Genomic DNA, 70,361 nt, shown 5'->3' with positions numbered 1-70,361 from the left:
CATGGGGGGAGAGAAGGGCTCCCTCTCTCCTTACACCCTCTCCCCAACCCAACCCTTCCCTCCCGCAGCTCAGCTCCAGGAAAAAGAACAAAGCCCAGGCAGCTGCCCGCCCGCCCGGGAGGAAGGCTCCTTCCCCAACTCCCAGCTCAGGAGGTGTCCCCAGAGCCCAGGGGCCATAGCCTGGCCACACCCAACCCCCACCCCAGCTGCTAATTGCAGTCCTGGCCAACACAGACACCATGGTCTAGAGAAGAGCTGAGGCTAGAGAGATAGGATATGGTATTGACAAGCCTGGCATTGAGAGACAGCCGCTCTTAAGGGTCAGTCTGCTCTTACATCCCTTCTTGTCATAACGAAAAAAAAAAAAGCATGATTGATGCCAATATGAGGGTAAATGAATACAATCTTTCAGGAGGGAAGTTGGGTAAGAAGTATCCCCAGTCTCCACAAAGTTATCCCCTTAGCCCCAGCAATGAGTAGGAATGTATTGTAAGGAAATAAACAGGAATAGCCCAGATGATTTAACTTCAAGAGGCTCATCCCAGCCTTGTTTATAAGAGTGAAAAATTGGAAACAACATAAGCATCCCACAGTAGGGACTGGCAATGGTACAACCATCAACAGAATACCATGTAGCCATTAAAATGATGGTGCGGAGGAATGTTTAGCATCATTGAAAGGCATTCACAACATAACGTGGAGTAAAACAAGCAGGTTGCAAAACAGTATGTATACTAAATGCAATGTGGTAGCCTGGATTGGATCCTGGAATAAGAAAAAGACATTAGTGGGAAAACTGCTGAAAGCCAAACGAAATCTGAAGTTCAGTGAATAATAACATACCAATGCCGATTTCTTTTTTTTTTTTTTTTCTTTTGAGGTGGAGTCTTGCTCTGTTCTCAGGCTGCAGTGCAGTTGTGCGATCTTGGCTCACTGCAACCTCCACCTCCTGGGTTCAAGCGATTCTCCTGCCTCAGCCTCCCGAGTAGCTGGGATTACAGGCACGCACCACCATGCCCAGCTAATTTTTGTATTTTTAGTATAGAAGGGTTTCTGAGAGGATCACTTGAGCCTAAGAGTTTGAGACCAGCCTGAGAAACATAGTGAGATCCCATTTCTTTTTCTTTGTTTTGAGACAGAGTCTCTCTCCATCTCCTAGGCTGGAGTGCAGTGGGGGCTCACTGCAACCTCCACTTCCCGAGTTCAAGCGATTTTTCTGCCTCAGCCTCCCGAGTAGCTTGGACTACAGGCACATGCCACCACGCCTGGCTAATTTTTTTTATTTTTAGTTGAGACGGGGTTTCACTATGTTGGTCAGGCTGGTCTCAAACTCCTGACCTTGTGATCTACCTGCCTCAGCCTCCTAAAGTGCTGATTACAGGTATGAGCCACTGCGCCCTGCCCCGATTTCTTAACTCCAATATATGTATTACGGTAATGCAAGATGTTAACATCAGAGGAAACTGTGTAAGGGGTGTATGGAAACTCTGTACTAGCTTTGCAAGTTTTCTGTATATCTAAAATTATTCCAAAACTACCAAAATTCCAAAATGGTTTATTTTTAAAACCATTGTGTATATATGTAATGTGATCTTCATTTTGGTTTTTTAAAAAAGCATGTATAGCCTTTCCTCCATGTGAGGACACAAACTAGGAGCTTCCATCTCTACTAAAAATACAAAAATTATCCGGGTGTGGTGGGGCTCTCCTGTAGTCCCAGCTACTCGGGAGGCTGAGGCAGGAGAATCGCTTGAACCTGTGAAGCGGAGGTTGCAGTGAGCCCTGATTGCACCACTGCATTCCAGCCTGGGCAACAGAGTGAGACTCTGTCTCAATAAAAGAAAAGAAAAGAAAGAAAGAAAAAGAAAAGAAAAAAAAAGGGCCCTTATGCAACACCAAACCTGCCAGTGCCTCAATTAAAAAGGTTACCTCTCTCCAGATCTGGGAGAGTGTTCGACAACACATTAGCACTGCTGCTTTCTGAGGAATGGGATTATGGGCCATTTTCATTTTATTTGAATGTTCCTTTGTGTAATAAAGGGACATATACCACTTGTATGAATAAAAAAGAAATCCGACCTGAATGTCACTGGGAGGCTGAGAGCAGCTTCATTCCCAGCCACCCCAGCCAGCCTCCCCTGACCCCAGCGTGGGGTTACTGAGCCCTGAAAGCCTCAAGCCCAGCCATTCTGGATGGGATCTTTCACTTCCTGTCAAGCCACTGACTGGCATGACCCTCACTGCCTTGCCTCCTTGGAAACTCCAGAATTTCAGAATCTGAACTCTTCTTTGAGCCCCATCCCCTATCTCCTCACCTCGTTCATTCCTGTTCACTTGCTCTCTAGTCCCTGAAACCCTCTGCTTTCTCCCAGTCCCTCACCCCCATTCTGGCTCTACTTTCTCCCTTCTTACCCTGGTTCTGTAGCGGCCACTTCAACCCTGTGCTTGCTGCCATCCTGCCTACCCCACTCCAGCCCTAAGCAACACTGCCATTTACTTTTCCAGCTCCCATTCCTGGGCACGCTAGAGCAGGTGAAAAAACGGACTCAACATGCTGCCTCAACTCACTCCTTATTAGCAAGCGCAAAACACTTTCTCTGCATCTGTAAGTGACTCCCTGTTACAATTCCAAAACCACTACAGACCTCCTCTGCAAGCTTTCAGCTTCCTGCTCTCATTCTTAGAGGACTGTCCCACTAACTTGACCAAAAATATGGAGCCCATTCCTCAAACAATGTACCCCTCTCTACTTGTCCCCAAGCCTGCCAGTCTACCTCAGAACCTCCCTGGATCATCACTTACCCTTTCTTCCCTCCTGTCTCTGAGGAGGAAGAGTTCCTTCTTCTTACCAAGAACTCAACATCCCCTGTGCCTTTCCAGAACTTTCTCCATCAAGCATCTTCTCCTATAACTTGTCCCTCTTGGCTCTCCCTCCCTCCTTTCTCCTGGACTTTTTGTTTTTGTTATTATTTTTTTTAATTTTCATTTTAACTTTTTTGGACAGGGTCTCACTCTGTCGCCCAGGCTGGAGTGCAATGGTGTGATCTCGGTTCACTGCAGCCTCCACCTCCCAGACTCAAGTGATTCTTGCCTTAGCCTCCCAAGTAGCTGGGATTACATACATGTGCCACCACACCTGGCTCATTTTTTGTATTTTTGTTAGAGATGGGGCTTCACCATGTTGCCTAGGCTGGTCTTGAACTCCTGAGCTCAAGTGATCCTCCTGCATCAGCCTCTCAAAGTGCTGGCATGAGCCACCACAGGTGTGAGCCACCACACCCAGCTTCTCCTGGACTTTTGGAATGAGTAATCACCATAATCACCTCTAGCTCTTTGCCATTCAACTCTTCATTCAATACCCCCACCACACCGAGTCTCTTACAGTCGTCAGTGACCTCCAAATAACCACCTGCTGGCCGTTTACTGTCTTCCTCACTGATTGATCTGCACAATTTGATACTAATTCCCTCCTTAAAAACTTCCATTTGGGAGGCTGAGGTGGGCAGATCACTTGAGGTCACGAGTTTGAGACCAGCCTGGTCAGCATGGTGAAACCCCATCTCTACTAATACAAAATTTAGCTGGGTGTGGTGGTGTACACCTGTAATCCCAGCTACTTGGGAGGCTGAGGTATGAGAATTGCTTGAATGTGGGAGGTGGAGGTTGCAATGAGCCGAGATCGCACCACTGCTCTCCAGCCTGGTGACAGAGTAAAACTGTGTCTCAAACAAAAACAAACAAAAAAACCCACCAAAACTTCCATGATCCCCAAACCACTCACTCCCCTTGATTTCCTCCTAACTTCCCAACCGCTCTTATTTAGTCTCCTCTGACTTCTTTCCTTCCTCCAGCTTCCTGAATATGGGCATCTCCCAGGATTCTTTTCCAGTCTTGAACTACCATTCCCTCTCTCTAGCAAGCTCTCTACTTCCTGGGTTTCAATGAGCTGTCTGCTTGGAAGAATCTCTAACTGACAGCTTCTGACTTCCAATCTGGAATATCCAGCTTCCTGCTGGGCATGTGTGAGTGAACGTCCCAGGAGCACCTCAGACTCACCACAAAGGCAATCATGATCTCTATCCCCTATCCCCAACAAGCCCTGCCTTCAGACTTCCACCGTTCTTTCAAACAATCAAGCCTGGCCAGCCATGGTGGCACATGCCTGTAATCCCAGCTCTTTGGGAGGCCAAGGGAAGAGGATTGCTTGAGCCCAGGAGTTTGAGATCAGCCTGGGCAACATAGTAAGACCCTGTCTCTATTTAAAATAAACAAAGAACAATCAAGTTTGTTTGTTTGTGTGTTTGTGAGACAGTTTCACTCTTGTTGCCCAGGCTAGAGTGCAATGGCGTGATCTCAGCTCACCGTAATCTCTGCCTCCTGGCTTCAAGCGGTTCTACTGTCTCAGACTCCTGAGTAGCTGGGATTATAGGCGTGTACCACCACACCCAGCTAATTTTGTATATTTTAGTAGAGACAGGATTTCTCATGTTGGTCGGGCTAGTCTTGAACTCCTAACCTCAGGAGATCTGCCTGCCTCAGCTTCCCAAAGTACTGGGATTAAAGGCCTGAGCCACTGAGCCCAACCAGAATAATCAAGTTTAACACCTAGAAATCATTGGACTTCACCCTTCTCCTTCCTTATTTCCCAAGTCCATTCAACCACCAGGTCTGGCCAACTCTCCACTAGCCTCAGCTCTGGCCCACATCCCTTTGTGTTCTGTTCTCTCTGCTCGCTCTGGTTCTGCCTTTCCTTACCTGAACTATGGCAATATCCTCATCCATGACCCTCCTGCCTCCCATCTTGCCTGGCTCACGCTATTACCATAGCAACAGTTCACAGCCCCTAAACCTAGGGTAACCGTATACTTTAGATTCAAACCAGGAGGCTTTTATGAATGAAAGGAGGATCTGTAAAATGATAATAATAATTTAAAATTTTAAAAAAATGTCAGAGAGCCAGGTACAGTGGCTCACACCTGTAATCCCAGCACTTTGGGAGGCCGAGGAAGGTGGATCATGAGGTCAGGAGTTTGAGACCAGCCTGGCCAATGTGGTGAAAACCCGTCTCTACTAAAGGTACAAAAAAATTAGCTGGGCCTGGTGGCAGGCACCTGTGATCCCAGCTGTTTGGAAGGCCGAGGCAGGAGAATCGCTCAAACCTGGGAGGCAGAGATTGCAGTGAGCTGAGACCACACCACTGCACTCCAGCCTGGGCAACAGAGCAAGACTCCATCTCAAAAAAAAAAAAAAAAAAAAAAAAACTCAGAGGAACAACAGGCATAGACTGGAACTGTCTTAGGCATATAGTTATCTGAACTGAAGCATGTGTCTGATCACATCCCTCTCCTGTTCAAAGACATTCCGTGACCCCCACTGACTTCAGTTCGACTGCCTGTGCTGGCCTTCCAGTCCTACCTTCCCAGCTCTGTTCTACTGCCCTCTCCTAGTTCATATAGAACTCCTCATTGGCCCTTGAACATGACTCATGCGATCCTACTACTGTGCTTGTGTTCATGCTCTTTCTTCCTTCAGGAACTCCTTGTCTCCAGCTCTGCCCCTCAAATCCTATTTTTATTTCCAGACCCAAACCACAAACTATCCTCCACGAAGCCTCCCCTCATCTTCTTTCTAAACCTCACATTTCTTCCTGTCACAATTTGCATTTCCTCCTTCCTCTATTATTTCTGTGCTTTGGTCTCTCAAAGATGCTGATTGGTGACTGCACACAGCTCCACTCCCAGCCAGCTCTTTGGCTGGGCAGCTGTTTACAATGTGGCCTGGCGTTAAAAGATGAGCTGGGCCAATCCGATTTCTTCTCCTGGGAATTTGAACTATGAAATACTGAGAGACTAGAGCAGTTAGCAGAGGTGATGTAGAGAGAGACTCAGAGAGGCCGGCTGGTCAAATGCAAGTCACAGTTATGAGAAATTATGAGGAAACCCAGGAAGCCCTCGGTGCTGCACGGGGGTCAGAGCAGTTATGAGCTGGAGCTTGGGAGGTTGCCCTGAGTGAGAATCCTTACTCTGCCATTTCCTGGCTTGAACCCGGAGCAGGTTGCCGAAACTCCTTGAGCCTCGGTGTTCTCATATGTAAAATGGGGGTAACGATATTAACTAACTGCACAGTGTTCTGAAGACAATTAACAGAAATAAGCATGGGAACCAATAGATCTGGTTCAGAACCTGTTAACAATTATTCTTCCTCCAATTACTCTAATAATAATTATTAATGTCATTGATAATAATGAAGAAAGAGATAAAGAAGAGAGAGACACTTTGGGGCCCGCTTCCACCTTACCAGGAGAGAGAAGTGGGTTCCCAGAGCTTCCTTGGTCCCTGTGTGCTTTCTGGGCCCAGTTCCAAAGACAAGCCACGTGCTTCAGCACAAAAAAGCCTTCGTTTTTTTCTTGTGATTACTCAAGTGAATCACTGTTTCTTGCAAACAGAAGGATCCCTGCCCAGACCCCTGTCTTCCTTGTGTCTGGACTTGAGCTCCTCAAAGTCCAGAACAATGGTCTGTCTACCTCAGTATCCTGACTGGGCGTTGAACACAGCTGATGCCCAACAGTTGGTGAATAAAAGAATGAATGAATGATGCTGGGCACTGTGGCCCACACCTGTAATCCTAGCAGTTTGAGAGGCCAAGGTGGGTGGATCACTTGAGGTCAGGAGTTCCAGACCAGCCTGGCCAATATGGTGAAACCCCATTTCTCCTAAAAAAAAAAAAGCTGGGCGTGGTGGCACATGTCTGTGATCCCAGCTACTTGGGAGGCAGAGGCAGAAGAATGGATTGAACCCAGGAGGCGGAGGTTGCAGTGAGCTGATATCATGCCAATGCACTCCAGCCTGGGCAACAGAGTGAGACTCTGAAAAGAAAGAGAAAAGAAGAAAGAAGGAAAGAAAGAAAGAAAGAAAGAAAGAAGAAAGGAAGGAAGGAAGGAAGGAATGAAGGAAGGAAGGAAGGAAGGAAGGAAGGAAAAAGAAAAGAAAAGAAAGGTTCCAAATCCTTTTGGGGAGAGCCTACAGAAAGGCTGTTTTTAGGAGACTCAGAAATCCACTGTGTAGATGGTTAGGGGAGTTCACAGCCCTGTCCCTCAACGCAGAACAAAAGGCAGGCCAGGACTGGAGCAGTCTGGACCACTTGCCTACATGCTGCTAGGCCTTGACTGCCCTGTGGCACCAGATAGGGGGCAGAAGGTGACAGAAAGGACAACTGAGGGAAGACACCTGCCCCTTCCCCTGCCCAGCCTCATCCCCTCCACTCCTTCTCCCAACTCCCAAACCCCAATTCCACTCACATCTTTTCAGACCCTTACCTTCACCATGTTTTCTTACCATTTCTTTGCTCATGCCATCCCTTCCTGCTCTGATGCCCTCCTCCACCCTCACCTCCCACGAAAACTCCTACCTATCTTTTCAAACCCAGCTCAGAACCAACCCCCTACTGGAATCTTCCCTTGGTCTCTCAGGCAGTTAAATGCTCTTGTCCTGTGCGTCCACAGCCTTTTTGGAGATTTTATGAGCCCTAGTTCATTGCTCCAATTACCAGTTTATTTGCCTGTCTTCCCCCCAAAAAAGTCTCAAGGACAGGAATTGTGTCTTATTCATCATCATGTCCTCAGTGCTTAATAAAGGACTTAGCTCACAGTAGGCTTTCACTAAATGTTTGTTGACTGACTATATGAATGTAAGACTAGATTAATTCACAGCTCTGGGATCCCTGGCACTTGCTGTTTTCTCTTCTTCTCTGGCTGTCTTGGGCACTTCTTGAAGCCTTTCACAGTACTGTGACTATTTCTCCCAATGGCACCACTATTCACCCCAGTCCTGAGAATGTCTGCTGTTCATAACACAGGACACTACAGGGCTATAGATCCAAAGCTTCTTGAAGCTAGAGATCTGGTAGTTAGGTCCTGAGCAAGGACCACAGGAGAATGAGGACACAGTGGGGTGGGTTGGCACCTTGATTGTCCTCACTGGCCATGTGGGGCCTGGTGAGTGGTTCCAGGCTCTTCCTCCCAGGCAGGCCTCTGACCAGGCTCCAGGCATGGCTGCCACTTGCCCGCCCTCCTACCTCCCCAGGCCCATGGCTGAGCGGCTGGCGGAGGCTGCACTGGGCCAGCCTGAGCAGAGCAGACAGCCTTGCGCAATTGCTGGCTCCAGGCCTCCCAGCCCAGCTTGTAGCTCCCCCCAGAGTGGCAGGATTGATTGGCTGCAGCCGGAATGGGCACCAGTCTCCCTGGCTTGGACAGAAACGGGGCCATCTGTTACACCTCTAGTTAAAAGTACATAAAGTTGAGCATTTGTGCGCTGACAATACCACCCCTGACACCCTCCACACGGCACAGCACTCCGGCTCCTTGGCAGGCTTGCGCCCCGTGACAGGCCGGCACAGCAACGCCTACACGCTGGCTCATTTGGCACTGCTGCAGGCACTACGGCTCCACCCTCCAGTGGCCTGCCCCAGCTGGGTCTAGCCTAAAAGCTCAGATTCCACCTGTATTAGAGAACAGAAGGGAGGATTGAAGGGTGTGAAGGTGTATATTGGTGGTAATGTCTGACCCAGCTCAGGGTGCCTGCTGGGCTACAGATAATGCCGGACTTCAGGCTGTGATTTGGAGAGACCCAAGACAGCTGCTCATGCCAGTCCTGGAGGGCAAGTCTCAGGTAGACCCAAGTTGGTCCTGTGCTTGAGTCAGGCCTTTGGTTTCCTGGACTAAGCCAATTAGAAAAATCCACTTTGCTTCCCAATAAGATCATGCACCTTGAGTTTGGAGTCCCCAAGGCATCCTGTTACAGCAGCTAATGGGACAGCCCTAGACAAGACGGGGTCCTGAACTTTGCCCTTGCTTCCTGAGTTCTAGGCTCTAGGATATGGATTCTGATTTCTGAACCCTATTTTTTGTTCTCTGGCTCTGGGCCTGGACATTCAAGGCATTCCACAAATGTCTTTTCCACTTGTGTTCCTCAGGGACTCTAGCCAGGCTAGGCTGCCTTTTCCCCAAAACGATTGTGGGCATTCCTGCCTCTGTCCCTTTGCTCTTGCTCCCCATCACTCCAACCTAGAATGGTCTATTTCTTTTTTGATGGAGTCTCACTCTATCACGTAGGCTGGAGCGCAGTGGTGCAGTCTCAGCTCACTGCAACCTCCGCCTCCAGGGTTCAAGTGATTCTCCTGCCTCAGCCTCCCAAGTATCTGGGATTACAGGCATGTGCCATCACATATGGCTAATTTTTGTATTTTTTAGAAGAGACGGGGTTTCACCATGTTGGCCAGACCAGTCTCAAACTCCTGGCCTTAAGTAAATCTTGGCCTCCCAAAGTGCTAGGATTATAGGTGAGTCACTGCACCCAGCTAGGATGGTAAATTTCTTCCCTTCAACCACTCAATCCTTCTCATATTTCAAGGACTAGCGGTAGTCTCAGCTCTGCCAGACAGGCTTCACTGGCTGCAGGGCCCTTCCCTGCTCTGATCTCCAGAGGCTTCCCTCACCATCTGAATGGTTTCTCATGAGGTTTGTCCAGTATGAGTCTTGAGATCCTTCTCCAAAGAACCTGGGCTGGGCCTTGTCTTATCCACAAACTAGCAAGGTCTAGGCACATGATATCAGGGGAGGCTCTAGACACGCCTAGTTGAACTCAGCTCAGCCATAGAAAGGGGGATGACTGCAGAGGTGGTTCTGGCTCCCCTAGTGGCTCTGTCAGTCACAGCCCAGAAAGCAAATGTCCAGGTAAGCCGAGCTTTTAGACATTGGTTTACTCATGTGTTTGTTTGATACACATTTATTGAACACCTTCTATTCTATGTGCCCAGGCCTCTGGTCAGCATGGAACAGGAGAGGGAATCATTTAAAAAAATGAGATTAGACACAGACTCTGCCCTCTAGGAGCTTATCCATTAGTATAAGACGGTAAGTCCACAAATACTAACAACAATGCATTGAACCAACCAAAATCAACAGAAGTGCTCTGTCTTATGCAACAATGGACTCTTGGAGCTGGAAAGGATGCCAAAGGTCAGAGACTCTGATAGCCCATCTTCAGCTAAAATACATTTATATACATTAAACGAAACAACATTGACTAAAGCTTTTGTTTGACACAAAGTGATGGTTAATGGTGACAATAATATGGTGATTATTATCCTTCTTAGCAGGCGCTGAGCCCTGCTTGCATACTCCATGTGTTGGGGGAAGCTCATTCCATTGTTTCCACTTTGATGCTTCAGAAAGTCATTCTCAAGGATGAGCTGAAATCAGCTTCCCTGTTCCCTCTCAGCAATTCACTGGCCTTGATCCTACCTTCCAGACCACACAGCAGAGCTGGGACTAGGGTAAGGCCAGTGAGATGCCCAAGACACAAATCCTAAAAGATCACACACAGTGCTGAGAGCAGATGCCCTCCTTAAATATGGCACCTCACCTGCCTCACCCTAGTCCTAGCCCTGCCACACAGTCTGTGCCTCCTCCTCAGCCAGCCTCAGGGGGGAACTGTCAGATTTCTCAAGTAACTTGTCTCCAAAGGAGCTCTGACCAGTAGTCTATAGGATGTGGGTTGACCTGGTGCAGCCCCCACTCCCAAGGATGGAGAGATGGGGACGGGACGGAGGAAGACTGAGATTTCTGGGAGGGTATGAATTCTAGCCAGGGAGACCCACCTGCCCACTTCAAGCCTCTCCTGCACAATTCCTTCTGCCTGGCTTGGCCTGGTTACTGCCAGCTCCCTCTCTCCTACAGCACTGGTACAAGCAGCCTAAGTAAGATTGTTGTGTCCAGATCTGAGCTCTATAAGAAGCCAGGTAGTAGGCTTGAAGGACATTGAGCAGTGGGCCTGGATATAGAAAGTCATGAGGCTGTTTCTCCTTCCCATGGTCATCTCCAGGTAGGGGTGTGTGTGTTTGTGTGTGTGTGTGCGCGTGCGCGCATGCAGAGGGCAGAATGTAAGGTTTACAGAAAAACTCTGGAGAAGGGGGGCTGGGAGGGGCATGGAGTCTGGTGACCTGCTATACTACATCCTAGTTTGGGCATCTCAAACAAGCCACGTGATCTTTGTGAGCCTGTTTGCTAGCTGTAAAACGAATTAAAAAGACTGTTTTCCTCTGGGCATGGTGGCTCAACACCTGTAATCCCAGCACTTTGGGAGGCCAAGGTGGGCGGTTCATTTGTGGTCAGGAGTTCGAGACCAGCCTGGCCAACATGGTGAAACCCCATCTCTACTAAAAAATAGAAAAATTAGCCAGGCATGCTCGTGTGCACCTGTAATCCCAGCTACCCAGGAGGCTGAGGCAGGAGAATCGCTGGAACCTGGGAACTCAGGAGGCAGAGGCTGCAGTGAGCCAAGATTGCAAGATCGCCCCACTGCACTCCAGTGTGGGCGACAGAGCAAGACTCTGTCTCAAAAAAAGCAACACAAAACAAACACTATTTTCCTACCTAGAGGGAGGATTATGTGAGGACCAACAGGCCGAGATCAATCCTGACTAGGATCAGCTGTTTTTGTGGGCGGGGGTGAGGCCCAGGCATGCCGAGACCTCCTGAGCTCTGCCCACATTAGAGTTGCACCCTGCCTGCTCTCCTGGGGTCCAGCTTGATCTCTGTTGCCTGAAGCCACCTCTGTTTCTCTCTGGCCCTCATTGATCCTGACCTTACAAATTCTCCATTTTTTCTTTCCTGTTTAAAAAATCCTGTCAACCCTCAAGACGTCTTTGGCCTCTCAAAAGCCCTGAGAGGGAGACAGTGATGGAATTCTTCCCATTTTCATAGATGCAAACCAAGGCCCACAGTAGGTTCGAAAACCAGCCAGGCTGGCAGCGGGGAGGAAGGATGGTGCTTGAATTCGGCTCTTCCGAGCCCCTCCTCACAGGCTGGAGGCCGAGGGCTCACAGACAGACGCGGTAGAATGGGCACGGGGGCTTCCACGAGCAGGCCAGAAGGCCACCCGGAGCGCGGGACCCGCGCTGGGAGCTCGACGGCCAGTGCCTGCGCTTCCCGCGACCCACCGGCAGCAGGCGCTGTGGCAACGGCGCCCTCCGTCCAGGAGCATTAAGTTAAGAATAGCTCACACTAATATCCCTGGCTGTGTGGAAACAGCGTTTTATTAAATGCTTCACACAGATTTGGTATAATAAAGATGAATATATTATATCCTTTGCCTCCCCCAGAGTGAGACAATAATAAGGGAGGAGGAAAAAAACAATAAAGTGAAACATAAATACAACGTAATGGGACTTGTGGCGAGGGACCCGTGGCCTGTCTTCGCCACCACGTGCGACCCCACGGCTGTGACTGGGGACTGGGTCACTGGGAGCCAGACTCCAGCCCCTCCTTGACCAACCAGAGGGTCCCAGGCCCTGGCTACCACTCTGCTGCCCTGCAGCCAGCCCCCCACGCTCTGCAGCTAGGAAGACCCGACCTCACAGAGAGGCCCCTGGAGAGGGAGAGAGCGGGGACTGGCTAGGGCTGCCGTCGGTCCCGGGCCGGGGGCGGGGGGGTTTGCCCTCCTCCCCAAGTCCCTTCTCCCCCTGGGTCCAGGATTGCGGCTGGATACTGGGCCCCGGGCCCCATAGGACAGACTCTTGAGGAAAAACAGATCCAAGGTCGATGGCTGCTGCTCCCTTGGCTGCCCATGCCTCATCGCCCCAGGGGGTCTCCCGTAGCTTGCAGGAAGTTCCTCCTTGGGTCTTACTTCTGTCCTTCTCCGGGCACTGCCAAAATCGTTTACCTGAAAATAAGAATTCCAAAGCTTTCGTAGGACAGAAAGAAAGGAACACCTGGAGATTCGGCCCAACTCCTCTCGGCTTAGGTTACTCCAGGCCCTGCGAGGGCCCGATTCACCAGTCCAATGTCATACCGTGTGGCTTAAACACTAGAGCCGCTCCAAACGCGATCTGCGTTCAAATCCCACCTTTGGTGCTGGCCAGGGCATCGCGACCTTAACCTCAGTTTCTTCTTTGGCAAAATGGAGACATGGTGAGGATTGGAGGGAAGGGTTCTAATGCCTGGCACCCCATCGGCTGTAAAAAAGAAAAATAAAAAGCAGCTATCAGCTGCTCCCAAAATATTCGTTAAAACAAATGGCCATTTCAGATCTAGAATTCTCGAGAACCTCACTTCCTCCTTAGGCTTCAACACAGGCGACTCCCTTTCTCAAACGAATGAAAAGGTTTAGTCTCCCAACACCTTCTCTAAATCTCCTGCCCTTTACCACCGTCAAGGCTTAGAGAAGTGGAAAGACTTACCCCGGATCACACAGCCAGCCGGTGGCAGAGCCATCTGAGGCCGGGGAATCGCCAGTCCCCCTCACCTGTCTCTGTGAAGACACCCGAGCTGCCCTGCTGCCGCCTCCCAGAAGCCCCTCGAGACTCAGAGTCCGGGCTAAGGCCACGAGGGTGGCAGAGTTAGTCCAGGCCTCCCTAAGGGACAGGGCTGCGGTGGGTGGCACCTCACCAAAAGAAAAGAATGAGAAATACATAGAGGCGGAGGGAAGCGGAAAGGAGAAACAGGAGGAGGAGGAGGAAGATGGGTAGTGGGGAGGGCTGGTGGCCTCCATTGAGGCTTGGGATCTGGCTTTGCGGAATCCCTGTGAAGATACCTTTCCGGGCCTGGTGAGTGCGGGCCCCGCAGGGCTAGCGGAGCCAGGGCAGAGGTCTTGGCCCGAGGCTCAACGCAGAGGTGTAGGGAGGCTGCGTGGGGACAGGAGGGGCTGCGAAGGAAGGGAGTCGACCTAATTAATGGAAGTGAAGGGGCTGGGGAGGAACTGGAGGGATTGAGCGTTGGTGGGTGTGAGATGCAATCCCTCAGGATCGGGAACTCAGGGATTGTGGGAATTAGGAACAACCAAAGGGGCTGGGTTCCGCTCAAACGAAATTAGGCTTCAGGCGCTACGGACTGTACCTAGAGGGCGGCGAGGAGATAGGGGAGTCTGGCGTGGCGAGAATTGCATCCACAGGCCCAAGACAAACGGGGAGAGGCTCAAGTACATGGGAGCTCAGAGAGGGCGGAGGGCCCTGCAGCTTCCCTGGGTCTCACTTCAGGGCAAGGAAAATCCTGGCCAGGATGAGACAGCTCCGAGGGATCCCAGCTCTGAGCTCAGATCCGAGCCTGGCGTCTTCACTGCTTGGAGCCAAGCCGCCCACCTTCCCTGGGCGGCTAGGCACTGCAGATGCTGGGTTTTCGCTGGGTTTTCCGCAGGTCAGACGTCCGCATCCTTTATTCTGACTCCGTCTCACCGCCTGTCTTCTCTTGCCCGAGATCTTGGGACACAGGAGCAGCTTAGCTGGGGTAGACTGCCCAGCAGGCGGCCCCCTGACCCACGGGGACCCGAGGGAGTTGGGAACGGGGAGGCTCTCCCACTCGACCTGGGTAGAATCCAGGATGCTGTTGGGCAGGGGCTCTTCTACACGACTCCCTCTTCAAGGGCCTTGAAGAGTGGCCTACTCTCGTCCGCGGGGTATGGGACGCCGCGCAGCGGCGGCACTAATGCAACGGGCCCCCGTGCGGTGCGACTGCTGAATTATTCACGTGCAGTTTATTTATTATGAGAAGCCTGACTCAGGCCTTTCCTATGTCCGTTTACCGGGTGGGCGGCTCCTTGGTCTCCTCGTCTGTCCCAACTCGACCTTCTGCCTTTCCACCTGGCCTATGCCGGGCGCCCCGCCGCAGCAGTGAGACAGACCTCTGTGAAAGGGAGGGAGCTGACTACCACTCACGGTTTTTGCTTGGACTATGAGGTTTCTGGGCAGTCTGGGTTAGTAAGATAGAGGGTCAGTTCTTTGAGTTTCTGGGGATGGCAAGGAGAAGGAAACCCCAATTGTAGGCTCAGGAAAGTAGCCTCTCTCATCCCATTCCTGCCCCTTACCCCATAAATAAATAAATAGCCATCCCTGGAGCCCAGCAGCCCCCGGCTCCAGGCTGCAGACCCGCCGTGGGGGAAAACAAGGGACTGAGGGTTTCACCCTTACCCAGCAGCGCACCGCCAGGACAACAGAGGGAGGAGATACCGGGGACTCTGGATCCTCTCTTAGGGTGGCATCTTTGGCCTTGTGCTTGGTAGTTCCTTTTGCCTCCAGGGTGGTCCCTCCTTCTGCACCTTTTCACATGCTCCTGGTTTTACAAAGTTCAACTCAAATGCCTCCTCCATTGGGAACAGAACCAGATTCTTCCCCACCCCAGCCCCTTACACTTACTTAGGTTCCTTTATCCTCTTCATAGACCTCTGGGCTACTGGGGTGGTGGCTGGGTGTCTGTTTCCTGCCATCCTGCCTGCCCTTCACTTCCCATCTTCTGTCCATTCTTCCTCTCTGCTCCTGGACTCAACGAATGATGGGGGATCAATCCTATTTTCTTTTTCTTTTTTTTTTTTTTTTGAGACAGAGTCTTGCTCTGTCACCCAGGCTAGAGTGTAGTGGTGCGATGTTGACTCACTGCAACCTTCAACTCCTGGGTTCAAGTGATTCTCCTGCCTCAACCTCTGAGTAGCTGGGAGTACAGGTGCGCACCATAACACCCAGCTAATTTTTGTATTTTTAGTAGAGATGGGGTTTCGCCATGTTGGCCAGGCTATTCTCGAGCTGCCGACCTCAAGTGATCCATTCACCTCGGCCTCCCAAAGTATTGGGATTACAGGGTCAGCCACTGTGCCTGGCCTCAATCCTATTAAAAAAAAAAAAATCCAGCGTGGGCAACATTGCAAAACCCCATCTCTACAAAAAACACAAAAACTAGCCATTCATGGTGGCCCACGCCTGTAATCTCAGCTACTTGGGAGGCTAAAGTGGGAGGATCACTTGAGCCCAGGAGGCCGAGGCTGCAGTGAGCCCAGATTGTGCCACTGCATGCTCCATCCTGGGTGACATAGTGAGACTCATCTCAAACACAAAAAAAGTGAATGAAGTTCATTACTAAGTGAGACCACACCATTGCAGCTGGGTCCACGACCCAGGGAACGCACTCCATAGCCAAAAAGCATTAGAGAATGTCTCTGGGCCCCTCTGTGTGTACTGGTGTGAGCAGCAGGAGTGCAAAACACATCTGTAGGCAGCTGGCAAAACCAACGCACCTACCCTTCCCTTTTACCCCTTGTCCTCTCTCTGAGACACAGGCTAAGTTCCATGTCTGGCTCTCTTTTTGTCCCTTGATTATTTACTCAACAAATGCTTGGAGACCTTGGTGTAGGCTGGGCTGGCATGGGGGCATGGAGAGGTGATTCAGGTTCTTCCTTCCCAAGTTCACAACAGATGGAGAGAGAGAGGCAGGACAGACAGACAAAGCAGCACATTCCTGGCAATGTGACAATGACACCCAGGGGAATGTGCTAAGGGGCACAGAGGAGCTGAACCAGGCAGAGGAGGTTTCCCCCAGGAGATGAGTTGGGCATTAGAGACAAAGTAGGAGGGCCAGGAAAGGAAGGGACACAAACCATCCCAACCCCTGGATGAGGGGAGCAAAAGCTTGGAACCAAAAGAGAAGGCTGTTCCAGAGGCTGCAGAGTATGGGTGCCCAGGACTTGAGCGTCGCTGGAAACTTGTCTCTTCTCCCCCCTGCCTATCTCTGTCACTCAGTGGTCTGTCTATGCCCCCCAACACTTCCAGAGGAGAAGCACTCCCCTCTCCTTCCATGCAGGACTGCAGTGCCTGGAGGAGGCTGGCCCCTGTGGTATGGCCACCAGGTCACAGTGCCTTAAAGGAATTCAGCTCGCAAAAGAAGTAGGGAAGGGGAGAGTCAGGGAGGGAACCAAAGGAGTGTCCTGCCCTCAGACCTTGCCTCAACCTCTTCTTGCTAGCTGAGGCCCTAAGAGCTGGGCGTGGCCAGAGAAAGCAGCGCAGGTCCAAGAGCAGGCTTGGAGCCCAGGCTGAATTTTGAAGCAGCTGCCTCCCTGCTCTCCACGCCTGGGAGGAGGCCACTTCCCTCCCCCTTCCCCAGTGGCCTGATTCCTGCCTTTACCTTTTCTGGATCTCCACCCGCTTGAGAGTCCTAGGTGTTATGTAATATTGCTCCCAGAAAAATGTGACCCTCTGGGTGCACATACACAATTTCTGGGGTTTACAGAGCCCCTGAAGCCCATTCAAAGAGTCCTTGGGGGACCTCTGGTTAAGAAACCCCTGGTTCAGGGATTCAGGGAACAGACTTGAATCAGAAGAAGAAACAGTGTTCGAGTCCTGATTACTCAAAACAGGCTGTGCAACTCTGGATGGGTTACTTAACTTCTCTGGGCCTCATTTTCCTATCACATAAAACTGGGGTAAGAGCAGTAGCTACCTAGAAGGATCGTGTGTAATAAATGAAATGAATAAACTCTTAGCCTGGAGCCAGGCACAAGGTAAGGGCTTATGGTATTTATTGTCATGGTTATTGTTGCTGTTACTGCAGACAGTGGCCCAGGGCAAAATGTAAAAACCAAGCGGGCAGTCCTGGCTCAGCCTGGGTGGCAGGAGGCTGTCTATCATAGTCCACTTCTCTAGCAGAAGAAACGCTCAGAATTCAGCGTAGCAGGTCATCATGGGACAAAAACAACAATAACAACAACAACAGCAAAGGATCCGCACTGCTGGTCAAGTTAACTTGTTTCAGGCGATGTCAGACGCTTTTCTCTAAAGGAACTCTGGCCTGAGAGGCAACGCTGGTGCTTACACAAATAATCTGGAAATGAATGGGGCTACCAAAACAATCCAGATTGAATCCAATGGAGCCTTTGGGGGTTTAAGTGAATTATTCTCCTGTGTTAAGGATTAACTTGTTTTGTTTGGGTCTGCAGGGTCCCCTTATTGTGGCAATTCATGAAATGTTCTTTCGCTCCTCTTTGTCTGGAATATTCCCTAAACTGAGGGCAAGCAGATTTTTGGCAGAATCATCTCTTCCCTATCCACTGAGATAGAATAAACCTGGACCCTGGCTGTTTAAGCAGCAAACAGGAATTCAGGATCCGGGTAGCATGTAGATTAGGCTCTGAAGACAGGTATTTCCTCTGTGGAGGAAAATAGCAGCTGCTTTCAGCTCCAGGTGAGAGGATGCTGGCCCAGCTGACTGGGGGTGGGGAGACCCCCAGAGTGTCTGCGTTGCCCCAGCACAGGGGCTGAGAGGGGATCGGGTGGAAAGATCAAAGCCTGGACTGTCAGGGCAGGCTCTCCCCCACCGACCCCGTGCTTCCCATTTCTGGAATCCTTTTAATTTCTAAACTCCTCTGAGGGGCCAAAACCATCCCCCTCCACATTGCACAATCATGTATACCCCATTTGCTCTATGGGAAGTCATTCAACCAATATTCAGCAAAAGCCCCGGTGTCTTCCAGGACTTCGAAGGTCCGAGATGAACCGGAGTACCCAGATGAAGGTTCCTGCCCTCCGCTCTGGCAGGGGAGGCAGGTAGGGGTCAGTACACAAACCCAAAATATACATCATTGCTCTGCAAGAGGGGTACAAGAGGCAAGCGGATTGGGCTCCCAGGAGTCCAGAAGATTCCAGCCCCACCCCTATGGGGTTTTCCAGCAGTGGAGGTAGGGGTGGGACCACTGGGCTGGGAAAAGGTTGGCGGGGCAGTTGGGCCCGTTTCCAAAGGTGGCCTGGATGAGGGGATCTGGGTGAATCAAACTAAAACAACAAAAGGCAGGTGGTACCACAGGCTTCCCCACATCCCGCACCTCATACCTCACCCCACACCCCCAGCCATATGGTGTGCCCAAGTGTGTTTAGCCAAGAGGCCAACCAATTAGGCCAAAAGAGCCAAGCCATAGGATTGGTCAGCAGGTACAGGCCAGCCAGGGAAGATTTGGTGACAGTGGTGGAAATAAGTTAGCAGATGATTGTGAAATGTCCTGTTCCTTTGACATGGTGTGGCTGAAGACTAAAGGTCTCAATACCAGCCAGCAGGATAAGATATGAAGAACAAGCCACGCAGAGGGACCTCTCTGCTCCCCAGTTCACATTCCTCCCCTTCCTGTCAGCTTCTCAGTAACCCTGAACTCTGCTGGTCTTGACGGTCTGGGAGATGGGCAACAGCAGGGGCTTGGCTTGTCGTTAAAGTCCCATCCTGTGGGCTAGTACCAGATGCAATGCAGAGACTGAAGAGGACAGAAAGAGTGTGGAAGTATGGGAGGGACTCTCTCCCTCCCCCTTCTCTCTCTCTCTCTTTCTCTCGATTGGGATCCAAAGGTCCTGGCTCCTGGATCTAAAGGGGTCTCCCTGACTCCCTGCTAGCACTGGGGGTGTCACTTGCCTGAGGCTCTGGGTCAGGGGTTTGGGATTATGGCAGGAAAAGACTGAGGTGGGATCCTGAGAGTAGGAAGTGAGTGGAGACAGACCCCTCTTGGCCCCAGAGCTTCCAAGCCACCCAGGTTCAGCTCCCTGGCGCCCTCTCCCTCTGGTCCTTCTCTGACTGCCAGTCTCCAGGCTCTGACTCTGCGTTTGCTAGGTCAGCATCACCTAGTGGCTCCCAGGGCAGCAGGGAAGCAGTAGACAGGTCTGCCCTGGGGTGGGTCTGCAGCTTTGAGGGAACTGTGATGCCCATTCTCACCAGTCCTGCCTCTGAGGACTTGTCATCTCCCCACTCGCTTACCCCAACCCTGAAAAATGCAGGACAAAGATGAGTTCCAGGGTAGGGAGTTCTTCTCAACACTCACAGCACTGGGGCACCAAACAGGAACCCTTTCTCCCGACACTGTCCCTTTTACTCCAGAGAGCTGCCAGCCATGATTCCAAATAAACAAGTGAATGCCAGATCATGAAACCTATCTCTGCTCTGCAGAGGCATCCAGAGAGAGAACCTGCTTCCTGCCCCACAGCCCAGCTTGGCTCACTCCCTCTCTGGGGTTAGAGATGAGGGGTGACAGGGCAAGAAATCCTAGTCTTCCTATCCCAACCCCTGTCCTGGGCCACAAGTTCTCACATTGGTCTCTCTGGGCTTTTTTCTGGTCCAAGCGGTGCTGCCCAACCCACAGCCCACCCACTCAGGAGTTTACAAACAAAGCCAGGGCCAGGGCTGTGTGGGGAGCTGTGCTTATGGGAGGGAACAGCTTTTCCTCCCTGGACTCCAACCCCCTTTAGGTCCTCCCCTCCTTTCTCCAAGGGCAGAAGTGGAAAATTAGTAAGGAGACCAGTGGCCCCACATAAACCCAATGGGGTAGCAAGAGAGGAGGGCCTGAGGGCACAGCCCTGCTGGAGTGCCTCAGGGAAATGAAAGAAATAGCTGAGTTCAAACCACCTATATACCCACGGGTTCACATGCATTTACACAAATATACACATGGAGAACCACACACAAACACATTCAAAAACACAAACACCATCAAGTAACAATGTACACAACACACTCTCCCGATATTCACAGATCCCAGGCCCAAAGGTCCCTAGTCCCAGCCTAACTGGAAGCCCAGCCTCCCTGCGAGTTCCTGAGAGCAAAGCCCCAGCCACGGCCTGGCCCCCGCCCCGCATCCGGAACAGCTGGAGTCGGCCTGGCGGTACACTCTAGCCGGGCACTGGGCTAGGCGGGGCCGGCAGCAGGGCCCCGGTCGGGGCCCGGGCGGAGCGCAGCGGGGAGGCACCGAGCCGGCCCCGTTAGCTCCGGCACCTGGCCCGGCTACCCGTCAGACGCCTATCATCAGGCCCCAGCCAGCCTGGGGAGCGGATGCCGGAGGAAAGTGTGCAAGATTGCCAGAGGAGGTAGGGCGGCCGCTTCGGGAATCAGGCCGGGGGAGAGGCTCCCAGAGCCACCAACAATTCTCTTCTCCGCCTCTCCGAGTGGAGAAGGCTGAGCTGCCCAACTAGCCCCCTCCCCCAACCCCTAGGGTCCTCCACCCCCTTCCCGCGTCGCCCACCCAGGGCTGCCGAGCCGACTCTGACCTCCTGAGGGCCAGCCCAAGAGGGCTTCAAATTCCCTCTCCCCAGGCGCCTCGCCCAGGCAGTGGGGTGAGGGGCAACAGGGTCACGGGTAGAGGTGTTGGGCTCTTGATCTCAGCTCCGCAAAGTCCACGCTAGGCGGCAGCGGGGCCCACCCCGGCTCCTGGTCTTACCTGGCCCGCGCGGCGGCCGCGTCCCTCCCAGGCTGGGGTTCCCGCCACCCTTTCGGGCTTCATATCCCGGGTCGGAGAGACCGAGACCTCCGGGCGGGTGCTGTTTTTGCAGCCAAGCCGGTGGGAGGCGGGTGCGCCAGGAGCGCGGCTCGCAGTTTGGGGTGGGGGCGGTGGCTTTTCCGTCGCCAGAGGTTCGAGTGCAATAAAGGGTCTGCTAATGTAATTTACAAACAGCTCGGGCCGAGCGCGGCGCGGAGCCCGGACTGACAGGCGCATTAGGCAGGCTAATTCCAGCCGGCTCCTCCTACCCCCGGCCCGCTAATTAATGAGCTTCCCAACTTAGAGCCGCCTGCATTGGACAGGCAGAGAGTGAAAGAGAGGGCGAGGGAGAGGGAGAGAAGGAGAGAGACGGGGGGAGCAGAGAAGAGAGAGGGAGGGAGGGAGGGAGAGAGAACAGGAGAGAACAGAGAGAAAGAAGAGAGGAGAAAAGGAGAAAGGAGAGAGAAAGAGAGAGTAGTGCCGCTGCAGATAATTGATTACACCTCGATCAAGGCTAACTTGTTAGCAATAGTCAATTGCCCCGTCTCTCCGCCTCCCTCGCAGTCCGGGATCGGCGCCCTCGCCTCGGCTCTTCCAACTGCGGCCGCCAGGACCCGGGGCCAGGAGCCACTGCCGAGCCACCTGACACCTTTAAATAGCACCGGGGCTGGCGAAACTGGAGCCCCGCGCAGCGCGCCCCGGCTCCGGCCCCGGATTGCTGGAAGCCCGGGCAGCGGCGGCGCCCGCGTCAGCACCCTCCTCCCGGGGCCCTGCGCTGTTCTGCCCGCCTCAGCCGCCGCGCTAATCGGCCCCGCACCCGGCCCGCGTCCTGCCCAGTGCGGCCTCCTTCCCACCAGCCGCCTCCCGCCCGCGCCGTCCGGCGCCCGAGCTGCCCGAGGGCTGGGTTCCCCCGGCCCGAGCCGCCCAGGCCGGGCCCCCGAACGAGGCCGAGATGACTTCCAAGGAAGACGGCAAGGCGGCGCCGGGGGAGGAGCGGCGGCGCAGCCCGCTGGACCACCTGCCTCCGCCCGCCAACTCCAACAAACCACTGACGCCGTTCAGCATCGAGGACATCCTCAACAAGCCGTCTGTGAGGAGAAGTTACTCGCTGTGCGGGGCGGCGCACCTGCTGGCCGCCGCGGACAAGCACGCGCCGGGCGGCTTGCCCCTGGCGGGCCGCGCGCTGCTCTCGCAGACCTCGCCGCTGTGCGCGCTGGAGGAGCTCGCCAGTAAGACGTTTAAGGGGCTGGAGGTCAGCGTTCTGCAGGCAGCCGAAGGTAGGCGCAGCTGCTGGGTTCTCTTGCACCCAGCGCCTCGTGCCCTGTGCCCTGAGCGCTTCGTGCCCTATGCCTCTGCTTGCCTCTGCCCGCTCCGGCCGCCAGGGCCTTCTAGGCTGAGCAGCTTATGGGAGTGAAGATAGGTGGGACAGAACACAGTCCTTATTTCCTAGGGGCCTCTGGGTAGGCCAGAGTTGGGGGGTGGCCGGAGAGGGGCCAACCTCTCTCCGTAGTCTGCGTGCTTTCCGGGCTCCCTTGCGTTCCATGTGTCCTGGGAGCTCTTAGCCCAGCTATTCGGCGTGGGGAATCGAGTCTTTTGCTGGGACCTTCTGGGTAGGGCAGGGTTTAAATGATTGGGAAGGGTTGGAGAATCAACATTCACATCGCAATTAGGGTGCCCCGTCTGGCTTTCTCATACTCTCAGAGACTTTGGATCTTTCCAACCAACTCTTAGGTAGTGGGCAGAGACCAAAACAATTTTTTCTAGGGACTTCTGGGAGACCAAAGACAGGAGGAGGTTTGCGGTAGCCAAGGCTTGCCCTGCTCCTTGAGGCTGAATTAAATCTGAGAAGGGAACATTGGTAGACTGCAGGCCAGACAGGCCTGGGTGGGATACAGAGTTATAGGGGGAAGAGCCAGGGTGGGGCTTCCTCTCTCCCAACGCGAGCCTACACTGTCCTTTCCTCCCAGGCCGTGACGGGATGACCATCTTTGGGCAGCGGCAGACCCCTAAGAAGCGGCGAAAGTCGCGCACGGCCTTCACCAACCACCAGATCTATGAATTGGAAAAACGCTTTCTATACCAGAAGTACCTGTCCCCCGCCGATCGCGACCAAATCGCGCAACAGCTGGGCCTCACCAACGCGCAAGTTATCACCTGGTTCCAGAATCGGCGCGCTAAGCTCAAGCGGGACCTGGAGGAGATGAAGGCCGATGTAGAGTCCGCCAAGAAACTGGGCCCCAGCGGGCAGATGGACATCGTGGCGCTGGCCGAACTCGAGCAGAACTCGGAGGCCACAGCCGGCGGTGGCGGCGGCTGCGGCAGGGCCAAGTCCAGGCCGGGCTCTCCGGTCCTTCCCCAAGGCGCCCCGCAGGCCCCGGGCGCTGGCCCCCTGCAGCTCTCGCCTGCCTCTCCACTCACGGACCAGCCAGCCAGCAGCCAGGACTGCTCGGAGGACGAGGAAGACGAAGAGATCGACGTGGACGATTGAGCGGCACTCCAGGTCTTCTGCTGCCCTGGGTTCCTAGCGCCCGCAAGCCCACCACCTCCCGGACCGGACCGCCGAGGGGAGCTGGGACCTCCTCTGCCAACTCCCACCTCCTCCCCTGTCCCCGGCCCCGGACTCGGCTCCTGGCAGCCGCCTCTTCCCTCACGAAGCAATAAACCCGGGCTGGCCGGCCGGGCCGGCTGCAGCCAGCGGCCTCAGCCGCCCCGGAAGCACTCGCCGTGCAATTCTGTATGGCTTCTGTATAAATATTTAAACCTATATATCGGGTTCTTCCCACCGCAGCCTGATTTTTTCTTTCTTTTATTTTTATTTTTTTAAATCTCGGAGATTTCGATGTTTTCAAAGCTCTCGGGCTGCCGGGATTGCTGAGGGCGAGGCAGAACCCAGGGCTGCGAACACTGACCCTGCGGTCTAGAGGACAGGCAGCTCCGGCTGTTTTGATTTTTCTCTGCATGTGGCGAATGCACCGGCCCGCTCCCTCTTCGCCTCCCTGGGCCTATTGCAGTTGACTTCTATTTCCTCCTGCCTTTTTTCCTTGAGTGGGAAGGGGATGAGGGGGGCAGCCGGGTCCTGACTTGCAAGTTTCAAAATCAATCTTTCCTCCCCACCCTCTGAGAGAGAAGTCTGTTTTCAATGCCATTTCTGCCTCCTAATGCCCACTAATGCTATTTTTAAGATTCTTCCCTCCCTCTGCATTTCCTCGGACTGACTGTTGGAGTCCGGCTCTTAGGGACAATGCAGGGGAAAATCCAACCAACCAACCATCGAAAACAGAATCCAAAGCCCTATAATTATTTTGTACTCTTTTTAGAATTTTTTTGCATGTGACAGAGACAGAGAGGAGGCCAACCCAAGCCCTCACCCCACCTCCTCCGTAGCTCCGGGTCTCTCTTGATAACTTGAACACCCCACTTCTAGCTCGACTTGGCCCGAGGGGGGTGGCCGGATGAGGGTGGGTTGCGAGTGCCCCTTCCCTGCTCCTCCCTTGCCCTCTCCTCCCCAGAATGTACCCAAGGCCTCTTTCTCCAATAAATAAAGTCTTTGCCATTTTACTAGAACCGGCGGCGACCGTGTTTGAGTGAGTGGGCCCGTTTCCGAGAAGCAGCGGCAGGCTGGGCTTCTTGCGGCTGCTTCTTGCCGGTCGCCCCAGCCTTGGAGGTTTGGGGGGATTTTCAGGGCAGGCTTTAGAGTGAGGGGAGAGGGGGAAGCATCAGGAGGAGGCGCTTCTGCCCTTAAACCCGAGGCAGCTACTAAATCGGGAGAGATGCGGGCTTCGCCAGGTCGGGGTAAAAAGCAAGCCGTGAAATGCTGGGAGAAAATGCCTGTGTGTGTGGCACACGACAGTACATTAATTTGCGTTGAACAAAGGGTTAGAGGGGTGGACCCACCCTACAGTTCTTACACCCCACCCCAGACCCACAGGCATTCTCCCTGTGCTCCCTGATAAACAGGCTGAGCCTCCGGAGCATTGCAGGTATCACTCAGTTAGACAAGGGGTGGAGCCTTCGGGCTCCCAAGTTTCGGTTCCAGCCCCGAGGGCCTCATCCTTGGGGAGTAGGGGGCGAGAGGCCAAAGGCATCAAGGCCAAGCTGAATTGCGAATGTGGGCACCTGGAAATGTAAGCCCAAGCGTCTGGGAGCTGGGGTGAATTTCTGGCAACATTAACAAATTCTGCTCCCCCCCCGCCATTCTGCTGGGGGCAGAGGATTGGATCTTGCAAGCACTCTCTCGGGTCTGAGGCGCCCCCAGACCGCTTTCACTTTCCCGGACAGAGCAGGATTCTCTCCGGGCTTTTGTTGTCGCTGGGCTGGCGAGTGGCCGCTGTCACCGGAGTGGGGTCCCGCCTCCGGGCCGCTGGGCTCTCTTTCTCCGCAAAATTGATGTGAGAAATGCGCATCTGGTCTCGGGCGGGCAATGGGGCCCCCAGGCCCGAGCCAGGAACGTGCGTGTCCAGGAGAAAACGAAGAGACAAACAGGAAAAAAAAAAAAAAAAAAAAAAAAGCGCAGAAAGACACTCCAAAAGCAGAGAGAGAAAGCGAAGAGCCAGAGTGGGGACAGAGAGAAAGAAACAGAGAAACGGAGAAAGGGAGACAGAGACAGAGGGAGAAAAAATAATGGGAAGAGAGGAGAAGAGAGAGAAGGAACAGAGAAGGAAGGAGGCGGCAGGGCGGCGGGGCGGGCGTGCGGCCGGTTCCTCCCGGGCGACAAAAATCGCCCTCTCTTAGGATGGATGGGTCTGTAATTCGCAGCGCGGACCATGAAGGCCGGGACGAATGGGCCCGGGCGGCCGCTGACAGGCGACAATAGCCGGGCCCAGCCCCCCGCGGCTCCCGGTGCGGGCACGGCCGCGGCCCTCCGCAGCCCAGAGCGCGCCGGCGCTGGCGACCATATGGTTTTTGAATTTTCTTCACAATTTGTAGACAATTTGATGGATTAGGTCCCCGCGCGCGCCTCCCCGGCACAAAGGCGGCGCAGGGACCGCGGCGGGGCGGTCACCCGGGCATCTGCGCCCGCCGTGCGCCCCCCCTTACCCGGCCCCCGCCCAGCGCCCGGAGCCCGGGGCCGCCCGCCCAACACGCTCATGAATCCCAATGAAGCGGCCCTGGCACCTCCGGACGCTCCCTGCTTCGCAGCACTGGGCCGGGCCCCACTGGGTCCCTTCGGGCTGGGGGGGAGGGCAGCCCCAGGGCTGGGCCCACCCGAACTGCGGTGCCCGCGGGGCGCGCAGCTAAGCAGGCGCAACGGGGCTGAGGAGAAACGGGGCCATTTATCCGCCCGTCTAGTTAAAGTGGGTTATTTGTTTGCTTCTCCGGCCTCCCCCCTCTCCTCCCCTCCCCCTCTCTCCTCCCCCGCCCTTCCCCTTCTGCCTTTTATTCTTTTGTCTCTAAATGGATTTAATGAGCCTGAAAAACATGACAATTGAATATAACCAAGAAATAAAAAATAACGAGGGAGGAAGGAAGGAGGAAAAGAAAGAATGAAAGAAGGAAGGGGAAGGATTAATAAAATAAGGAGAAAACGCAGTTCAGTTCAGCAAATGTTTATTGCCAGTGTTTTCTGCGCCAGGCCGCGCAGGGGGCTGGGAAAACTGAAACGAATCAGATCGGTTCCTGCCCTCAAGGAGCTCCTAGTCTAGTGGGCAAGATCCGCAGCACCCCCAGCGCTAGTAGGAGAAGCGGACCGAGGGACAGTGCCGTGCCAGTTGCAAAACACTGAGAGGCGGCTACCAGGGTGTTGGGGGCTTCACGGAGGAGGTGGCTTGGGACCCGGGCCTCGAAAGGCGAGAAGTAATTCGTTGTTTCCATAGGCCAGAAAAGAGGGCCAGCGGAAGGAATGACCGACCAGAGCTGCGGCGGAGGGAAGGGGGAACGAAGTGTACGTGTGAGCCTTGGCTGAACCCGAGCTAAAGAGGCCACGCGAGAGGCGCCCTGCGGGCTCCGTCCCGCACAATGTGGGAAGTGGATTTAAGCCACTCCGCAGTGTCCTCTGCTCTGAGCGACTGGCTGCCTCCATCGGGTTCCGGGTGGGCTTCCGCTCTGTTAAGACCCGACTCTGCCTAGAATAGCACCGGGCTTGAGGCTTATCTCTAGGCCCTATTGCGCAGGGAGGCGGCGAGGAAGACTGCAGCCCTAAGGAACCGGTGAGGGGCTTGGCTATAGGCGGAGGCGAGGGTCTGGAATCCAAGGAGGCCAGGGCTCTAAGCCCACTTTCTCTTTGGCTCCCCCAGTTCTGAAGAAGTCTGCTACCTACCTGGGGTTCTCGAACGGCCTTGTACGTGCCTCCAGCGTTGCCGCTGGGACCCGCGATGCCAGAGGGTCTCAAAACCCACGTGCGGGGCCCGAGGCCTCTTAGCCCGCCCCTGCCAGGCCTGTCTCGGAATACGGCTGTTGGTGGTGTGTTCGTCCACGTGTGAGCTCCAAGGGAGCGGGGTTTGTGCATTGCGTGTCTGTTTCTTCTCTTAATCTGAGTGTACGAGTGAGCTTGGCGTGGGTTGTGTGAGGGGCTGTGGGCCCTACACCCAGTCTATGGGCGTAGCTCGTTAAGGCTTGGGATCCTCTGGCTGCCTGCCCTTTGGGCCCGAGTTCCATCACCGCCTAGAGGCATTTGCTGATCTGTTTCCCCAAAACTCTGGATTCTCTGTGGACCCATGGTCGGTTCCCGGCTGACCAGGAGAGGCGGCTCGGCTTTGTCTCTCCTTTCCCCGTTGTGTCCCGGGGCTAGGCGGGGCTTGCCAAGTCCCGGGACGCGGGCAGTTTCAGCTTTCCAGTCTGGGGACCCCTCCGCGCGCGGACTGCCGATCCCGCTAGTTCGGCTTCCCCTCGCTCCTCCTTTCCCGGCTCGGTGGCCTGGCGGGCGGCGCGGGGTGAGGCCGGGAGGCGCAGTTCCTTATTTTACGAGGTGTCGGACCGGTGTCAGACGCAGCTCTGATAAGTAATACTCCAGTCTGAGGGACCAGAACGTGGTAATTAATCCCAAAGACTTAAGTGTATTTTAGTTCAGGAGAAAAAAAATCACTAATTCAATCGTCCGGAAAATTGAAGTTTGATGCATGAGTCCCCCCTGAAAGGGACGGGCTGGGGCCGCGCGCCTCCCCTCCGCCCCTGCCCGTCGCCGCGGGGACCCTCCTCCCCATCCCTCTGAGCCGCCAGGTCCAGGGAAATCCACTCACCCCACCCTGGCTTTTCCAGTCACCTGAACCCAGAGGCACCTGGGCTTGGCTTCCCATCCGCAACAGCTAGCCCCACTTGGAGCCCAGAAAGTGATTTGTGGGGACAATACATATGCTCCCCAAACACAAGCATCTGAGAGGGCGCCATAGAAAGCCTGGGAGACACAGAGAGGGCAGCCAGATAAGGAGGCAAGGTAGGTAAGGTCAGGGACTACAAGACATGTGGAAGGGACAGAGAACCTGAATGGGCTGGGGTCAGGAAGGTTAGTGAGCAGGAGGCTGCTGTTCTGAAATGAAGTACATGTGGCTTTGAGGTGGGTGGGAATGCAGGAGAGTAGAACTGGGTGTACTGGGTAGTGGTGGGTAGGTTGTAGGTATGTGAAGAGGTGTATAGGAAATGGCTGCATCACTGTACTGGACTGTGTGGAGTGGAGGTCCCTGGCAGACACTGACAGGTCCTGAGGAGCCTGGAATCTGACCCCTGGGTATGTCCACAGGCTGAATCTCCTAGAGGACAGGCTCGGGGACTGCAGCAAAGGAAGGTGGGAGTTCCTGGGGGCCAGCACCCTGGAGGGAGGAGAATTCCCACCTTGAGTTTTCCTGGGGCACCATGTCTGCACTTCCAAGTCCAGGGCTGCTGTCTGCAAATCACCCTGTCTTCTAACAGCTGCCAGTTCTGGGATTTGGGGCTGCGGGTGTGTGTGTGGTAGGCTGTGTGGGGACTAGCAAGGGCACGTTCCTGAGTGTGGCATCGAGTATGTGCAACTGAGAAACTGAGCATGTGCGGCTGATTGATGGAAACAGAGCGTGGGACTGGGTGTGTGCTGCTGCATTCCTGCAACCGATTGTTGTGAACTAGCGTGTGCAGCTAGGTGTGACTAAATTTGTACAATGGAGAGGAAAAGAGTAAAGCTGTCACTGAGTGGGTGTGACCAGCAGGTAAAAGATGCCCATAGTGTGTGAGGTGTGCAGGGAGCTGGTGTGAGCAGATAGCCTGGAGAATGAATATTGATGTGGAATTGAAGCTACAGACAGACATCCAGAATCCTAACTCCAAACATTTTGACCAAGGTAGCTACTGAAATTTACATTTATAATGCTGGGGGCAGGGAGCACATGGCCTGACAGGGAAGAAGACTCAGGAGAGAACTAAGCAGAAGATGGGATGGAGAACTTTCAGCCTGGGTTGAAGTCTATTCTGAGGGCAGCTGAGGCTAGTGAATAAGCACCATAGAGGCATGGACTCTGCTTCTTTGAAAACAGGTTGTGTGGTTGGGGGACATCCTCTGCTGCGCAGTTGGGTAATGGCCAGGCTGCCCTGCCTGCCTGCTCCCATTCAGGCTGGTCACTGGGCTGATCCTTTGTCTTTGGAGTTACCTGCAGATCTGCCCGTGGCTGTACCAGTCCTGGGTAGCACTGGAAGGCCTTGCTTCCCTCCAGCTCACTCAAAGGAAGTTCCTCCTCTCTGTGGGGGCTCAGCCCTGCCCAAACTGGGGAGGGTACAAATGGCCATATGTACATGGCTGCAAGCAGAGTTAGGAGTGAATGATCCCACCTTGGAATCTGGTTTGTACGTGTGCAAGGGTGTGCAGGGACTGCTGTGCATTGGTGTGTGCCTGTGGGCCTCTGCAGGCTTCCCCATGGAGAGCTGGATGTGGCTATTTGTCTGTGAATGGGGACAGATGCAGTGGGGAAGGGAGATTGGTTACCTGAGGGGATCCCGGTGACCAATGGATCTGAGTGTAGACACAACATCTGAACACATGGGAAGGAGGGATCCCCAAGTGTCTGCACCCCAACCCTTCCCAAATTCAGGGGCCCAAGACTCTTCAGAAAGGGAGATCCAGGTTGGGAGCCTCCTCTGACAAGAAATGTGAGCCTTCTCCGCTTTCTCACACATCTCTGCCAACCCAGAGGCTGGGAGAGGCACCAAGGTGGGAAAGAGGTGACATCTTTCCCTTCCATCTCCCAGAGGCTGTTCAAGGTGAAGTGTCTGGTCTCCATAGGGACTGTCTCCTTTCTCCTGATGTCTGTGATGGGGCCTATTGATCCATCTGCCTGAGATCTCCTGGGACCGCAGGTCCACATACAGATGAAGGGTAAGCCCAGACAGGCCCACAGGCTCACAGCCAACACAGGCACACCCAAGAAACAATGTAATCACACACAAGGCAGGCACCCAGTTACATACATACCAACTCCAGTTACACTGCAGAAATCTAGTACGCACCCACAGTGACCCACAGACACACAGGATGCCTGGAAACACAGCACAATCACATATGACACAGCAAATGCCCAAATATGGGCAGCTAGCAGCACACATAAGAATTAACAGATAAATCTTTGCCATTAAACATATACACCATCCCCACTTTAGACATACAGTATAAGCAAATGACAGAGACACAGCTCACAGTTGCCACAAACACACAGGCACCAGCTTCCTGGCAGTTTATGCAAACACGGGAGTGGGGCAGGGGCTAGCTGGTTTAGGTGACTTTGGTGGAAAGGCTGCTGATGTTCTGATGTTCTGGGAAGAATCCATTTGCATAGAAGGCAACCAGCAGCAGACAAGAGCTGTTGGGGCAGGGAGGCTTCTACTGTCTGGGGAAGCTCCAAACCGGTGGATGAGTGAAAAACCAAGTCCCCAACCACCCCGAAATGCAATCAAAGCCGCTGCCGCCCACCCGCCCTGCACAATGGCTCTGGCTGGAGTCGTTATCATTTTTGTTAACTTTTTATCGACTGTTTGCTAGATGGCGTGTCAGTAAAGTGTATGATTTGAGATGAAAAATTAGGCAGATTAACCTGAGGGGAGAGCCTGATTGATTACTAAATAGGATCAATTTGAAAGTTTTAGTCCTGGCGTTTCTGCAGAGCCTCTTAATACTTCAAACTTCAATTTTACGGGCGATTGAACTAAGCATGTTTCTGACAAAATTGATATATGTATTAATTTGCTTTAACTGGTGATTAATTACTCTCCACTGAAAGAATTATATGGAGCTGTTTGCCTGCGATTTGCATATTAATCAAATTCTAGTTGATAATTCCACCGGTGGGGGGGACCAGGGGCGGGGCGTGAGGCCCAAGGGTGTGAAGGGGTGTTTTCGCCTGTGCCGGTGTGTGCGCCCGCCAGTGTATGGGGGCTCCCCGCCCCCCACTTTGCTTGCTCCCTGCTTAGCTGCCAGTTTAGTGCATTAAAACCAAAGATGCAGAACGAGTTTGCCCGGCTATTTGGCGGGAGCAGAAATTGCCTGTCCGGTTTTATGATCTGCTCAGCCTGAGCAGCCGGGTCCTTAATGTCCCCTGTCAAAGTGTCCGCGATTTAAAGGGAAAACGGCCCCCGCTTTAGCGCCGCACAGGGCCTGACAAGGGACGAGGCAGGGACAAGCACCCCCTCAAATAACTCCCTCCCCTCCAGGACCATGGTTTCCCCGTGGCCTCTTAGCTCCGGGACCCTCAAAACCGAGCCATGTCCTTGGAGCAGTCCAGCTCCTGGGATGCCCCAGCTATGGACCCCCACCCTGCCCCACAACATTAATCTACGCAGGGATATAGGCACACACAGCAGAGACCCAGAGATGAGGTCAGACACTGTCACTTGAACTGACAGGCAGGAAGCCACCGACTTAGACACCGCAGACACAGTTACCCAGTCACGTTACTGTTCACTTAGACCCCTGCACAAAATTGTCTGTAGACACACTCAGCTACCCATATGTACACCCAAACACAGAACTACACCCGGGCGGGGAGCACACATAGACACCCAAGTCACGTCCACATGGCCTCTCAGCTGCACGTGGTCACACACACTCAGACACACTTAGGTCCATGCATACACACCCAGGCATGGACACACGTTGCAAAGGGATTCTTGGCGGGATATACCCCAGACGCCTGCCCATACCCTCCTGGGCGGAAGCAGTCCCTAAGCAGCCCCTCCCCGTCCCCTAGCCCCGCCGAACCTTTAAGCTAAAGGGGGCGGCGCCAACAAATCAACTTTTCCTATCTCTGGATTCAAAGGGTAGGAGTGTAATTAAAACCAGATAATTAATGAGACAATATTCCTCCAGCTACATCTTTAATGAACAAACCCCTTCAGGGCAGCCTCTTCTTCTAGGCTCATTAAAGAGAAGAAAGTTGGGCGGCTCGCGGACTTCCCAGCGCGTTAATAACCAATCCGTGGTGGGTGCCTCGGCCCGAGGAGCGGGAGCCACAGCGGCCCTCCCTGGCCCTGGCTCGTCCGCCACCACGTTGTCCCTTTGTCCGCCCCACCACCACTCCTCACCCCCACAGCCCTTCAACCGCTTGTCCTCCTCGTCTCCGGCCGCCCCCCAGCGGCCCTGAAAGTCTCTGTTCAGTGACCCCCGGCTCCGCCTGCGCTTTCTCTGGCGGCCTCTCACCCGTACCAGGCCAGCCGTGCGCTCGGCTGTGGCTGCGGCCGGGCGTTGGGCCTCCCAGTTCCCCCGGCTGGGCGCTGAGTGCTCCAGGCCGTCTGGCTGGATGGAACTGGCTCTGTAGAAGGGAATTCGAGGCAAGGTAGGGGCCCGAGTCTCCCTCGGAAACTCAGTGCCCTAGCTGGGTGGCCTAGGACTGACGTTTGAGCGTCGTCCTGGGAACCGGTGGGCTGCAGGGAAGGGGAGGATGAAGATCGGCTCGTTTTCCACGCGCGCCCTCGCTCTCAGGAACGCGCACTAGCAACCATATTCATGTGCACTCGCGCGCACGTGAGCGTGCACACACAGAAGCGCTCACTCGGTGGTGCACACACGTGCGTGGTCGCGATGCCTGGGGTCCAGACGGTGCGGCCCCAGCCTGGAGAGCCTGGTCTGGGCCTTCCCCCGCCGCCTGAGGTCTCTCTGGCGTCATTCGTCTCCAGGTCTCCAGGTCTCCAGGATGGAAGCCTTTTCGTTCCGTGTACAGCCTCTGGGGCCTGGAGCGGACAACTCGGGCCTTGTAGACTAGTAGCCGACAGCGTAGTAGGGGAGCGGGGACTGGGCGGGTAGCAGCGGTAGCTGTGGCGGTGGCTCTGGCGGCGGCGCCTGCATTCGCCTGCGCCGGCTTTTAGGGATGAGTTATGTGGCAATGAGCGAAGTAAATCTGCATGCGCAAAAGATGCTAATTACTCTTAATAGCCTACCCAGACGCCCCGAGACTGGAAACCCAGAAACGTAAATCTGCTCCCGATAAATATTTTTAATTGTGAAATTTCCTGGAAAGAAGGCTTTTGGTTCGCGGGCCCGAGTCATCTGGCTTTGGAGGGAGGAAATCGGCTCCTACCCGGGAAGCAAGGTTCAGAGTCAGGGGCAGGAGGGTGCCCGGCGCTGGCCCAGCGACCTGAGCCGGGCTGGCCTGCGCTGGGTAAAGTTAGTGATGTATCGCATTAATTACCAGTGTGAGCTGCAAATGGTTCGAGGCCCAAGGAAAATTAATGGGAATCCAAATTCTAATTATGTAGCTGTTGTTAAAGAATTTAACTAGATAGTCACGGAGAAAATTGGATTATGCATAGAAATATGCAGCCAGCGCACGCGGGCCGGGCAGGTGGTCAGGGGACTCGCAGCCAGGCCGCCCCTTGTCTTAGAGGACGCTCCTCCTCTGCAGGGAGGGAAAAGACCCACCCCCACCCCAGCGTATAAATAAAGATCCCGCGTGTCCGGATGGCAGCGGCAGGGCGGGTCTCTGGCTGGCAGGAGAGGCTGAAGGTTGCAGAGGTGCGCGCTTGGATACCAGGCTGGTGTGGAAGTCCGGGACTTCTGGGTCGCTGGTCTGGGTAAGCGTTTGTGCCCATTTCTCAGATTGTAGGTTGTTGCCCTGATAATCCATCCTGCACTCTTTTTGATAATCATACAATTACATCTGAGCACCGTGAGTTTACATTTTTTTTCCCACTGTCAGTTTAAGGAAATAGCCACCAAACGGAAGCCCAATTACACCGAAGCCTCCTCATTCACTTTATTAAGGACCCTGGATATGTTTCCATTTTCGCAGGAAATGAGGTCTGATCAAGCAGCACTAATACCTCCGGCCTCGGGGAGGAGGCGGGGACTCTCAGGGGCAGGCTTCATTCCGCGCTAGGCCGGGCCGCCTGCAGAGCCGAAGCCGCAAAGCGGGTGGCCCATCCCGGGGCGGCAGATACCCAACCCTTCACGTCTCCCAATTCCTCCCAGAACCTTGGATTCGTTCTGTTGGGGCCACCCACTCGGCAAACCCACACCTTCCCACATCTCAGCGTGCTAGGCTCGGGGCTACCCTACGCTGGCACGAGTAGGGGGCGGATGGGAGGGCCAGGAGAGTTGAGGGGACTTTGCAGTCCCAAAGAGAGACCCAGAGTCCTTTCAAGCTCCACCTACCCCCTTCCCAGGGGCTTGGCAACCACCGAGGATGCTGCTAAGACCCCCGGAGCTGGGCAAGCAGGCCTGGAAAGTCAGGAAGGCATCTTCCGGGGTCGCATGCCCCGCCTCCTGCAGTCTCTGATTCCAGTTTTCCATCGCCCCTGCAATGGGAACGCATCCTTTCCCGGCTGCCACCCTCTGCTTTTGAGAAAGAAGCCTGTGGGTCCAGGTCTCACCGACACGCTCGGGTCCGCCAGGCCTGACCCCGGCGCCGGCTGCTTTGGCCCCTCCTCGGATCTCGAGTTCCTAGACGGCGGCCAGGCAGGATCCAAGGCTGCACTGTGGCAGTGAGGCCACTCGGTCTCTCCAGGTCTTCCTTTCCTTCCACACAGGCCCCCGACTAAATTCGGAGGGTGAAGAGGAGTGGGAAGGATAGGGCCCTCACGCCAAGCCTCGGGAGAGGGGGATGGGCTGAAGGCAGGACCCCACAAGTTTGAGGCATCAGAGTCTCTAATTTGCAGGCGCCGTCGAAGCCAGGCTGGGCCCTATGGATCCGTCGGGAAAGGCCCCAGGCAGAGAATGGCCCGCGGCGCGGGGGTGTCCCCGAGAAACTAATTCTGATCTGGGGAACGGGCCTGAGTTGGATACTTTTAGAACCCTATTCCCCTTTCTCTTGGGCGCTGATGCGGGGATGGGGGGCGGATCGCAGTTCCTCGAAGCTTGGGGGCAGATCTTCCAGTATCAGGAGAAGCTGCTGTGGGTGTCCGAAGGAAGAGCTAGGAAGGGAGCCCGAAGGCCCGGGGGCCCACACCCTCTGCCCTCCCAGGCGCAAGCCCAGAGCAGCTGCTCACACACAGACCCGCAGATCCTGGGAGAAAAACAGAGGGGCATGCCCTTGTACGTTTGACTCCAGGGCCAAATCTGGCCTCTAAGATCCCGAATTCTTCTCCTAGAAATCTTAGAACGGAACCCATAAATCCAGAGACGCACGTGTGTCGACGACAGGCTCCCACCCCTCCAAGATCCTAGGGAAGGCTGGGGGATGCCTCCTCCCTCCCTCGCAGCGCCTGCCACACTTTTGTCCTCCTCTTCACCTCGCCCCCTTTTAAGCCTCCGGGGAACGTTGGCTGCCGCAAAGGCCCCTTGTACCCGGGCCATCCCGCTGTTTCTGGGAGGATCATAGGGTCTGGGCTCTTTCTTCCTGCAGCCCTCTCGGGTCTCCAAGCCGATCCCCTCTTGTGCACAGGTCTTCGAAAGGCCGCGCTTCTCTATGACACGGGCTTCGAGCGCCACCTAGCGGTACTTACGGAGATGCTCAGCAGCAGCGTGCGCCCTTCAGCCACCCCTTTCCCCACCCACCTGAGCTCGGCTATCCACATTGACGCGGTCCCACTCCCAAATCACACGCTTATGCGTGAACACGATTCACCCCATTTTATTATTATTATTATTTATTATTACTCTATCGCCCAGGCTGGAGTGCAGTGGCGCTATTTTGGGTCACTGCAGTCTTCACCTCCCAGGCTCAAGCGATCCTCCCACCTCAATCTCCTATGTAGCTGGAACTACAGACGCGCGCCACTATGCTTGGCTTATTTTTTTAAATTATTTATTTATTTAGACAGGGTCTTACTTTGTCACCCAGGCTAGAGTACAGTGACATGATCTTGGCTCACTGCAGCCTCCGCTATTCTTTTTTTTTTTTTTAACTTTTAGTGGAGACAAAGTCTAGCTATATTGCCCATGCTGGTCTTGAATTTCTGGGCTCAAGAGATCCTCCCTCTTCCGCCTCCCAAAATGCTGGGATTACGAGCGTGAGCCACGGTGCCCGGACTTCCTTTTAAAAATAGAGACCAGGGTTTCTGTCTGTCACTCTGACTCAGGCTGGAGTCCAGTGTCATGATCATAACTCACGGTCTCCCAAAGCTTCGGCATTACCGGTGTGAGCCATCGCTCCCAGCCTCTGACCTTCACTTCTTGTAAGTGAAGCCTTTAGTAGAGGCCCGCAAGGAATTGGCTAGGGGGACTCTCACTCGGACCCGGCAGACGTGCGGGACGCTGTTTCAGGGATTGGGTTTGGGGTGGGGTTGAGGAAGGGACCACCCCATGTCTCTGCTGTTGGGGAGCTAAAAAAAAAAAAAAAAAAAAAAAAAAAAAAAAAAAAAAGGTTCTCCTTGGGGCCCAGTTATGAGCCCCTCTCACTTCTATTCCTACCCGAGCCCGGCCCCCAGCTCAGTTCCTGGTACCCTGCGGGCAAAGATCAGAACTCTCCCGGCTCGCAAAGTTGGGTCCTCGCACCCTGCTCTGCTTGGGAAAGGTTAGGCAGGAGCGCCCTCTGCTGTCTATTGTGGGGCACTGCGGCAGGCTGCCGAGGGGGAAGCTGAGAAATTCCTATAATTAGTTCACAGTCTTCTCAGCTATCCTGCTGCCTTCAGGGAGGAGGTCCCTTTCCCAAAGGTGCACCAGGGCTCCTCCGATATTCATGAGTTTGCACAGGGAAGGGATGACTCAGTGTTGCTGAATTCCACCTGCACTGCTAGTTCTGCACTAATCTTATCTCTCTCACTCCTGCTGTGGGGTGGGCTGCCTCCCAGCTGATAGGATACGTGGAGGGAAGAAATTTCTTGCCCTGCACCAGGGTATATACATCATATTGCACAGCATAAATATATACAATGTTTACTTGTCAATTAAAAGTAACAATGCATAAATTGCTGGGCCCAGTGGCTCACACTTGTAATCCCAGCACAAGGAGGGCAGATCACCTGAGGTCAGGAGTTTGAGACCAGCCTGGCCAACATGGTGAAACCCCGTCTCTACTAAAAATACAAAAAGTAGGTGGATGTGGAGGTGGGTGCCTGTAATCCCAGCTACTCAGGAGGCTTGAACCAGGAAGGCAGATGTTGCAGTGAGCTGCGATAGCGCCATTGCACTCCAGCCTGGGTGACAAGGGCAAAACTCCATCTCAATTTAATTAATTAATTAATTGAAATAAAAGTAACAATGCATAAATAAGAAGAAATTTCTTTGCCTACAGTGTGATCATCAGGCCTGATTTGGATGGGCCATGTTCCCCAGCTAGCACACTACAGAGGGAAAGGTCAGGGGAAGAGTGAGTGCCAACCCAGGCTCAGTCCAGGGGTCTTGGGCAAGTTGTTCAGAGTAGATAAAAACTGGTGAGAGGTGGTGACAGCTCTGCCTGGCACTTCTAGAACAGCCATATATCCCTGAGCTTCTGGTGACATCCTGGCAGAAAACTTAATAGGTAGAGGGTGCAGCAGGAAGTTCTGTGCCCCATGATGCCCTCATGGGGCCCTCACGTGCCTGACACACACAAGCACTGATGCCCTGGGGCACCAAACACTCCCCCACACCGTCCCAGGCTGCCACCTTCTCTTGACACTGAACCCCTGACCCTGCAGAGCCACACCCACCCAAGACCCACTCCTGAGACCTGTTCGCAACCCACTGCAGGAACTTCTCCAATCCTGAACATTTAGGAGAAGCAAGGATCAGGGTGGGATGAACCCCTGGGCAGGTGTGGGAGGACGCAGTCTGTTAAGGTCACTCTAGGTGTTTGTCCTCAATTTTGAGACTGTCCTTAGAGAAAGGGAGCAGTGTGTCTGAATGTGTGACAGGAGGGGTACTAGGCTTCAAAAGTCCCTTGTGACCTGAGATCTGGTGACAGCCTTTCATTTGAGGCGATGCTCTGTGATTGTTTGTAAGTCTCCCAGAACTCTGTCCCAGATCCCCTCTTGCCCACCTGCCATGTCCACAGAGCGGGACATCCCCCCAGACAGAGATCAGATTGGCCACAGGTATTGGGAATTTCCACTTACTCTAAGTAGCCAGAGAAAATGAGAGTCCTGAACCCCAAGCCTTAGATGGGAAAGATGTGAAGGGGATCCTCTGTCTTCCTTCCATCCATTTCCATCCTTTTTCTCTTGGGGTCTTAAGTAGTTTTTCCTGGCAAGATGTACTCCCAGAGTGGACATCTTGGGGTCCCTGGAGTCACTGCACTACAGCCAGGATACCTCGTGTCCCTCCCTTCCCCCAGGATGGGAGGGCAGCAGGGAGGAGCTGCTGATGGGCCTGGCTGTGTGCTAGTCTGAGCTTGAAAACATGCAGATTTCAGGGCCCCACTTTAGAGCCACTGAAACAGAATCGGGGAGCAAGGCTGAGAATTTTCCCTTTCATGAAGCAGCCTGCTCCTTCTTTCCCTTTCCCAGATTCTTCTGGGAAAACTGCAGAATCTCTCCCCTTCCCATCTGCTCCTCCCCAGCATGACTTCCAAATGTGGAAATCCACCTGCCATTTAGGATCAGACATCCTGGGTTTAAGTCTGTAACTTTCTAGCTGTGGGACTCCGGCAAGTCACTTCATCTCTCTAAACCTCAGTTCCATCATCCGTGAGCTGGGCATAATAATCCCTGCCTCAGATGAGCTAATGTCTCCACAGGGTGCGTTGCAAAAGGCATATTTCAGTTCAAATGCTGGTGATTATTCAGGAACTTCAGTGCTGGACGTAGAGGTGTGGGTAAGCCCAGGAAAACCTTCTCCTGGCCTGACCAGTGAGCTCTGGAGACAGGAGGAAGATGATCCCGAGATTAGAGTCCATGCAGGGCGGCCCCCTCTTTCAGAGAGCTCCATCCTTGTGGGCATGTGAGGGTCTCTTATTTGCTGCTCACCAGGGGATCCACACTGTGTGGCCTTTTCTTCCCAGCCCACCTTTCCCACCAAAGATATATAGCTGGTCTCTGAGGGCGGAAGAAAGAAGGAAAATATCCATGCCAATTACCTTCTTCAAAAAGAAATTTGGGCCGGGTGAGGTGGCTCATGCCTGTAATCCCAGCACTTTGGGAGGCCGAGGTGGGTGGATCACCTGAGGTCAGGAGATCTAGACCAGCCTGACAAACATGGTAAAACCCCATCTCTACGGAAAATACAAAAAAATAGGTGGGTGTGGTAGCGGGTGCCTGTAATCCCAACTACTCAGGAGGCTGGGAATCGCTTGACTCTGAGAGGTGGAGGTTGCAGTGAGCCGTGATTGTGTCACTGCACTCCAGCCTGAGCGACAAGAGTGAAACTTCGTCTTGAAAAAAAAGAAAGAAATTGGACTTACTTAATGTCAGTTTCAGACACTGGGAAACTGCACACCAAGTTCTGGGGAAGCTGTTAGAAACACACAGGCTGAGCTGTGGTACATTTCTGTCACAGTCTCCAGCTATTGGGATTCCTTTGTCCCTGGGGGTGAGACCCACTGCCTTGGAATACCTAGTGTTATGAATCATAAGCAGCCAGTGAGGTCTCCCAGAAAAGCCCTCCTAGAGACCACCCCGCTCCACATCTCTGGTTTTCTTCCAAAGATGGGGCAGGGAGCAGGGAGCTGGGCAGACCATGGGGGCAATAAGCTAGAGTGACATGGACTTGGAATGACAGGATAGGTCTAGGAGCTCGAGGCTGCAGCGAGCTATGGTTGTGTCACTGCACTCCAGCCTGGGTGACAGAGTGAGACCCTGTTTCTTAAAAATAAGTAAATAATAATTTAAAAAGCAAAATGCAATGCTTGCAAAGCATTGAAACTTTAGGCAGGCGCCTTGGTCATTTCAACAGGCAGCTGTACTGTGGGCAGAGCCTCTTGTTCCGATTCCCTCCTTCAGTCCCTGGGGAACCTGGAGATGTAGGCACTAGGCGTTCCGATGCCCACTGTACAGACGGAGGCAAGAGCCTGGGGTGCGGGTCAGGCGGCTGCCTGAGTGCAGGTCTGTGGACCTCTGTGCAGAGACAAAATGAGCATCTTGAGTGTTTTTTGTCCTGGTCTGAGCCCAAGAGGAGGAAGACTGAGAGTATCCCTATAGGGCCCTCAGGGAGCCCCAGGCAGTAAGTGTGGACCGAGGCTTGGAGTGGATCAAGGTTTACCTGAGGCTGACCCCAGATGGCTGTTGTCAGTGGGAAACCAGAATCGGCCCTTCTTTGAGGCTGTGGAGCCCACGCTCTGCTCTTCTTTTGGGCTGGGAGCCAGGAGTCAGGCAAGGTAGCAAATGTGTGACCTCAGGATGGCAGCCTTTCCTTTCAGCATTTCTTCCCCTCCCTCCCGCAGGGGAGTAGACATCCAACTCTCCAGTTTCTTCCACTCAGAGTGTGGTCCTTGGCCTGGCAGTATCAGCAGCACCTGGGAGCCAGTTAAAAGAGTGGAATTGCTGGGCCCACCCAGGCCTACTGAATCAGAATCTGGATGTTAATGAGACTTCCCTGAAAGCTTCTTGCGTACACTGAAGTCGGAGAAGTTCAGCACTAGACCTCTCTTCTCCATCCACAGGTATGAGCCTCATTCACAGCAAGAGGCCTCCTCAGAAATGCGAGGGTGGGGTGGCGGGGGTGCAGGATGCCTGTTTTGTTTAAGACCTGCAGCCTTGAGCAGGGCTCAGTGGTTCCCCGAGCCTGTAATCCCAGCTACCTGGGAGGCTGAAGCAGGAGGATCGCTTTAGCCAGTCGTTGGAAACCAGCCTGAGCAACATAGCAAGACCCCATCTCTAAAAAAAGAAAAAGACTACTGCAGCCTGGGTAACAACAGCGAAACTCCGTCTCAAAAAAGAAAAAGACAGTTGGTGCACTGGCTTCAGCACTTTGGGAGGCCAATGCAGGTGGATCACCTAAGGTCAGGAGTTTGAGACCGGCCTGCCCAACATGGTGAAACCCCCTTTCTACTAAAATTACAAAAAATTATCTGGGCATAGTAGTGGGTGTCTGTTATCCCAACTACTCAGGAGACTGAGGCAGGGGAATTGCTTGAACCCAGGAGGCGAAGGTTGCAGGAAGCCAAGATCGAGCCATTGCACTCCAGCCTGGGCAACAAGAGCAAAATTCAAAAAGAAAAAGCCTGCAGTCTCTCTGTTCCTAGTGCAGATTTCCCAGGGCTTCTGCCTTCCAAACTTTCCTTCCCCTTCCACCCCAAAGCCAGATCCTCCTGCCTTCCCCCAAGTACCTGCCTTACCTTTTTTTAAAAAAATTATTTTTTACCTTTTTATTTTATTTTGAGACAGGGTCTTGCTCTGTCACCCAGGCTGGAGTGCAGTGACACAATCTCACTGCAACCTCTGCCTCCTGGGTTTAAGTGATTCTCCTGCCTCAGCCTCCCAAGTATCTGGGACTACAGACACCCACCACCATGCCTGGCTAATTTTTGTATTTTTGGTAGAGACAGGGGTTTGCCATGTTGGCCAGGCTGGTTTCAAACTCCTGAGCTCAAGTGATCTGCCCACTTCAGCTTCCCAAAGTGCTGGGATTACAGGTGTGAGCCACTGCACCTGGCCTACCTTTTTATTTTAAATAATCCTTTTCTGTTAGAGTAGTTTAAAGCTTATAGAAAAGTTACAGGTGATACAGAGCGCACTCCTGTGCCCTCACCCAGGGGCCTCTGTTGTTAACATCTATGTCTCGTCACCATAGTACATTTGTCACAAAACAACATCAGTACATTGCTACTAACTAAATTCACCACTTTATTTAACCAGATTTCACTCACATCCTGTTTTTCCACTAACATCCCTTTTCTGTTTCTGCATTCCATCCAGGATTGCACATCACATTTGGTCATCACGTTGTCTCAGTCTCTGCGACAGTTCCTCAGGCTTTCCCTGTTTGTTTTTTTTTTTTTTTAATTGCATTTTAGGTTTTGGGGTACATGTGCAGAACATGCAAGATAGTTGCATAGGTACACACGTGGCAGTGTGATTTGCTGCCTTCCTCCCCTTCACCCACATCTGGCATTTCTCTTCACAATTTAGAGTACAGGCCAGGGATTCTGTAGAATGTCTCCCAATCTGAATTTTTCTGGTGGTTTTCTCATGACCCCGAGAGAGGATTCTTGGATCTTGCTCAAGAAAGAATTAGAGATGAATCCATAAAGTGAAAGCAAGTTTATTAGGAAAATAAAGGAATAAGAGAATCGTTATTCCATTGGCAGAGCAGCCCAAGGGCTTCTGTTTTTTATGGTTATTTCTTAATTATATGCTAAACAAGGAGTGGATTATTCATGAGTCTTCCCAGAAAGGGGCGGGCAATTCCTGGAACTGAATTCCTCCCCTTTTTAGACCACACAGGCTAACTTCCAGACATTGCCATGGCATTTGTAAACTGTCATGGTGGTGGGAGTTTCTTTTAGCATGCTAATGTATTATAATTAGCATGTAATGAGCCGTGAGGACGACCAGCGGTCACTCAGGATGATTCAGGAAATTGTGTTTTACTCAAGTTGAAGGAGAACATTAGTGTTAGAGAGTGATGGGGAGCCAGGTGTGGTAGCTCACACTTGCAATCACAGCACTTTGTGAGGCAGAGGTGGGAGGATGGTTTGATCCCAAGAGTTGGCGACCAGACTGGGTAACATGTCTAGTGAGACTTCTTCCTATAAAAAATAAAAAATTAGCTTGTCATGATGGCGCACACCTGTAGTCCCAGCTACCTGGGAGGCTGAGGTGGGAAGATCATTTGAGCCCAGGAAGTCGAGGCTGCAATGAGCTGTGATGGTGCCACTGCACTCCAGCCTGGGTAACAAAGTGAGATTCTGTCTCAGAACAACAACAGAAAGTGTCCTGGCACAGTGGCTCACCTGTAATCCCAGCACTTTACGAGGATGAGGTGGGTGGATCACAAGGTCAAGAGATCAAGACCATCATGGCCAACATGGTGAAACCATAAAATACAAAAATACATAGATACTAAATACTAAAAATACAAAAATTAGCCCAGTGTGGTGACGGATGCCTGTAGTCCCAGCTACTCAGGAGGCTAAGACAGGAGAATTGCTTGAATCCGGGAGGCAGAGGTTATACTGAGTCGAGATCACGCCACTGCACTCCAGCCTGGGCAACAAGAGCGAAATTCTGTCTTAAAAAAAAAAAATCAACTGGGCGTGGTGACATGTGCCTGTAGTCCCAGCTACTTGGGAGGCTGAGGCATGAGAATCACTTGAACCCGGGAGGTGGAGGTTGCAGTGAGCTGAGATCGCACCATTGTACTCCAGCCTGGCGACAAAGTGAGACTCCATCTCAAAAAAAAAAAACAAAAAAAGTGATAGGAACTGTTTGGAAAACTCTGCCCCTGTCGTGAAAGCTCTCTTTCCCTCTCCTACAAAGAGGCTCCCTTATCGCTCACTCTACATACCGCTCTAGCCTTCCCGCCCGGCCACAGCCACCTCCCACCCGGCAACCGGCTGACCAATCACCGCCTGCCTCATCAGCACTCCCCAGCTTCCCGCCACCTGGCTTCCCGCCCAGCGGTTTAAATGGACCAACCGTTGCCCGCCACCTCGGCTCTCTCGGCTTCCCCACTCCCTCAGCCCTTCAGCCCCCTATAAAAGAACCCTGCTCCTCTGAGCGGCGCGGCCATTTTCCTCTTCTTCCCGGCTGGTCTGCCCGGAGGCTCTTTCCTCTCAATAAAGCCTGAACTTAAGACTTTCTTCTAACCTGCGGTCCGGTTTTTTCCCGAAGGAGCTCAGGCCTCCCGCAGAGGGTAGGTCGCACAGGAACTAGACTGTGCCGAATGTGTGAGGGACATACTCAGGTATGAAGAATCCTTGTTTGTGGTTTTTGGTGTTTATTTAAAATTCTGAATTATCCCTTTGTGTTAGTTCATTCATACATTGATATTAAAAAATACTTAGGCTGGTAATTTATTAAAAAAGAGGTTTAATTCGCTCATGGTTCTGGAGGCTGTGCAAGAAGCATGGCACCAGCATCTGCTCAGCTTCTGGCAAGGCCTCAGGAAGCTTCTAATCATGTGTGAAGAAGGGGAGGCTGGCTCACATGGTGAGAAAGTGAGGCAGGGACAGAGGGGGTGCCATACACTCCCTGTTTTGTTTTTTTGTTTTTTCTGAGACAGGGCTGCCACCCAGGCTGGAGTACAGTGGCACAATCAAACCTCACTACAGCCTCCACGTTCCAGATTCAAGTGATCCTCCCCGTCAGCCTCCTGAGTAGCTGGGACCACAGGCTAACACCTCCATGACTGGTAATTTTTTCATTTTTTGTTGAAACGGAATCTTGCCATGTTGCCCAGGATGTCTCAAACTCCTAGGCTCAAGTGATCCTCCTGCCTTGGCCTCCCAAAGTGCTGGGATTACAAATGTGAGCCACTGGTGGTACCTGGCCACCATACCCTTTTCAACAACCAGATCTCATGTGAACTCAGAGTGAAAACTCACTCATTATTGTGAGTATAGCACCAAGCTATTCAAGAAGGATCCTCCCCCATGACCCAAGTGGGGGACACCTCTCACCAGGCCCCACCTCCAACACTGGGGATTACATTTACCTATTTACTTTTATTTATTTATTTATTTGTTTATTTATTTATTTATTGAGACTGAGTCTGGCTCTGTCACCCAGGCTGGAGTGCAGTGGCGCTATCTCGGCTCACTCCAACCTCCGCCTCCTGGGTTCAAGCAATTCTCCTGCCTCAGCCTCCCAAGTAACTGGGACTACAGGCATGTGCCACCACGCCCAGCTAATTTTTGTATTTGTAGTAAAAATGGGGGAGTTTCACCATGTTGGCTAGACTGGTCCTAGACTCCTGAGCTCAAGTGATCTGCCTGCCTCGGCTTCCCAAAGTGCTGGGATTACAGGCATGAGCCACCATGCCTGGCCTGGGGATTATACTGAAACATGAGATTTGAAGGGGACAAACACCCAAACTCTATCACCTTTTCAATACCAGCCATGTATATATATGCCTCTGCTTTAACACAAGCCAGATATCCTTTCATTTTATCGTAGCAACATTCAATGGTAAACATCCCCTGTCTTTCCCACTTTGAGCCTTCAAGCTGCCTATGCTCTGTGAGGAAGCCCCTGTCCCACCCCAGATCTGGGGCTGCCTGTTGCCAAGTCATTGTGGAAGAATGAGAAGTTAGAGAGATTCCACAGGGGCTCTGCCAAGCACATGAGATGCTCAAGGAAGAAAACTCTGGCCTCTGGGTGACCTCAATGTCTTTTGAGTCCTAAGTGCAGAAGCTGAAGAGGTGCCTGGGACTCTCACTGACCTGCCCACCTCTGCAGCATGGCCTCCCAGTCCTGGTGAAATCTTCGGCATGATGTTCAACTTCCAGAATTCTGCCCTCAGTGTCAGGTGTGCAGGGTTCCAGGATTGTCCAGACCTGGCGAAATCTTGGTATTTGTCCTTCCTGAAAGGGTAAGTTATACTTAACATGACAGATAGAAGTCGGCCCTTGGAACATTCCATAGGATTCTTTGTGACCCTCCACAGAATGCCATGATGGGTCAGATACTATGTCACTGGCCAATTCTCTCTCAGGAATGGTGGTGGGAAGCCGGTGAAGAGAGGGACAGTCAGCTGGCATCACGGTGAGTTCTAGGAGATACATTGTGGAAGAATGTTCTCGGCCTCTGGGAAGAACTGGCCTGTCTGTGCATACTCCAGAAGTATTGGACATCCTCTTGAGGCATACACTTCCAACAGAGAGAGGGGCAACAGGTACCCCAAAGCTACTGGCAGCTGCTTTAGTCAGCTCTGTTCAGTGGCCGGAAATGGGATCCTACCCAAAGTAGCTTGATATAACAGCTGCAGAGGATTCCTTGTTTTAGAAAAAGATTTTTATTTTCAAGTTTTGTGGGTGCATAGTAGGTGTATATATTTACGGGGTACATGAGGTATTTTGATACAGGCATACAATGGGTAATAATTACATTAGGGTAAATGGGATATCCATCACCTCAAACATTTATCCTTTCTTTGTCTTATAAATAATCCACTTATTTTTTTTAGTTATTTTTAAGTGTACCACAAATTATTGTTGACTGTGGTCACGCGGTTGTGCTATCAAATACTAGATCTTATTCATTCCATTATAACGAATATGTTTTGTACCCATTAATCAACACCTCCCACCACCACTACTCTTCTCATTGTTCTACTGTTCCTTTCCATTAGTTCAGTTGTTTTAATTTTTAGTTCCCACAAATAAGTGAGACTATGAGAAGTTTTTTTTTTTTTTTTGAGACAGAGTCTTGCTCTGTTGCCTAAGCTGGAGTGGAATGGTGCGATCTCGGCTCACTGTAACCTCTGTCTCCCAGGTTCAAGTGATTTTCCTGCCTCTGCCTCCCAAGTAGCTGGGACTATACAGGCACACACCACCAAGCCTGGCTCATTTTTTGTATTTTTAATAGAGATGGGGTTTCACCCTGTTGGCCAGGCTGGTCTCGAACTTCTGGCCTCAAATGATCTGCTGCCTTGGCCTCCTGAAGTGCTGGGATTACAGGCATGAGCCACCAAGCCTGGCCAGAAGTTTGTGAAGTTTGTCTTTCTGTGCCTGGCTTATTTCACCTAACATAATGATCACGAGTTCCATCCATGTCATCCTGTTCCAGATGACAGGATCTTTTATTTATTTATTTTTTTTTTTTTGAGATGGAGTGTTGCTCCATCACCAGGCTGGATTGCAGTGGCGTGATCTCAGCTCACTGCAACTTCCACCTCCCAGGTTCAAGTGATTCTCCTGCCTCAGCCTCCCAAGTAGCTGGGATTACAGGCACATGCCACCCTGCATGGCTAATTTTTTTTTTTGAGACGGAGTTTCGCTCTTGTTACCCAGACTGGAGTGCAATGGCACGATCTCGGCTCATCGCAACCTCCGCCTTCTGGGTTCAAGCAATTCTCCTGCCTCAGCCTCCTGAGTTGCTGGGACTATAGGCACGCACCACCATGCCCAGCTAATTTTTGCATTTTTAGTAGAGACGGGGTTTCACCTTGTCAACCAGGATGGTCTCGATCTCTTGACCTCGTGATCCACCCGCCTTGGCCTCCCAAAGTGCTGGGATTATAGGCGTGAGCCATCGCACCCAGCTAATTTTTGTATTTTTAATAGAGACAGGGTTTCACCATACTGACCAGGTGACCAGTGGTTGTACTGATTTACATACTGCCATCCTTGTAATGACTACCCTTTTAAAGCCGGGCAGGGTGGCTCACATCTGAACTTCTGAGCTCAGGTGATCTGGCCGCTTTGGCCTCCCAAAGTAGTGGGATTACAGGCGTGAGCCACCACCCCCAGCCAGTACCACATTTTCCTTTATCCATTTGTCTGTTGTTGGACACTCAGGTTGTTTCCAGATCCCGGCTATTGTGAATAGTGCTGCAATAAGCATGGCAGTGCAGGGATCTCTTTGACAAGCTGATTTCCTTTCTTTTGGGTATATACCCAGCAGGGGGATGGCTGGATCGTATGGTAGCTCTATTTTTAGTGCTACCAAATTGTTCTCCATAGTGGTTGTACTGATTTACATTCTGACCAGCAGCATACAAGGGTTCCCTTTTCTCTACATCCTCATCAGCATGTTATTGCCTGTCTTTTGGATAAAAGCCACTTTAACTGGGGTGAGATGATATCTTGTAGTTTTAATTTGTGTTTCTCTGATGCTCAGTGACTGAGTACCTTTTCATATGCCTGTTTGCCATTTGTATGTCTTCCTTTAGGATTCCTCTTTGACCCTTCCCTGAGGTGGGCTGTAGCAGACAGTGGGACCCCACTTCACCAGACATGGCTGGCTGGAGCAAGTAGGTACTGACCCAGACTGGGCCTGCCAGAGCCTTTCTCCTGAGCATTCGGGCAAGGGCCAGAGAGAGAGCAGGACATCTCTGTGGCCACTTGACTTTGTATAGTCTGGGGCTATTGACAGCAATACTTAGCCTCATGCACATGGAGAACTGAAGGAAATTGGTCTCAAATAAGATGCTTGAGACCACAGGCCCATTTAGAAAAGGGCTGCCTGGCCTTTATATCATCCTGAGGCCCGGGTGTGCCACCTGTCCCAGGGTTCCAGGAGACACCTGCCATCCTTGTAATGACTACCCTTTTAAAGCCGGGCAGGGTGGCTCACATCTGTAATCCCACCACTTTGAGAGGCTGAGGCAGGCGGATTGCCTTAGGTCAGGAGTACAAGATCAGCCTAGACAACATGGTGAAATCCTGTCTCTACTAAAAATACAAAAACTAACCAGGTGTGGTGGGAGGTACCTGTAATCCCAGCTACTCAGGAAGGTGAGGCAAGTGAATCTCTTGAACCTGCAGAGGTTGCAGTGAGCTGAGATCGTGCCCCGGCACCCCAGCCTGGGTAACAAGAGCAATATTCTGTCTTAAAAAACAAAAAAAAAGACTACCCTTTTTTGTAAGTTAGCCTGGGTAGGTTTCTGTCAGTTATACCTCCAGAAAAGCCTAAGCCAGGGTATATTGTATGGGTTCAGAAGATGATACAGAAAGAAGGGCAGGAAGCAGGAATTGGGAAAATTCTCTCTCTCTCGATTTGCTCATATGGTTCTCTTCTCTCCTATCTATCTCAACAGGCTTTCTTCTTTTTTCCATCAGTGAGCCCCCAACCAAATTGTCCTAGTCCTGAGTCTAGACAGCCTTCAGTTCCAGCCATCAGATTGTAATCTCTACCTCTCAGTTTAAATATGAGGGGGAGGCTGGGTGTGGTGGCTCACATATGGTGAGGAGTTCGAGGGCAGCCTGGCCAACATGGCGAAATCCCATCTCTACTAAAAATACAAAAAGTAGCAATGTGCGGTGCTGGGCACCTGTAATCCCAGCTACTTGGGAGGCTGAGGTAGGAAAATCACTTGAATCCAGGAGGTGGAGTTGCAGTGAGCCAAGATCGCACCACTGTACTCCAGCCTGGGTAACAGAGCAAGACTCTGTCTAAAAAAAAATAATAAAAATAAATATGAAGGGAAGAGGGAGGGAGAGAGGTTGTTTCTGCTGGACCCAGTCCAGCCTATGTCTTGGTTTGCTTCGGGTCAAGTATTCACACCGACTGTGACTGGAGGAAGAGGAGGCTCACATGGCACATTAATCAGTGCCCTCCCCCTGCCTTTAAAGAAGAGACAGAGCTGGGTGTGGTGGCTCATGCCTGTAGTCCCAGCACTTTGGGATGCTGAGGTGGGTGGATCATGAGGTCAGAAGATCAAGACCATCCTGGCCATGGTGAAACCCTGTCTCTACTAAAATACAAAAAATTAGCCGGGCGTGGTGGCGCACACCTGTAGTCCCAGCTACTCAGGAGGCCGAGGCAGGAGAATTTCTTGAATCCAGGAGATGGAGGTTGCAGTGAGCTAAGATCATGCCACTGCACTCCATCCTGGCGAAAGAACAAGACTCCATCTAAAATAAATAAATAAATAAGAGACAGAAGTTTAACTCAAAGTAGCCCAAGGGGAATGGCAGAAATGGCTTAGCTCCTATCAGTGATACAAACAGACCAGGGAGGGCTTCTGGAACAACTGGGTCCAGAAACACCAACAATATCACTGCAGCGCGGCTCCTTTCTCTGTGCTGGCCTCACTTCCTCATGTTGGACCTTCATGTGGGACATGGGAAGACTGACAACCTAGAATTCTGTCACCTCAACTGTTAACTTCAGGGTCAAGAAAGACCCTCCATCTCCTATGGGCTGTATGTTAAATCCCAGTTAAGGAGCTGATTCACTGGTGTGTGTCAAGCGCCCTTCCCTGGGCTGATCTTCCCTGGGCCAGGGGTGCAGGGATACAGTGACCAGCAGCCCCTCCATGCCCATGTTGTGGTTGGGGAACTTTCTCAAAGAACAGAGCTGGTCGGGCAGGTCCTGGCCTCTGTGCTTGGTCTGTAGTGTGACACCCCTGTCAAGGACTATGGCTGTGGCAGAGAAACTAGCAGGGAAGCCAGGGAGGGAAGGTGGCGGTTAATGGCTCTGGATACTCCTCTTCTGTGGTCCTGATCAGCTCTTACTCCCAGGCCTGGCTTTGCAGACTCAAATCATTCTTCTGACAGGCCCTTGGCTTCCTTTATGTTCTTGTTGTCCCTGGAAGTTTATTGTCCTGCTAGGACTCATTCTGCCTGGCCTCAGCCAATGGGTTCTGGAGCCTGCTTCCACTCTGGGGGAGGATTCCCGAAGCAGGTCTCTGAGCCAGAGCTGGCCATTCCCCCGGCCATTCCCCAGGTGGCACTGCCCACTTGGACTGGAGGCCTTGGCTTCCAGGGGAGCCAGCAGAGGTCAGTGTACAGAGTTGGAATGGGGTGCACCTGGTATGGCATTCCCAGACCAGGCATTTGGCCTGGAGGATCCCAAACGGAGTTGGCTTCTGTCCCATGGAGAAAGGGTCTTAAGAGTAACCCTTCTCAATGATGAGCTCCTTTCTGTGTTGACTTCTGTCATCCCCAAGTCTTAAGCAAAGTTTTGTCAATTGCTAAGAAAAATAGAAGGACGTTAGAGGTCAGAGGCCTGCAGGCAAAGCCTGCCTTCAAAACCGAGACATGGGGAGACGCCGGGATTACTTCACAACTCCAGCTGTCTCTCAAACAAGTCTGTTCAGACATCTTCAAATAAGCATCTAGCACTTCTCTCTGCCAGAATGTTGACACTCGGGCTGGCTTTCCCAGGGCTGAGTGATGCCTTCACGGCACTGGGAAGAACACCCTCCTGGGCTTGGAGGCGCAGCCATCGCCAAGAGGCAGGAGAATGAAACAGGCATTCCTCCTTCTCAATCAGTACCTCTTCTGTCCACAGAATCCCTCAGCATAAACCCCCTGATACGTTGGACAAATCTGTCTGGACTCTTCAACGATCTCATTCTTGGGAGTAAGGAAAGAGGAAGGGCGGTTTTCCCTTCCCCCACCATCCCTTCCTGTTCCCCACCTCTCAGCTCTGGCCAGGAGACTCCAAGAGTGGTTACAAGGGAGGCTGAAGCTTGGAGATCTCAGTAGAGGCTGAGGATGGGAAAGAACCTTGATCCCTGTCTCAGAGGGCAGCCTGGGATGTACTGCCTTTGGGACCGATGGTCCTGCAGAGGCGGTAACTGGCCTCAGCTAAGGTCTGGTGAGTGCCAGGATGGATGCACCACTTGTGTGAATTCAGAAACTCCCTTTTAACAACCTTCTTATTTTGAAAAAAATGTAACCCACTGAAAAGCTAAAAGAATAGTATAAAAAACTCTCAAATACCTTTTCACTGATGAGGAATATTTTACTACATTTTATTCTCTCTTCTTTATAAAAACTCGTGCATGTTCACGCATAGATGTAATTATTTTAGTTTTTTTGTGGTGTGTGATCCATCATTTGATTGTAAGTTTCAGACATCATAACCCTTTATCTGTAATATCTGTAAATACTTTTTTTGCATAGATTTGTGGGGTTTTGCCTGTTTGTTTTTTAAGACAGGGTCTTGCTCTGTCACTCAGACTGGAATGCAGTGGTGCAATCATGGCTCACTGCAGCCTTGACTTCCTGGGCTCAAGCGATCCTCCTCTCCTTAGCCTGCCATGTAGCTGAGACCACAGGCACATGCTACCACACCTAGCTAATTTTTTATTTTTTATTATTTTTTTTGAGACGGAGTTTTGCTGTTGCTACCCAGACTGGAGTACAATGGCACAATCTTGGCTCACTGCAACCTCCGCCTCCTGGGTTCAAGCAATTCTCCTGCCTCAGCCTCCCGAGTAGCTGGGACTACAGGCACTCATCACCATGCCTAGCTAATTTTTGTATTTTTTTAGTAGAGATGGGGTTTCACCTTGTTGACCAGGATGGTCTTGATCTCTTGACCTTATGATCCACCCACCTCGGCCTCCCAAAGTGCTGGGATTATAGGCGTGAGCCACTGCTCCTGGTCTAATTTTTTATTTTGAAGATACAGGGTCTTACTTTGTTGCCCAGGCTAGTGTCCAACTCCTGAGCCTTAACTTCCTGGGCTCAGGAGATCCTCCCACCTCAACTTCCCTAAATGTTGGGATTACAGGCATGAGCCACCATGCCTGGCTGGCATATATCTCTTATTTATTTAATTAATTGATTGATTAATTAATTAATTTATTTATCTTTTTAAATAAAGACAGGGTTTCACCATGTTGGTCAGGCTGGTCTTGAACTCCCGACCTCAGGTGATCCACCCACCTTGGCCTCCAAAGTGCTTGGATTACAGGCGTGAGCCACCACACCCGGCCCACATATCTCTTAAGAATAAATATATTCTCTTATATATCCTCAGGACAATTACCAAGTCAAGGACATATCACTGATACAACACACTATTCATCTATTACATGGTCCATATTCAAATTTTACCCTTTGTCCCAATACTGTCTTTTAAAGAATTTTCTTTTGAGCAGATACAGGGTCTGGTCCTGGATTCTGTGTTGCAGGCAGTTGTCATATCTTTCATTTTCTTTCTTTCTTCTTTTTTTTTTTTGAGGTGGAGTCTCGCTCTGTCACCAGGCTGGAGTGCAGTGGCATGATCTCGGCTCGCTGAAACCTCTGACTCCCTGATTCAAGCTATTCTCCTGCCTCAGCCCCCTGAGAAGCTGGGATTACAGGCACCTGCCATTGCACCCAGCACATTTTCTTTAACCTGGTAAAGTTCTCGATCTTTGTTGCCTTTCATTATATTGATATTTCTGAAGAGTTTGGCTGTCTGGCAGTTTTCTCATGATTAGATTCTGTTTACGCATTTTTGACAGGGATGCCGCATGAGAATGCCGCCGTGTCCTTCTCGGAGCATCAGGGAGGAAGCACAGGATGTCAGTTTGCCCCATGATTGGTGATGCTACCTTTGATCATTTGGTTACCATGGTTCCTGCCAGATCTATCCATTGTAAAGGTTACTGTTTTCCCCCTTTGAAATTAGTCAGTACTCTGCAGAAAAATACTTTGAGACTATCCCTTTCTCCAGCAAATTTTTGCCCAATAGTTTTGCAAAATGGAGTTGACTCAACATCTAGAATTAGCTGCTGTTTATTATCTCATTTTCCACCTTAAGTCGCTGAGACTCAGAAAGGTCAAGAACTTGCCCAAGACCACAAAGCAGTGAGATTCAGACCCAGGCCTGTCTGACTCCAGAGCCTTCTGCCACATTGACTCTCCAGCTATAGGGCCTAGGATGTGATGAGCTGTTCACCTACCAACATCTCCCCCACTGCACACTCCACCCACTTGCTCCCCTCCCTAAATGTGAGGCTGAGGCTCTGGTCACAGTGGATGGAGAGAAATGGGCTGCAGAGTCAGCTTTGCAACTCCCCATTCTTCAGCCTTCCCGCTAGGGCCTGGATGAATCTTCCAAAAACTGATATGCAGAGCAGAGGTCTCACCAAGAAGTCACCTCGATTATCTTGCCCCCTCCGCCAACACACACACAGCTGGGCGGCTCTCTCTTCTCCTGACCTTGGAGAAGGAGTATAGGGAGAACGTGTGCTTGTTATGGGTTCAGCTTTGTCAAGCAAGTAAGATGTGTATATGATTGGAGCAGAGTCAGAAGGCAGAGCTACAGGGCATCTGCACTTGGAAGAGATCCTGAGGATGCAGTTTGCACAGGTGTGTGCGTGTGTATGTGAGAGAGAGAGAGTGTGTGTGTGTGTACAGTTGAGAAATCTAGAGGGGAAAAAGAGGAGGGGGGGGCATATATAGTGCCTAAAAGTATGGACTTTTGGCTGGGCGCAGTGGCCCATGCCTGTAATTCCAGCACTTCAGGAGGCTGAGGCAGGTGGATCACGAGGTTAGGAGCTCAAGACCAGCCTGGCTGGTGAAGCCCCGTCTCTACTAAAAATTAAAAAAATTAGCCATGCGTGGTGGCACGTGCCTGTAATCCCAGCTACTCAGGAGGCTGAGGCAGGAGAATTGCCTGAACCCAGGAGGCGGAGGTTGCGGTGAGCCGAGATCGCGCCATTGCACTCCAGCCTGGGTAACGAGCAAAACTCTGTCTAAAAAAAAAAAAGGTACAGACTTTTGCAGGGCGAGATGGCTCATGCCTGTAATCTCAACACTTTGGGAGGCCAAGATGGGCAGATCACGAGGTCAAGAGATACACCATCCTGGCCAAGATGGTGAAATCCCCTCTCTACAAAAATACAAAAACTAGCTGGGTGTGGTGGAGGGTGCCTGTAGTCCCAGCTACTTGGGAGGCTGAGGCAGGAGAATGGCTTGAACCCAGGAGGCAGAGGTTGCCATGAGCTGAGATAGCACAACTGCACTCCTGCCTGGTGATAGAGCAAGACTCCGTCTCAAAAAAAAAAGGTGCAGACTTTTGCCAGGTGCAGTGGCTTACACCTGTAATCCCAGGGCTTTGGGAGGCTGATGTGAGCCGATCACCTGAGGTCAGGAGTTTGAGACCAGCCTGGCCAACATGGTGAAACCCTGTCTCTACTAAAAATAAAAAATTAGCCGAGCGTGGTTGCACACTACTGTACTCCCAGCTAGTCGGCCAGCTAAGACAGGAGAATATCTTGAACCCAGGAGGTGGAGGTTGCAGTCAGCAGAGATTGTGCCACTGCATGCCAGCCTGGGTGACAGAGCAAGACTCTGTCTCAAAAAAAAAAAAAAAAAAAAGACTGGGCATGGTAGCTCATGCCTGTAATCAAGCACTTTGGGAGGTTGAGGCCAATATTGTGAAATCCTGTCTCTACTAAAAATACAAAAATTAGCCAGTTGTGGTGTCAAATTCCTGTATCCCAGCTACTCAGAGGGCTGAGGCAGGAGAATTGCTTGAACCCGGGAGGCGGAGGTTGTGGTGAGCCAAGATGGTGCCACTGCACTCCAGCCTGGTGACAGAGAGAGACTCTGTTTCAAAGAAAAAAGAAAAAAAGTACGGAATCTTGGCCAGGCGAGGTGGCTCACACCTGTAATCCCAGCACCTTTGGGAGGTCAAGGAAGGCAGATCCCTTGAGCCCAGGTCAAGACCTTCCTGGGTAACATAGTGAGACCACATGTCTGAATGATAAAAATAAATACAAATATTTTTTAAAAAGCACTGACCCAGGCTGGAAGCAGGGGCTCATGCCTTGTAATCCCAGCACTTTGGGAAGCCAAGGTGGGAGAATTGCTTGAGCCCAGGAGTTTGGAGCAGCCTGGGCAACATTTTGAGACCTCGTTTCTACAAAAATAATTTAAAACATAGCCGGGCATGGTGGTGCATGCTTATAGTTCCAGGTACTTGGGGTAGGGGGCCGAGGTGAGAAGACTGCTTGAGCCCAGGAGGTCAAGGCTTCAGTGAGCCATGATTGGACCACTGCATCCAGCCTGGGCAACAGAGCAAGACCCTGTCTCAAGAAAAGAAAAGAAAAAAGGAAAGGGAAAGGAAGGGGAAGGGAAGGAGAGAGGAGGGGAGGAGAGGAGAGGAGAGGGGAGGAGGGGACGGGAGGGGAGGAAAGGAAAAGAGGGAGAGGGGAGGAAGAGGAGAGGGAGAGGGCAGGGAAGGGAAGGGGAGAGAACTGATTCTGAAGTCAGACTGCTGGAATCTGTTTTGTGGGTTTTTGTTGTTTTTTTGAGATGGATTCTTGCTCTGTCACCCAGGCTGGAGTGCAGTGGCATGATCTCAGCTCACTGCAACCTCTGCCTTCTGGGTTCAAGCAATTCTCCTGTTTCAGCCTCCTGAGTAGCTGGGACCACAGGTACCTGCCACCACGGCCGGCTAATTTTTGTATTTTTAGTAGAGACAGGGTTTTGCCATATTTGTCAGGCTGGTCTTGAACTCCTGGTCAGATCTACCCATCTCAGCCTCCCAAAGTGCTGGTATTACAGGCATGAACCACCGTGCCCAGTCTGACTGCTGGAATTTGAACGTTGGGCCCACCACTAACCTGCGTAACCATAGACAGGCAAGTTATTTCACCTCTCTAGGCCTTGCTTTTGTCACCTGTAAAATGGACATAATAGCACCTACGTCATCAGGTTGTTGTGAGGAGTAAATGAATCTGTGTCAAGTGCTTTGCTCAGGTGAGTTACCGCTTAGACAATGTTGGGGGTGTGCTGAAGAGGAAGATGAGGTAGGTGATGATGGGGGGTGGAGGAGCCCCGGAAGGCCTCGGCTCCAGGACAATCCCAGAATTAGGAAAGAACCCAAGTTGGTTATTGCAAAGACTGAGTGAGAGAGAGGCAGGATGGATGACAGGAATATCCGGGAAGGGAGGGCCGGATGACTCACTCATTCACCTGTTTACACTTTATCTCTCACCTGCTTCCAGGAAGGCTTTGAAGTGGTTCATAATTAAAATGAAAGCCTCAGGTGCTTCAGCCTGCTGAGTCTGGAAAGACCCTGTCCCAGCGGGAGGGTGGCTTGGGCAAGGCTGGCACAGTGTGGCAGGTCCTGGGCTCACCCAGAGGGATCGGGGAGTGCAGAGTGACTTGCAGAAGATGCCAGGGAAGAGGCTGAGGAAAGAATGCAGACTGAGCCCCCACTCTGTGACCACCTGGCCCTGGGCCTGTCATGGTGGCTCATGCTGGTAAGCCCAGCACTTTGGGAGGCCAAGGCAGGTGGATCACCTGAGGTCAGGAGTTCGAGACCAGCGTGGCCAACCTGGTCAAACCTGGTCTCTACTAAATATACAAAAATTAGCTGGGTGTGGTGGCACGTGCCTGTAATCCCAGCTATTTGGGAGGCCGAGGCAGGAGAATCACTTGAACCCAAGAGGTGGAGGTTACGGTGAGCCAAGATGGAGCCATTGCACTCCAGCCTGGGCAACAGACCAAGACTCTGTCCCAAGAAAAAGAAAAGAAAAGAAAGATTGGGCATCTGTAGATTAAACCAGGGCATGTGGGAGATGGGGCACCAAGAAGGGGCCAGGAAAAGTCTATGGACTCCAGCCAGGCCATTGACAATATTTGCTCCATTGGCTACCTTCGGGCACAGTGGATGCTGTTGAATACTGTCGGTGGCCAGGCTTGGGCGCTCCAGCTGCCAAGGCTCTGGTTTTCTCCTCCAGGAACCAACTTCTGTCCTCTGAAGGAGAGCCTTTCCTCCCCAGGTCCCCCGCCTCTGGCCTCAGGCTGATACACTTGTTGGAGGAAATCCTGCCCCTCCTCCTCCGTACCCACCTTCTACCCCCACTCCTGTTCCAACAAGAGTTGGACCCGACCTGCCCCACCCTAATGCAGTCTGGGTGTCCTGGTGGCCCATCTGCCTTTGTCTGCCAGCACAATAACGAGGAAGTCCCAGGCCCCCATCCATTGGGAGCCCTTCTTCTCAGGCCACCCCGGGGGTCCAGTGCCTTGTCTGCCCCTCCCCCACACCACTTCCTGCCTCTTACCTTGAACATCCTGCCAGCCCCAGCCTGGGCTCAGCTCAGGTTTCCAGGAGCACGTTGACAGAGTCCCCACATCATACCAAGTTTTGGCAAGTCCAGCCCCACTCTGACAGACTTTCTGTCACACTTCCTTACAGCTACTTAAACTGCACTTTAGCGTGTAATGAAATACCTTCCATTTAGGGAGGTGGAGGGGTCTCCCTCAGGCAGGATTAAACATGATGACAGTTCCTAAAAGGAGGGGCTGGGATTTAGGCTAAAAAGGTAAGGCAGCCAGACCAGAGGAAGACGATCAGGAGCTGCGGAGCCAGCCTCTGCCAGCCTGGGGGAGTGGGGCTGCCCAGGCAGGAGAGGAGGAACTCGAGTCTTCTCTGCTGGGAGGACCCCTGCCTCCATCCCTGCTCTGCAGAAGGGAAACCCCATTTGAGGTCAAGGAAGACGAGGTGGGAGGTAGCTGGACCAGAAGAGAAGGGAGGATCAGGGCTAGGAAGGCACTGGTCTGGGAGCCAAAGCCTGGAGGCGTCAGGCTGGGGGAGGAGGGGGAAAGGGGAGGGCTGGAGGTGCCTGGACAGATAACCATTGGGCCACAGGCTGGAAAAAGGCATTGAGATGCATCTGTGTGGGTTCAAAGTTCCCTGTTATAAGGAGGAATCATGGGCTGCAAGGAACAAAAACAGACTTGCTTAACCAAAAGCGGTGTGCTTTCTGGAAAGAAACAGGGTCTTGTCACAGACTTGAAGTTGCAGAGTTAGTAGTGGACCTTTACCAGGTGTGGTGGCTCATGCCTGTAATCACAGCACTCTGGGAAGCTGAGGCAGGCAGATCATGAGGTCAGGAGATGAAGACCATCCTGGCCAACATGGTGAAACTCCATCTACTAAAATATTAAAAAAATTAACTGGGTGTGGTGGTCTGTGCCTATAGTCCCAGCTACTCAGGAGGTTGAGGCAGCGGAATGGTTTGAACCCAGGAGGCAGAGGTTACAGTGAGCCGAAATTGCACTAATGCACTCTAACCTGGTAACAGAGCAAGACTCCATCTCAAAAAAAAAAAAAAGAGAAGTGGACCTTCTAAGGGCCTAGATCCAGGAGCGTGACCGTGATAAGCTGGAGTTACTCTCCTCAACTCTCTTTCAAGCTTTCCCAGTTGTCTGCCATTCTCCTATCTACCCTACTCCTCCATACTCCTGACTGGCTTCATTTGCTTCTGTCTGCATTATATAGTAGATATTTGTCATTTTGAAGTGACTCAGCATCTATATCCCTTCTAACCAGTACCAAGTTTCCCATGGAAGATGATTTTTAACTATACCCAGGATTCTGTTTTTATTCAGGTATAGTGAGGCTAACAGATCAGGAGAAGACTGCTATTGAAAAGATAATTTGTTAGGCACAGTTCCCAAGAGGAGGGTCAGTCACACTGTGCCATGCAGGGCCCTGTGGGGAAGCACACAGGTCAGTCTGGAGGCAGGAGGCAGGGCAAAGAACAGGCCAGAGTCTTCCTGGTGATTTCCACAGGAAAGCCACGGCAAGTCAATGTTGCAAGGTTCTTTGAACTGACTGCACCATGGACTATACCATAATCAAGCCATGGTGACGCCTGTCACCCACATGTACACCTCCAGATGGCCTCCTGGAGCCAGAAAGTCTGAGATAACAAGAAAACTGCAAAAGGAGAAGAATAGCTAGCTCCTGCAGTGCCTGATTAACCGACCTTGTGACATTCCACCGTTGTTTTGCCTCAACTAATAAGTCAACCTTGTGACCCTGGACCCTATGGCCTGATGAACCAAACTTGTGACATTCTACCATTGTTCCTGCTTCAACTGATAAGTCAATCTTGTGACATTGGACCCTGTGCACCCCCCTGCCCCCATGGCTTGCAAAAATCTGCCCTAAACTGTAAGTTTCCATGACCTACCCCAAACCTATAAAACCAGCTCCTATCTCACCATCCTCTGCTGACTCTCTTTTTGGACTCAGCCCACTTGCACCCGGGTAAATAGCCTTGTTGCTCATACAAAGCCTATTTAGGTGGTCTCTTCATTCAGAGTGCACTTAACAAGGGTGAGCACATTTAGATTCAGCACTGGCTAGTTTGAATAATTCTGGTGGGTTCCGGGCTACAGGGGATGTCTTTAGTTGCATTATGGGAAAGGGGTCCCCATCTAGAGTCCAGGAGAGGGTTCTTGGATCTTGAGCAAGAAAGAATTCAGGGCAAGTGCATAGAATAAAGTGAAAACAAGTTTATTAACAAAGTAACCTTGGAGAAGATCCAAGATGGCCCTTTAGGAGCAGCTCAGGATTGCAGCTCCCAGTGAAAGCTCAGAGGGTGAGTGGATGTCACATTTCCAGATGGATCTTTATTGCCCACAGACTGGGAGATTCCCAGGCGGAGGAGCCCCACGGGTCACCAGCGCGGCTGTTTTGGCCAGCACGGCTGTTTCAGCCAGTGTGGCTGTTTTGCCAGCGCCCCAGTGCAGTGGCTCTCCATACAAAATACACTGGTCTGGTTGCCCTTTTAAGCAGGCAATTGGAGCTCTGAGAAGGCAGATTTGCCCATTCATCTGATTAAATGGGTCTGAAACAGAGAGCCAGGCCAGGAGATTCCCGGGCAGCGCCAATTCTTCAGCTGGCGCAGTGGATTGCCGCCCAGGAAATCACACAGATCCCGGTACCCTTTCAGCAGGCGACTGGAACACTGGGGAGAGTCAACTGTTCAACTTAAAAAAAAGAGGTTCTGAGGCAGGGAGCCAGGTGATCAGGCTCGGTGGGTCCCACCCCCACAAAAACAAACAAACAAAAAACAGCAATTGGAATTGCTCAGGGTTGAGAGTTTCACGGCAAGCATAGCTGAACCCAGGACCATGCAGCTTGGTAGGGGAGGGGCGTTCGCCATTATCGAGGCACTCCACCCCTACAGAGGTAGTCTGCCATTGCTGAGGCAGCCCGCTGTTGCCAAGGCAACCCGCCATAACAGAGAGAGTCCGCCATTACAGAGGTGGGCCACCATTGCCAAGACAGTTCTAACCACACCCATATAAGCAGGACTGCAGGGAAGTTCACATGGCAGCAGGGCAGAGCCCACAGCAGCTCAACAAAGCCTCTGCAGGCAGACAGTGACTAGGCTGCCTCCTTGCTGGGCAGGGCAACCCTGAAAAAGAAAAAAAAAGGCAGCAGCACAACAGATACTCATAAATAAAGCCCTAACTCCCCGGGACAGAGCACCTGGGGAAAAAAAGGGGGTTTATGAGTTCTGCTGCAGCAGATTTAAACGTACCTGCCTAGCAGCTCTGAATGAACAACGGAGCTCACAGCTCAGCACTTGAGCTCCTATAAAGAACAGACTGTTTCCTCAAGCAGCTCCCTGACCCCGTATATCCAAAGAGTCACCTCACAAAGGACTGATCAGACTGACATTTGGCGGGCATCATTCTGGGACAAAGATAGCAGAAGAAGAAACTGGTAGCAACCCTTACTGTTCTGCAGCTGCTGCAGGTGATCCCAAGGCAAGCAGGGCCTGGAGTGGACCTCAGCAGTCTTACAGCAGAGGGGCCAGACTGTCAGAAGGAAAACTAAGAAATGGAAATAACTTCATCATCAACAATCTGGACATCCACTCAGAGACCCAATCTGAAAATCAGCAACTACACAAATGACAGGTGGATAAATCCACAAAGATGGGAAGAAACCAGCACAAAAAGGAGGAAAATGCCTGAAACCAGAACACCTCTCCTCCTGCAAGGGATCACAACTCCTCATCAGCAAGGGAACAAAGCTGGATAGAGAATGAGTGTGATGAAATGACAGAATCAGACTTCAGAGGGTGGGTAATGAGAAACTTCCGTGAGCTAAAAGAACACACTCTAACTCAATGCAAAGAAACTAAGAACCTTGAAAAAAGATTTGAGGAAATGATAACAAGAATGGACAACTTAGAGAGGAATATGAGTGAATTGATGGAGCTGAAAAACACAACATGAGAACTTCGCGAAGCATGCACAAGTTTCAACAGCCAAATTGACCAAGCAGAAGAAAGGATATCAGAGGTAACAGATCAACTCAATGAAATAAAATGAGAAGGCAAGATTAGAGAAAAAAGCGCAAAAAGGAATGAACAAAGTCTCCAAGAAATGTGGGACTATGTGAAGAGACCTAATCTATGTTTGATAGGTGTACCTGAATGTGACAAAGAGAATGAATCCAAGCTGGAAAATACTCTTCAGGATATTATCCAGGAAAACTTCCGCAACCTAGCAAGGCAGGCCAATATTCAACTCCAGGAAATACAGAGAACACCACAAAGATATTCCTCAAGAAGAGCAACCCCGAGGCACATAATTATCAGATTCACAAGGGTTGAAATGAAGGAGAAAATGCTAAGGGCAGCCAGAGTGAAAGGTCGGGTTACCCGCAAAGGGAAGCCCATCAGATTCACAGCAGATCTCTCAGCACTGTCAATATTAGACAGATTAACCAGACAGAAAATTAACAAGGATATCCAGGACTTGAACTCAGACCTGGAACAAGCAAACCTGATAGACATTTACAGAACTCTCCACCCCAAATCCACAGAATATCCATTCTTCTCAGCACCACATCACACCTACTCTAAAATTGACCACATAATTGGAAGTAAATCACTCCTCAGCAAATGCAAAAGAATGGAAATCATAACAGTCTCTCAGACCACAGTGCAATCAAGTTAGAACTCAGAATTCAGAAACTAACTCAGAACTGCACAGCTTCATGGAAACTGAACAACTGGCTCTTGAATGCTGACTGGATAAACAATGAAATGAAGGCAGAAATAAAGAAGTTCTTCGAAACCAATGAGAACGAAGACACAACATACCAGAATCTCTGGGACACATTTAAAGCAGTCTCTAGAGGAAAATATATAGCAATAAGTGCTCACATGAGAAGAGTGGAGAGATACAAAATTGACAGCCTATCATCAAAATTGAAAGAGCTAGAGGAGCAAGATCAAAAAAACTCAAAACCTAGCAGAAGACAAGAAATAACAAAGATCAGAGCAGAACTGAAGGAGATAGAGACACGAAAAACCCTTCAAAAAATCAATAAATCCAGGAGCTGGTTTTTTGGAAAGATCAACGAAATAGACAGACCACTAGCCAGATTAATAAAAAAGAAAAGAGAGAATAACCAAATAGATGCAATAAAAAAGGATAAAGTGGAAATCACCACAGATCCCACAGAAATTCAAATCATCATCAAACAACTCTATGCATATAAACTAGTAAACTTGGAAGAAATGGATAAATTCCTGGACACCTGCATCCTCCCAAGCCTAAACCAGGAATAAGTTGAAACCATGAATAGACCAATAACAAGATCTGAAGTTGAGGCAGCAATTAAGAGCCTACCACACAAGAAAAGCCCAGGTCCAGATGGATTCACAGCCGAATTCTACCAGACACACAAAGAAGAACTGTTACCATTCCTCCTGAAACTATTCCAAGTAATCCAAAAAAAGGAAATCCTTCCCAAATCATTTTATGAGACCAACATCATCCTGATACCAAAACCAGGCAGAGACTCAACAAGAAAAGAAAACTTCAGGCCAATATCCATGATGAACATAGACGCAAAAAATCTTCAATAAAATACAGGCAAGCCGATTGCAACAGCACATCAAAAAGCTTATCCACCATGATTAAGTAGGATTCATCCCGGGGATGCAAGGCTGGTTCAACATACGCAAGTCTATAAACATAATTCACCAAATAAACAGAACCAAAAACAAAAACCACATGATTATCTCAATTGATGCAGAGCAGGCCTTTGACAAAATTCAACAGCCCCTTATACTAAAATCCTCAATAAACTCGGTATTGATGGAATGTATATCAAAATAATAAAAGCTATTTACGACAAACCAACAGCCAATATCATACTGAATGGGCAAAAACTGGAAGCATTCCCTTTGAAATCTGGCACTAGACAAGGACGCCCTCTCTCACCACTCCTATTCAATATAGTACTGGAAGTTCTAACCAGAGCAATCAGGCAAGAAAAAGAAATAAAGGGTATTCAAATAGGAAAGGAGGAAGCCAAATTGTCTCTATTTGCAGACAACATGATTGTATATCTAGAAGACCCCATTGTCTCAGCCCAAAATCTCCTGAAACTGATAAGCAACTTCAGCAAAGTCCCAGGATACAAAATCAATGTGCAAAAAGCACAAGCATTCATATATACCATTAACAGACTTAAAGAGAGCCAAATCAAGAATGAACTGCAATTCACAATTGCTACAAAGAGAATAAAATACCTAGGAATACAACTCACAAGGAACCTAAGGGACCTCTTCAAGGAGAACTACAAACCACTGCTCAAAGAAATAAGAGAGGACACAAACAGATGAAGAAACATTCCATGTTCATGGTTAGGAAGAATCAATATCGTGAAAGTGGCCATACTGCCCAAAGTAATTTACAGATTCAATGCTATCCCCATCAAGCTACCAATGACCTACTTCATGGAACTGGAAAAAACCACCTTAAACTTCATATGCAACCAAAAGAGAGCCCGCATAGCCAAGTCAATTCTAAGTAAAAAGAACACAGCAGGAGGCATCACACTACTGGACTTCAAACTATACTGCAAGGCTACAGTAATCAAAACAGCATGGTACTGGTACCAAAACAGAGATATAGACCAAAGGAACAGAACAGAGGCATCGGAGGCAACACAACATATCTACAACCATACAACCTTTGATAAACCTGACAAAAACAAGCAATGGGGAAAGGATTCCCTGTTTAACAAATGGTGTTGGGAAAACTGGCTAGCTATGGACAGAAAGCAGAAACTGGACCCCTTCCTGACGCCTTACACTAAAATTAACTCCAGATGGATTAAAGACTTAAACATAAGACCTAACACCATAAAAATCCTAGAAGAAAATCTAGGCAAAACCATTCAGGACATAGGAGTAGGCAAGGACTTCATGACCAAAACACCAAAAGCATTGGCAACAAAAGCCAAAAGAGACAAATGGGACCTAATCAAACTCCACAGCTTCTGCATGGCGAAAGAAACAGTCACTAGAGTGAATCAGCAACCAACAGAATGGGAAAAAATTTTTGCAGTTTACCCATCTGACAAAGGGCTGATATCCAGAATCTACAAAGAACTCAAACAGATTTACAAGCGAAAAACAACCAAGCCCATTCAAAAGTGGGCAAAGGATATGAACAGACACTTTACAAAAGAAGACATACATGAGGCCAATGAACGTATGAAAAAATGCTCATCATCACTGGTCATAAGAGAAATGCAAATCAAAACTACACTTAGATACCATTTCACGCCAGTTAGAATGGCGAGCATTAAAAAATCTGGAGACAACAGATGCTGGAGAGGATGTGGAGAAATAGGAACACTTTTACACTGCTGGTGGGAGTGTAAATTAGTTCAACCATTGTGGAAGACAGTGTGACTATTCTTCAAGGACCTAGAAATAGAAATTCCACTTGACCAGCAATCCCATTACTGGGTATATATCCAAAGGATTATAAATCGTTCTACTATAAGGACACATGCACATGAATGTTCATTGCAGCACTGTTTACAATAGCAAAGACCTGGAATCAACCCAAATGCCCAACGATGATAGACTGGACAGGGAAAATGTGGCACATATACACCATGGAATATTATGCAGCAATCAAAAACGATGAGTTCATGTCCCTTGTAGGGACATGGATGAACCTGGAGAACATCATTCTCAGCAAACTGATACAAGAACAGAAAATGAAATATCACATATTCTCACTCATAGGCAGGTGTTGAATAATGAGAACACATGGACACAGGGAGGGGAGCACTACACACTGGGGTCTGTTGAGGGGAATAGGGGAGGGACAGTGGGGGGTGGGGAGCTGGGGAGAGATAGCATGGCAAGAAATGCCAGATATAGCTGAAGGGGAGGAAGGCAGCAAATCATACTGCCACATGTGTACCTATGCAACTATCTTGCATGTTCTTCACATGTACCCCAAAACCTAAAATGCAATTAAAAAAATTAAAAAAAAAAAAAAGAAAGAAAGTAACCTTTACTTGGCTGGGCATAGTAGCTCATGCCTGTAATCCCAGCACTTTGGGAGGCCAAAGTGGGTGGATCACTTGAGGCCAGGAATTCAAGACCAATCTGGCTAACATAGTGAGACCCTGTCTCTACTAAAAAATACAAAATTAGCCAGGTGTGGTGGCACATGCCTGTAATCCCAGCTACTCAAGTGGCTGAGGCAGGAGAATCACATGAACCTGGGAGGTGGAGGTTGAAATGAGCTAATATTGTGCTACTGCAGTCTAGCCTGGGCAACAGAGTGAGACTCCGTCTCAAAAAAAAAAAGTAACCTTTACTTAAATGAAAGAATGGCCACCCCGTAGGCAGAACAGCAGCATGGGGTACTCACTGGCTATTTTTCTGGTTATTTCTTGATTATATGCAAAACAAGGGGTGGATTATTCATGAATTTTCCAGGAAAGGGGTGTGCAATTTCCAGAAATGAAGTTTCTTCTCCGCTTTAGACCATATAGGGTAACTTCCTAATGTTGCCCTGTCATTTGTAAACTGTCATGGTGCTGATGGGAATGTATTTTAGCATGCTAATGCATTATAATTAGCATATGATGAGCAATGAGGATGACCAGAGGTCACTTTCATGGACATTTTGGTTTTGGTGAGATGTGGCCGGCTTCTTTATCACATGCTGTTTTATCAGCAAGGTCTTTGTGATATGCAACTTGTGCTGACCTCCTATCTCATCCTGTGACTAAGAATCCTACTGGGAATGCAGCCCAGTAGGTGTCAGACTTATTTTACCCTGCCCTATTCAAAACTCCAAAAGATGGAGTTTCTCTGGTTCAAATGCCTCTGACAGTTATCTGTCAGACTTCTCCCTTTATCAATAAAGGGAGAAGAATATCGCCTGATAGATTGTAAGAGTCAGACAGAGGAGGTGGTAAACAGTATGGGCTCTGGACTGGTTCATTTGCATATGAAAGGCACAGACCCCAGTGAGGTGAGTCCCTAACTACCTCTCAGAATCAGCTAGTCTAGGAGGGGCAGTCTATCTCCAGTCAGCTGGGCCTCAGATGCCAGAGTATCAAGAACACAGAAAGGAAGACAGTATATTAATACAGGGGGACTTGACTCTCTCAAACTGGGTGTGACTTTAGCGAGATAGTAAATCCAGGCATTTTCCTCCCTCTACAGAACCAGAGGAATGGGGAGCAAAGCTGAAGCTGTGGATGCTCTTTCCATGGTGTTTTAGATTTGACCTTTTTTTTTCTTTTTTTGACAGGGTTTTGCTCTGTCACCCAGGCTGGAGTGCAGGGGTGCAATCATGGCTCACTACAGCCTTGACCTCCTGGGCTCAGGAGGTCACCTCAGCCTCCTGAATAACTGGAACTACAGGTGTGCTACTGATACAGAACAGCTGGGCTCCCACCTAAACCCCAGCCTCAAGCCTGGAACCTCTGCCTAAGTGAAAACAGCTGACCCCGCTTTTCTACCCAAATGATTGCCTTTTTGGCCTCCCACGACCCTATCCTGTGCCCATAAAAACCAGATCGACTGGCAGAAGAAAAGGGCAACACAAGTGGCTGATACAAGTTGTCGGGGATATAAGTAGCTGAGTGGCAAGTGGAGGATAAACAACTTAGCACTGGAGACTATGGACAAACGCGGCTCACTTCAGACAGTGCGGCCTCAGGGAAAGACCACCTTCTTCTTTGCCAGCTCCTCTTCCATCAGCAGCTACTTCCACTGCTCAGTAAAGCCTGCATTCATCACCTTTCAAACAGTTTGTGTGACCTGATTCTTTCTGGACACTGAGCAAGAACTTGGTTGTCAAAAAGGGCAGGTGCAGGAGGCTGTCACCCTGACCCTGCACTGAGCTGTTAACACTTAGCCATCCACGGACTGCAGGCTAAGTGAAATGAGCCATGAAGGGGATCAAGGTCAAGGGAACGAATCCCATCTTACTACCATGCCCGGCTAATTTTTGTATTTTTTGTAGAGATGGAATTTCACCATGTTACCCAGGCTCATCTCAAACTCCTGGGCTCAAGTGATCTGCTAATCTCCCTAATCAGATTCGTTCTTAAGGAAATGAAAATTTAATTTTTCAAAATGTGAAAAAGACCATCTTGTGCCCTAACCACCACACCCCCCCACCGGCAGCTCCTGCAGCACAAGTGCCCAGCACACCACTGTTTGTGGGATGCACTCCACACAGGCTACAGTTCCACACTTACAGCTACAGGCCGGGAGGGAACTCCTGCACCAATAGCCTGGATCATGGCGTCCTCTGGTATTACTATTCCAAAACCCTCAAAGATAAGCCATTCTTACCTTACATGAGGTACAGCAGAAATGTCTGGGCAGGGGTCAAGGCTTCCAATACTGACCTGAAATTGATGAAACTTTGTGGAATGTGGGGAGATGTCACTGATGAAGAAAAACAAAAATATTTAAATGAATATGAGGCAACAAAGATAGAGTAGAATAATTCTATGAAGGTCTGTCATAATTTCCCCTTACACTTTGCTTACATAAATGCAAAAAATTAATGCAGAATATGCTTTATTTTATTTTTTTAGACAGTCTCACTCTGTCATTTCAGGCTTGAGTCCAGTGCAGGAGTCACGGCTCACTGCAACCTCTGCCTCCTGGATTCAAGCTATTCTCCTGCCTCAGCATCCTGAGTAGTTGGGATTACAGGCATGCACCACCATGCCCAGATAATCTTTTGTATTTTTAGTAGAGACTGGGTTTTGTCGTGTTGGCCAGGCTGGTCTTGAACTCCTGGCCTCAAGTGATCCACCCACCCTGGCCTTCCAAAGCACTGGGATAATAGGTCTGAGCCACTGTGTCCAGGCATAGAAGCTGCTTTAGAGGAAAGAATTTGACAGAAGCCATCTCACATGGAGAAAGGAGAACCTCTGTTCTTTATTGATAATGCCAAATGCTGGCGAGGATATGGAGCAACAGGAACTCTCATTCATTCCTGGGGGAATGCAAATGGTTCAGCTCCTTTGGAAGGCAGTTTGACAGCTTCTTGCAAAATTAAACATACTCTTACCGTGGAACCCAGCAATTTGCACTCCTTGGTATTTTTTAATTTTTTTGGTAGAGCACTCAGCCTGCTGAAGATCCAGATGTTTATGATGATGGGTTACTTATTTAACAGACTTTTAAATGGTAGTTTTAGGTCCTCAGCAAAATTGAGCAGACAGTACAGAGTTCCCTCACATTCTTGTCCCCTCCAGCATTCCCACTATCAATATCATGCACCATGGTGGTAACATTTGTTACAATCAATGAATCTCCATTAACACACCATTTTCACCTAAAGTCTAGAATTTTCATCAAAGTCACTCTTGGTATTGTACATTCCATAGATTTGGACAAATGTGAAATGACGCCAGGCACGGTGGCACATGCCTGTAGTCCCAGTTATTTGGGAGGCTGAGGTGGGAGGATCACTTGAGCCCAGGAGTTCTGGGCTATAGTGCACTATGCTGATTGGGTGTCTGCACTAAGTTCGGCATCAATATGGTGACCTCCCAGGAGCAGGGGACCACCAGGTTGCATAAGGAGGGGTGAACCAGCCCAGGTCAGAAACAGAGCAGGTCTAAACTTCCATGCTGATCAGTAGTGGGATCGTACCTGTGAATAGCCACTGCACTCCAGCCTGGGCAACATAGTGAGATCCAGTCTCAAAAAAAAAATATGTAATGACAGGTTTCCTTTATAGTATCATGAGAGTATTTTCGCTGCCTTAAACATCCTCTGTGCTGTCTGCTCATCTCTTCTTCCCTAATCCCTGGTGACCACTGATCTTTTTACTCTCTTCATGGTCTTGCCTTTTCTAAAATGTCATATGGTTGAAATCACATAGTATGCAGTCCTTTCAGAGAGCTTCTCTCATTTAGTGACAGGTATTTATGTTTCTTTATAATGCCAAATAATAGTTCATTGTCTGGTTGTTTATTTATCCACTCACCTACTGAAAAACATCTTCATTACTTCCAAGTTTTGGCAACTATGAATAAAGCTGCTATAAGCATCCATGTGTAGATTTTTATATGAACATAAATATTCAACTCATTTGGATAAATACCAAGGAGTACAATTGCTGTGCTGTATGGTAAGAGTATGTTTAATTTGGAAAAAACTGCCAAACTGTCTTCCAAAGTAGCTGAACAATTTTGCATTCCCATTAGCGATGAATGAGAGTTCCTGTGGCTCCATATCCTTGCCAACATTTGGCATTATCAGATTGGGTCTGGCCATTTTGATAGATATATAGTGGTATCTCATTGTTTTAATTTGCAATTCCCTACAGACATACATGTTAAGCATCTTTTTTTTTCTGAAAAAAAAAAGAGAGAGACAAGATCTTGCCCTATTGCCCAGGCTGGAGTGCAGTGACATGATTATAGCTCATGAGACTGCAGTCTCAGCCTCCTGAGATCAAGCTATGCTCCTGTCTCAGCTTCCTAAGTAACTGGGACTACAGATGTGTACCACCATGCCCAGCAGCTTTTCTTTTTTCTTTTTCTTTTTTTTTTTTTTTTTGTAGAGACAGGGTTTCACTTTATTGTGCAGGCTGGTCTTGAATTCCTGACCTCAAGCCATCCTCCCACCTCAGCCTTCCAGTGTTGGGATTACAGTTATGAGCCACTGTGGCTGGCCTGAGCATCTTTTCC

The 70,361-nt window shown here is 50.9% G+C and overlaps 1 protein-coding gene, 2 long non-coding RNA genes and 1 pseudogene across 6 annotated transcripts; 2 read left to right on the top strand and 2 right to left on the bottom strand.

The window, feature by feature from the left end:
• Positions 1 to 12,075: 12,075 nt before the first annotated feature.
• LOC100413606 (uncharacterized) lies at positions 12,076 to 21,220 on the bottom strand (annotated as a pseudogene). The gene is made up of 3 exons (XR_004731536.3): positions 21,000 to 21,220; positions 18,389 to 18,568; positions 12,076 to 13,011 (listed from the first exon to the last, which is right to left on the bottom strand). The product of XR_004731536.3 is annotated as an uncharacterized LOC100413606 (transcript).
• Positions 13,131 to 15,318, bottom strand: LOC144578731 (uncharacterized). Its single transcript, XR_013525089.1, has 4 exons — positions 15,184 to 15,318; positions 14,959 to 15,100; positions 14,574 to 14,674; positions 13,131 to 14,250 (listed from the first exon to the last, which is right to left on the bottom strand). It is a non-coding gene; the product is annotated as an uncharacterized LOC144578731 (long non-coding RNA).
• Positions 20,450 to 24,597, top strand: LBX1 (ladybird homeobox 1). The gene is made up of 3 exons (XM_002756537.6): positions 20,450 to 20,649; positions 21,603 to 22,315; positions 23,006 to 24,597. Exons 2-3 carry the CDS (start codon positions 21,991 to 21,993, stop codon positions 23,524 to 23,526), a joined length of 846 nt encoding a protein of 281 aa, XP_002756583.1. The 5' UTR covers positions 20,450 to 20,649; positions 21,603 to 21,990; the 3' UTR covers positions 23,527 to 24,597.
• Positions 24,598 to 43,939: 19,342 nt separating this feature from the next.
• Positions 43,940 to 67,448, top strand: LOC118146373 (uncharacterized). 3 transcript variants are annotated; one of them, XR_008475643.2, is made up of 4 exons: positions 43,940 to 44,121; positions 44,440 to 44,568; positions 52,797 to 52,955; positions 66,950 to 67,448. It is a non-coding gene; the product is annotated as an uncharacterized LOC118146373 (long non-coding RNA). The 3 variants fall into 3 exon arrangements; XR_008475644.2 differs by lacking the exons at positions 43,940 to 44,121; positions 44,440 to 44,568 and adding exons at positions 45,869 to 45,920; positions 48,049 to 48,129; XR_013525088.1 differs by lacking the exons at positions 43,940 to 44,121; positions 44,440 to 44,568 and adding an exon at positions 45,869 to 45,920.
• Positions 67,449 to 70,361: the final 2,913 nt, after the last annotated feature.

Source organism: Callithrix jacchus, chromosome 12 (assembly GCF_049354715.1).
Source record: "Callithrix jacchus isolate 240 chromosome 12, calJac240_pri, whole genome shotgun sequence".
Taxonomy (NCBI): Eukaryota; Metazoa; Chordata; class Mammalia; order Primates; family Cebidae; genus Callithrix; species Callithrix jacchus.
The sequence above is the reverse complement of the archived record's forward strand: the minus strand, read 5'-3'. Positions and strand labels throughout refer to the sequence as shown.

Bases quoted from the DNA above. Each gene is read 5' to 3' on its own strand.
- LBX1 (XM_002756537.6), top strand. From the start codon at position 21,991: ATGACTTCCAAGGAAGACGGCAAGGCGGCGCCGGGGGAGGAGCGGCGG. The intron at 22,316-23,005 runs GTAGGCGCAGCT...CTTTCCTCCCAG, and splicing joins CGTTCTGCAGGCAGCCGAAG to GCCGTGACGGGATGACCATC.